Below are 72,089 nucleotides of genomic sequence, written 5' to 3'. Positions count from 1 at the left end.
AGGGGAAGGCCTGAAGTGTCAATTACCCAAACAACGAGGCCCTGTATCTCTATAAACTACCCTTTTCTTTTCCTTTCTAGTAGGGTGTTCTGAACTTTATCTACACAACCTTGTTGCCACAGTATTATTTCTTAAACTAAGTAATGATACAGTTTTAAGACTTTAAGCGTACACTTAAAATAAGGCCTTGGTAGACAGACAAACTTTGTTTATTAATACATATTATTGGTATATATCTCGATGGCGTTTGTGTTTACATTGGCACATACCCATTAATTCACAATTTATCATTCCTACATAATCATGAATGAAAGGACATAAATTATCATGTCTCTACCTGTCGACAAGGTACTACATGGATCTAAATGCCTGTTATTTGTCAGGTAGATAATTAAATTAAAAATGACTGTAAACTTATACTTATTCATTCCTAGCAAAATGTACATTTTTATATAAATGCTATTTTTAGTTGTATATTATTTGTTATAAAAATGTGTTCAAATTACATATTACAATGAAAGGCTGAGAGAATATTTGTTTATTGTATTTTTTATGTAGGCACGTAGTTGCTTATAAATACATGTTATGCCTCTTTTATTGCCATGAAGAAGTTGCTTTGTAAATTTATTCAGTTTTAGTTTTTTTTTGCTTTGTCTGTGTATAAATAACTTAATGGTGTATGAATTTTATTTTTAATAAGAGTAAGAGTCTTACGTACTATTTATTATATGTAATATTCTTCAAATATTAAAAAAAAATACAACCCCTTTCCTTTCTAACTAGATATGTTAAATGGTCCAAAAAAAGATAAAAAATTGAATATTGTAAAAGTTTTGTCTAATATTAATTGAATAATTTACAATGCAGATAAACTTTGGCCTAAATTCTTCCAAAAATCAGTATTTTAGACAGTTCAAAGCCGTTCTCATTGTTCAAGAATTTTTGAGGAGAGAAGATCTGAGAATAATTGTTAGCTCTAGTTGTACCCAGAGTATAATTGAAAATGCACATCAGAGTCGTTACTCCAATGATAAGATAAGATTCCACCTAATTTTATTTGTGATTTTATCGATCCTTAATTTGGACTTAAAGTTTGTTCTGCCCCACGTTTCTTCCCTATTGTTTGTCCTTGAAAAAGTCTAACTGAAACTATTCGATATAACTCATATTTAAGGCTATAAACTCCAAAGATTTTCGATATATAAAAAAATAGAAACTTAGGATTAACATGTAACCCTGACAATTTGTAAAATGTATTGGAGAAGGACAGCTCAGCTGTCTCGACGAACTATTAGATTAGCTACAATCAGCTATAAGAGGAAGGATATAAACATAAGCCCCCTATTTACCATATATGAACAATAAAATCCCAAGCGGAAAAAAGTATTCTCGTAGCTAATCTAATTTGGAAAAAAAATATCACGTGTTCATCATTTCGCCCTTTGGTATATAGTTTCTCTATATAATTGTTTACTGATTAACAAGATTTGAACTCGATTTCAACCAATCACTGTCTAAAACAGTATTTTACTATTGTTATCCCTATACAATCAGCAATTGCTGCTATTTTTAATCCGCGTACTACAAGTGATAAAGTATTAAACAAATATTGAACAGAGGAAAAAGTGAGAAAAATATAAATCCTGACTGGTGCAAGAATTTCTCTATTATCGATGCTCAATTTTTCTTTGAGTCCAGCAAGGACTTGCACTTAAATCCAGGGATGTGAGTCCTAAGTATTTTTTAGCGTGCAAGTTTTGTTGTTGTTGGCAACCTGAAGAGTGATTTTTTATTTCCCGTATCTGATATCCTTATTCTTTTATTCCTGAAGAGATAACATCTACATTTAAAAAGGGAACTGTGTAAAGTAAAAACTAAGTATAGCTCTTAAAAAAGAATTGATCTGTGTGGTCTTATTCTTTTTTTTTTCTTCATTATTTAATTATTCGTGTGTGTGACAACATCCCCCTCTAAAAAAAATATCGCATCTCTTTCAAGTCAATAGATTTACAAATGCACAATAAGTTAAAGAAATATGAATTAAAATATAAATATAATATTTTCCCTTCAATTAATATTATCTTAATTGTAGAATGATCTTCTCTTTATAGCAGTGATTCATTTTCTCTCTCCAAAATTATAAAACAGACGATTGATATTAACAAAAGTCTTAATTCATGGGTACCATATGTCTCGCTCCCACCATCTGCCCGCCCTCTTACAAAAAAATATATCTATTTATACGTAAAATGTAACTACAAGTTTATGCTCATGAATGACACAGAATTGTCTTGAGGATTTGTTGGAACTTATAAATGTAAGTCTTTTTTTAACCTAGAGCAGAATTGAGGATCAAAATGAGTATTTATCATATATTTTCTTACTAGATACGGAGTGGGTTTGGTGTTTTTTTTTTCTCAGAGCTGTTTTCATGTAATCTTATAAAACTTCGTAACACCTAGGGTGCTCTCCTTCTAAACTTTCTTCAAATTCTTAGTGTTACCTTGCCATGTGTTATTTTTTTTTTTACAAACCAACTGCTCTTATAATTTACCACTCTAATTATTCTCTAATTTTTAAAAGTAAAATATTTTAACAAAGTAAATTAATAGTCTACGTCACAAGTGTAGAACCTGTAGTTTTCAAAAGCTTCTTATGTAATAATTTGTCTTGAAAAAAAAAAAAACAATAGTGTTTTCTTTCTGCGTAATCTTGATAACATTGTAAGAATATGTGGCTTTCCATATTCACAGTGCCATGTTTAGATACCGTTTGGAAAAAAGGTTCCACATCAAGGTCTACATACGATTTCTCTAATAGTATATTAGTAAAGCCTGGAATCATGACTTAACTCTGCAATACGAATAAATTGCAGTCTACCTTCGTGAAAAAGCAATCATAAATCACAATTTCTCAATTTTTCGAAATCATTTCAACCCTAAGTGGAATTGTTGAAGAATAAGGCAAATTGAGTAACCGGAAGAAATAAAGAAAAAGTTTAACCTTAGTTAAGTTTTTGGACAGGAATTTAATGATACTTTTATAGTACATATATAAAGTAATGATTTAGATCATGAAAAATACCTTATATTGTTTTGGAAGCTGTCAACGTTTCTAATTCTTTTTCCCTTGTGAATGTTGATTCGTTCAATTTGAATAAACTCTTATTAAGCTAATAACAATTCCAAACAATAGTTTAATTATATTGTCATATGTGGAAAGAATTGGCTAACTATCAATAAACTCAGACTTTTTTTGTGTTTTTTTTTTGTATTTTTTGCAAGAAATGTTGAGTCTTATAATAAAAGTAAATATTAATTATATTTTTCGTATTTTATAACAAGATATAAATAAATTGTGTTCACTTCTGTTACAATTGTAGAAATAATATATTTTGGACAAAATTACTATAAAAATAGTTATAAAATTATTTGACATAACGTTTGGAATCATCTAGTAGATGATAATGACTTGACATTATTGTTGTTTTCAAAACTCAATTCAAATTTATTCTGTAAGCAAATATATAGGTATACGCATCAACAAGACGAAACATTAATATCGGCCTTGACGATTCCGTATGAGTTGAGCTCTAAAATCATACGTACATTGATATAATCATGACTCATTTAATATCTTAACCATGGATTTCATGTTTGACTTGTTTTGATGAGTAAGAGATTAGAAACCATTGAATTAATTGTTGAAAAAAAAAAAAAAAAATGAAACACAGAAAAAAGATAACTTTAGTAGTTGAAAATAATTAATGACTTCAATTATCCTATTGCTTTTAAAAGAGAAATTTTTAGATACTTGGGTAATTGTTAAAAAACTTAATGTAGATGCTATTAAATATGTAGTTTATACAAATCGGATAAATTGAATCAGCTATGTTGATCAAAGCTAAATATAAAGTGGCAAAAGGCGCTTGTTAACTTGAGTAGATTCCTTTTTCTATTTAAAACCAGCAGTAGTATCCCATATTGACTGGAGTAATTATGCCTGGGGTAAAATACAAAAATTGCTTTAATAATATAAAAGATAAATCACAAAAAGTCATAAGTGTTATTTCTTGTTTTTCATGAGCACACTCACACGTAACTACTCGATACCTATATCAATTCATATGTGTTCTCTCCTCATGAAAGAATAACAACAAGAGTTTGAAAAAAAAAATTACATTTTAAAATAATCAAAACGATATTCATTTTAAAGGACTCTAAGGAAAGTGCAGACAGACAAAAAATCTAAAAATATAAGGGGAAAAAATAAGGTCTTTATATACAGCTATTACAACAACTGAAATATGGTTGTTATTTTCTCATGATTCAATTCTTAAAATCGTTGTTAATCTTTTGTTTTATTATCTTTATTATAGAATTCAATTCCAAATTTAGTTTTAAAAATAAATATAGTATTAAAAAAGAATAGAGTTTACTTTTTAAATATTAATTACTCAAGTGAATTTTACACTATAAACTAAAATAATACATTTAATAATTAATTGTGTCCAATAATCAAGATATGTGTTGCACAAATTCAAGTATAATTGCACTTTTACCGTCCAAAAAACTGTTCATCATTCCTTCTTTCTCTGTCTGTTTCTTTCGAGAAAGTTTTGCGTGCACCTGGCTATATTTTTGAATAATTTTTGTTTTAATATTATGACCATCCGGTATAGATATATTTAGGGTTTCTTTTTCAATTAGATCTGGCAGGATTTTGGTTATATTTACTAAATCATTACATTTTTGAGTTTTAATATGGTTGCAAAAATCGCTTCCCTACTATAGTAATATATTTTCAAAGACTTTCTTGATACTGCGGGTATAAAGATTGGCTGGTATTATCTTTTAGATCAAAGAGTTTTGAATATGGGCCATTATCATAGTACCTAAATTACAAAACTAAGACAGACTGAACAGACAGACTAATAGTTTTTAATTTGGTTAATAATAATGCCAGCAATGTAATATAAAAGATCAGTTTGTTTTTCAGGCAAAACAGTAATTTCTTGTAGACGAGGAGTTAGTTCTTGATGAAGAGATGCAATTGATTGAGTTCTTCCTTATTATAAATCTTCTAAAAAATTGAATAGATATTCGCCATCATCATATTGATAATTTGTCAAGAATTGAATGACTTATAGCCATCATCGGTGATGGAGAGGTCATGAGTTCAAACCAGGAACGAATCAGATTAATAAATTCTGCCATTAATTAGATTGACTCGTCAGAATCCTGGATTGTCGACTATCTCAGAAGTTTTCAATATGGATATCTTTTGGAATATTAAAAATTTTCATGGTAAATAAGCATGGCGACTTTTTATTCGAAGTTGATCTATTATTAAAATACACTCCACTATACGTTACCATTATGAAAAATAGGATGCAGTTAATAATTATTGGCTAATTAATATGTATACATAATTGAAATAAGCCTACTAAGTAGTACATCAATTACCTTCGAGACCATTAAAATAGACCTTATGGCAGCTGACAATTTTAAACCAATGAGGAAAGAGAAGGGAAACCCCTGTTCTTCTTCTATTGAGTGCCCACTCAAGGTTTCTTGAGTCATTTAATTCATTTTAACATACCATTGTTTATATTTAACTTAGATTTAACATACACTGAAAATGCACCTGAATTATGTTATATACAAGAGACCAATAACTAAAACAAACAGCAACAGTGATCTTTTTATACATGCTTAGGTCTGGAAAAATTTCATTAATACGACTAAATTATTATTTCCTAAATCAAAGTTTGTTCATTATAGATTACTATATACAGTGTACCCAGTGAATTGTTTACACATACATTCATAGAAACAGATAAAAAACTTTGTTTTATTACTATAGATTTTCTCAACGCAAGATGTTCCTTGTTATCAACCCAAAGATGACGTCTCTGTATCATTTCAATACCCAAATAGTAATCAGGATCTGCTTCTGTAGCATAAATGTGTAGTCGTGTAGTTAACGTATGTAGTATTCGTATGTTCTTTTCAGATGTTTGTCTACGGTAAACAACAATAAATTTTAATTAACTGTGAACAGTATTTATGGAATCATTTAGACAGTGCTTTGGTAAATACTCTACCTTACATTTTTCAACAATTATCATCCATCAAAACACATTAGGAAAGAATAAATATTTTCCATTTTATTGACGCATCGTAAAAACAAATCGTCTTCAATTAAACATACATTAATCCGAGTGTAATTACATTAAGTTTGAAGGACAACATAGTTTATAATTTTTACTCTAGGTACAAAACGTTGTGCATATATTATATTCTAAGATTGTAAATATCGACTCAACCAACCCTATTACTTCTTGATAGAGTATTCTTTATAGGAAACTAAATAATCAAGAAAACTTAATTACAAAAGATGATTTGTGAAATACATTTTGATAAGATTTTGTGATATCTACATGAAAAATGGTCTAGTCAAAATAAATGAATTAGAGGTTACGTAAAAAAATTAAATAATGATGCCTTTGCCGTGAAAATGTTAAAAAATTGGAGAGGTTTAGTAAAATACCGTTTTTAATGTCTTTTTACCCTGGTACTACTAAAGTATCGGTATACGAAATATCACAATATAGAAAATATTTTAAGGAAGGCATAACAAAAATAATTAATTTTTCATGAAGTCGAAAAAAGAATAATATATTCATATTTTCCATTGTAGAAAATTTTGATCTCCTACAGAGTAACATATATTATATACATTTTGAAGATAAAAGGAATTTTATATAGCTAATACCTTATAGTTAATATGAATATAAAGGATTTTTCCAAAGTAATAATTTATTGTAGAGAACAGAATATATGTATTGTTCGAGTTGTATCTGTAGGTCTGAAACTTATATTCTCAAAACAGTACCGCAATGACAAAATTGTACATTTGTATATTAGGGTGTTCTTTTTGGCATAAATTAGCACTGAAAGTATATTTAATAATAATATATTGGACACTTGGTATTAAAAAAACTAGATTTGAGTAGTAAAAATTAGTAAAACATACAAATAAATGCGCGTAATACGTGGTACCGAAGAGAATATTTAGGTATTTGTTGGCAGTATGTTTGGAACAAAATATTTATACGAGAAGGAAAGTTAAAGAAAGTTTGTTTAAATATTTTAACAAAGTTTTGTGTTTCATCTATAATACATAATCTGATAAAAATCCTGTATCTTGATTGAAATCGATAATTTAAAAAAAAACATGTCAATTTTAATTTTTTTCTACATTTTACATATTTTCAAATCAAAAACGAGTTTTTGATGTACCATTTTTTTCGGACATATGACAGTTATTTATTGATTAGAGTAGGGTTGTTGCGTTGGTAAATAAAATGCCCTACTTTCACTCCAACTCTAGAATTTTGAATGTCTCCGACTTCAACACAAATATTTTAATTTTATAATTTACAGCCGATATAAGTTATATTGAGTAATTTGAGTTTAGAGAATATAAATATAGATCTAATTTATATCTATAGGTAGTTGTTAGTTATATGTAGTAAATGATTGTGCTATGTATAAAGAAAATATTTGGAAAATAAGATAATTAAGAAGATGACCAAGAACTGAAATGGATCAAAATCTATCTGTGGGTAATACATTCATAAGTTTATGAACATAATTTATGTACTCAACAATACAAACAACTTCTCATTGCAACGTTACACTTCACTCAAATCACATTGACTATTCACAAGACTCAGTGTGACTATATATACTATAGAGCACGTTAGAAGTTTGTGAAGTAAACTTATAAATCAGTTAACTTTCAATTTTCACACATATATAGTACTTAATACCTATAATTTATAACCACTTAGGACAAACTAATTTGATTTTGAGTTTGACTTGTAGTTTCTTTAGGACACTAAACATGACATAGTTTTTTTTTTTTTTTTGCTCTAAACAAAATGAAGTTTATGGAGCGTCAATAGATTCAGTTTTTGTTCCACTTAATATATTTACATATATGCTACTATCAATTGTATTTTATTTATTTTCAATCAACAATAATTTATTTCGACACTTCCAAAATGATATAATTTTGAACATAACGTAAAAAGATGGTTTAAATAAAAACGAATTACCATCGTTTTTATAACAAATAAAAACATTACTTTTTATAGGAAAACTTGATTTGTTGTATAAACTACATATAAACAATTTAAAACCTCCAACACTAAGTAGGAGTGAGGACTATGCAGCAGGTTGATCATTGATGGATTTATTTATATTTTTTATACAGGGATTATAAAAAATAAATTAGCTTTAATCAATAAGTCAGTTTTCCGAGTTTTTTTTTTTTTGTACAATTGTAGCGTTTTCCAATGATTTTCTTACATCGCCAAGGTGATACAGTTGTATCGTAGTTCCAAATAGCTATGGGCTTCTTATGGATCTGGAAATATGGTTTTAGGCACCAGACGGTGTAAATAAAAGAGGGTAGGGGTGGGGTAGATTTTGGATCCAGGTCCGCTACAAAGCTTTTCCGGGCACTAAAATGTGATAACTATAATATTTCTTAAGCGAGATTTTGCCATACTTTATTATGCCAAACCCCGTACACGTTTTTAGCTGGTGCCTCTTTATTTGAAACATATTTAGAGAGAAAGTAATCCACAATTATCCATCTTCCTGTGCCCCTCCCCCTCAGCCTCTCTCACGGCCCCACTTTGAAAAACATTGTCTTAAGCAACTTTAGTTTTCAGGACCCCTGCTGGAACTTGGTACACAACGCACTCTGCGTAATAGGTAGCTGCTGCCCTGTTTGTTTCGAATATAATTTCCTGGGTCCTAATTTTGTAGGTCACCCTTTGTTTTAAGTCCCTCTTACCAAACTGAGCTTGTATAAAAAAGAATCAACACCAATGAAGCTGAACTGTGACCATTGAAACGAAAGAAGCAGGACCAATAGAACCGCTAAATTGGAACCGGGCACAACTTTGCTAATTGGTCTTGCTTTAAACGTTAGAAGCATGTCAAATAGTAATATTATAATTATATATTACGTATGCAAATAAATTTATTACCTCTTTTAATTAAAAGAATTAAATATATTTTTTCATGCAATTTCTGCATGTTATTGCATTTATGAAATAAATATCAAGCTTCTTTTTGCAATAGTGAGTAAAAATAATTAATTGGTTGTGCAATAAAAATGAAAGTTGGCAATAATGCATTAACCATTTTTTCAATAGGGTTGATTCTTTGTCTTTTAATTAGAGTTCAAGCTTCTCAAAATAAAAAAGGATACCCCGGGAATCTTGTGACACAGATTATTGTGTAATAAATTTAATAATTTTTTTAAAAATATTGGATAAAAACTGTTTTTTTAAGGGGCAAAACCAATTTTTTGGAGAAGTAATATTGGTGTAAGGATGTATTATGCTTTTCATTATTTTTCTTGTAACGGAAATCATTGAAGTAAATTAATAATTTTGATATATTTTGATCAAAATTTGAAGTTCACTATGTAAGGAGAAAATTGCAATGTTTTAACGCTCTTTTTGTCTGCATTGTTTATTCATTATTGTACTAGACGTAGTACACGGTATTTCTAAAAGTAATTTGGCGTCGGCTAAAAGAAATTTTTTGTAATAATAATTTAGAAGATAACTCTCCAAGAAATCTGAATTATTATTCTCCCCTTTTCCAGAGCACACTCACAAAAAAACGATTCAATATGTTTACCTATTCATATCTATTCTCACCTCAAGATTGAAAGAATAATAATACGTGTTTGAGAAAAACAAACATGTTTGGATGATTGATGAGTATTTTTTATCTTTATAGCGCTTACTAATAACCAAACAAAATTCATTTTAACATACCAGAGTTTTTAATTAATTTAATATGTTTTACTATTTTGTATGAAAAATTGTGTATTAAAAGATATTTTCAAGGTAGTTGCCGCGTTTGCTCACAGTTGATCGAAAATTGCAACGTGTTGAGGACTCGGAGCGTTGTTGGGAGCTTTTTTGCCAACATAAATGACGATATATATGTCACAATGTACCAAACATTTTATTAAAAGAATATATATAAATGTTGATGAATAAAGTTGAATTTTGCTAAATATTCAGTTTGGCTAGTTTACCTCCGGACTAATCGAGCGATATTTTACATAAGAGACCAATAGAAAAACAACAGTCCCTTTTTATACAGAGAGACAAAAAGACAAACTTTGCTTTATTAAAGTAGATATAATTTCACTTCAAACAAAGCATGCTTTTTAGGAAGGGCAGGGCCCTGAATAAGCTTTTGAAGTCAATTGCTCTGATCTATAGTATACAAAGTGCCGCGACTTTGGGACAGTCTCTTGGGCAAACATAGGAAGCTTTTTTTTTTTTTTTTTTTTTTGTAAGATAGTTTGTTAAAACTTGCACTAATTGGAAAAGGCACGGATTAATTTGGAATCTGGACCTGGAGTGGTAATATAATCGATGGATTTATTTTTAAGTGGAGCATGATTGAACGACAAACCAAATCAAACCCCCCTGCAATAACAAAGACAAACCTATCAGTCGGATCAAGAAGGAATTTCAGGACCAAATGATGAAGACCTGCTTGAGTTTCGGCCTCCTCGTATACAAACCGTAACTGAGGCTGGAGGTAATTTTATTGAATAAAATAAACAGAATACATCAAACTTTAGAAATCAATTTTTATTTCTTTTAATGTGATAACAGGTTGAATAGAAAATTGCAGTTAAGAACTCATTTTTGCGGGATAGATGGCTTGTTCAACATGTATATGTCTTATCTTAATCTACATAATCTGAATTGTAATTTAATTATTGAACATTATTGAAAAGCTTAGTGATTAAATCTTTTTTTCCCCCTTTCTTACTCAAATTATATATTTTTCAGCTGTTACTACCCTCACCTTCTATGAAGACAGCTGCAACATTAGAAAAGTTGCATTCAAATCGAATTTGTGGAGAAATTATTAAGTTGTATAACCTTTAAATATTTTGAAATAAAGCATGCATTTAATTATATATTCAAACAAGTATTGAGAAAATGAGTTAAAAACATAAGTGTTACAACTGCCTTAGGTCTCGTCAACGTACACATATTTCTGCTGTGTACAATTTGTGATGCTTGTAAAAGTTGTAACTTGTATAATCGAATTGTATTAGTTTGATTTCCACGTTTCATTACGCACTATCAAATAACTAGATCAGTTATTGTTTTTCATTTTGATCTAGTAATAAAATAGTAATATATTATTAAGAATTGTTTATAAAGCTATGTTCTCATAAAAATGTAAGCCCGCCAATGACGTAACATTCACAACTTCTCAGCTGCTCCGAACTAAATTGTCCTTTATAACACAAATAATAACTTTAATAGCCTTTTTATTATAAAATAACGGCATCAAATCTCTAAGACATCCCCCACACAACACTTAATAAAAAATTTGCAGACGTCATTGTAAGTGCTATATAATTTCCCTAAAAGAAATTTTCATGGTATTCTTTTTAAGTCGGGGAGAAGAAATAAACAATGGAGTTAGAAATATTATCTTATCAACCTCTAATTGATTTTTTTTACCAACAAACTTAAATTAAAATAGATATTGCCGTGGAAACATAGATTTTAAAACCAAATACACTGTTGTTAATATAATCCTATTTATTTATGGTTGAAATAAAGTCCTTTAGTGGAAAAACAATTATAAAATAGAGGCATTGTTTTTTGTTTTTTTTCGAACAATATCCATAATATATTGGGTTTTTTAACCTTTAAATTAATTTTTCTCAGGATTAAATCATCAATCACCAATAAAGTATAAGCACATATTTGAAATAAACATTAAATTTTGCAAACTATGGACTAATTTGATGTGAATCATTTTTTTTTTCATTTTTAAATGTTGACAAAAACTTTTACAAAATATAAAAACACTTACAAAATAAAATCAAAAGTTCTCAAAAACCACATTTGAAACGAAAAAACTAATTGCGGATTCGTGATGTATGAATTTATATGAATAATCAACTATGATTGAATATTGATAGATTTTTGAACAAATCAAATTTTTTGACTTTTCCATGGAATTTTAGAGACTTAAAATAATCATCCAATTTTTATTCCCATATAAGGGAAATATTAAAGAAGTGATTGGTTCAAAATTGGAAAAAAAGTAAACGTTATTTTTGACGCAATTATTGCATCTGTGATTATTCCAAGCGAATATAATTCCACGAATTGTGTTATTCATATCATTTACGAGACATAACTTGTACAAAAAAAAGCCAATTTGTCTAAAATGCAACATTTTTTAAATGGTACGCCTTTGTCGTATTTGTAAGATTTAGATGTTTAACTTGAATAATTTATTGTACACAATTTTCCAAATAAACTGGTAACAAAAAATATGAACAGTCAACCCATAAATAAGAATATCATAACCAAAATCATGGAGCAACTCAGAGCTACAATTCTGGAGTATCTGCAGCTGGAAAATCACAATCAGAGAGCTCTTAAGTGCTGGGCTGTAACTGCGCTATTTTGTTCCATATGAGCATGAGAAACACACTTGAGGCTTTCACATGTTCCAAATCAAAGCGGAAGAGGTCAAAAAAATTGGTTGATACAGTTAAAGGCACCATTGAATGTAGAAGATGCGCTCATTGGCATTGTTTGTGAATATACTGTAGGCACACCATTGTGCGCTACATGGTGAACCCTACATAAGGCTTAATGCCTACATAAGAACTACTCCTTAGAGTTTGAAGTCGTTTGATGGAGTTAAAAGTGGAACCTGGTGCAAGATCCTACTCAACAAGCTTGACTACCCCCCCCCCCCGTGGATTTTTGAATTTTCAGGCACCTCAAGGGGAAGCTTTAAAAAAAATCATTTTGGACGGAGAAGCCTGTATAATGTATATCTATATATGCAGGGACGTCCGCAGATGATGGGCCCAAATATTGCAGTGGAAGCATTTAAAAAAATTCAATACCAGCCTCCCCCAAAAAAAAAAAAATAATATATATTTAATCTTGTGGACGCCCCCTTGTAATATGTATACTAATATTTTCATATTACGAAAACAAATTAACTACAGTAAGACATAATGAGTTTAATATATTATGATCTAGTGTCTCGTATAAACAAAGAATCTTAGTAGACAATACCATCAAGGAAACTCTACATATAGATATAATTAATTATGTATACATTAACGGATAATATACATAAATAATGAAGAAAACTAAAAGACCCTACTCATTCACAAACACAAAGATATATAGAAGCAACATCCAACATTGGAATTGAATCCCGTAGAACAGGGAGCTTCTTCGCGTATCCGCCAAGGACAAAAAAAAAAAAAAAAGTATCAGAAAACTTATACAAAAGTGCGTCAGTTTAATTCCTTTGCGTAGGGACTCTATATCTGACTAAGCTATTCATTTTTTATTCTTGGAAAAAAACATAAACAGACTGGATTGTTGTGTTTAAAAAAAAAGAAGACTTTTTTATTCATGTTGCTATTATTGCGAGTATGAAAAACCAGATAGTCAGTGAGGAACTACATGTAATTGTTGGTTTAAGACGGTTGATAAAGAAGTAGTTTTTGGGCACGCTGATTGTATTATTATTTTTTTTTAAAGAGAGGGAAAAACAAAACATAATTATGGACTATGTGATCTAATGTTATCATTGTACAAAGTGCTTGTAACCAACGAATCAATTAAAAAAAAGTGTTTGTGAATCTTGACTAATACTTAAGGTAAGATACTCAAAATTTTATTAATACTCGTAACTACTAAATATATACAATATCAAATGACATAGCTAAACATGATGGGCATGTACTTTTACAATATTATTCCTTTATAATTATATAGCTTGTATGTCATATTTAAAGCTGTTTCTACCAGAGTTTTTTAAACACTAATAAGACAAAATTACGCATAGATTTATAGAACTTATAAGGTCAGTAAAAGTATACAAGAGAGTCATTTAGTTGTCCCAGTTGTTTATTTTATTTTCAAAAAACTATGGATAGTAGTTAAAATGTAACAAATATAAATACAACCAGAAATTTGGTTGAAAGTAGAGCTTGTCTGATATCTTTAAAAATTTAATAATAAATACATATATTCTTCATAGTTGTAATACCAGAGTGCCTTTAACTGTAATGATAACAACTGTATCTGATGATTTACCTGATTCTAAATTGCCTACTCTGAGAATGGTATTAAGGGACACACAATAATAATTCCGTTTCGATCAAGTCTCATTACCAATGTACAAAAATAATCTGTGAACAAATGAAAGATATATTTGTTGGAGGTGGGATTTCCCTATTTGATGATGGAGGAACACCTGAGAAAAAATTTGTTACGAAAATTGAAAAAATGTTTTAATATTTGATAATAGATAAAAGCTACAATTACTGTCATGAAATGCAATTTTATTGAGAAGTGTACTTTTAAGAATGAATTGCCGATTTTTGATTCTAGATAATAGTATTTAAAGTTGTCTAGTAATAATCATCATAATCGTGTAGTAGTTATTAGGGGTTATTATTTCCCATTAAATCAACGCTCGGTTTATCTCGGAAACTAATTTTTCGATTTTGAGATCATGGGAAAATCCAATGTAAGATATGAAATAAAACTACTGTGACATTTGAACAACTTGTTTTAAAGAAAAAAAAATATTTTAGGCTATGGATAAATTTTGTGAAAGATCCTAAATTAATTTACGTTTTAGAAGGTGAAGTAATAATTAAATAGTATTTATTTCTTGGTTTATTTTAATTAGTTTATTGGACAACACCTTTTGCCAAGCCACATCATTTGCATTGTAGATTAAATCATTAAAAACTATATCTCATGGGAATCTTCAATATTTATTCAACTTTTCATTAAACTAATTGACAAATGAGTTAGAATTGAGTTTAATTTTGAGATTTACTTAAGATTTCTCATAGAAGTACAATCCATAGGGACAACGTCACCTGAAAGTGAAACCCTAACATCTAGGGATGTTATGATCCCTAAATTTGTTGTATCCCACCCTAAGTCTTAAGGACGTATTCTAGTTAAATATAAAAGTCCTGGAACAATCTTTGATAAATGCCGTCTTTCAGGATATCAGTTACTGACGTTATTATCTAAATCTTTACCAATTTTTATAAGAGTAATAAATACTTTATGTTGGCCTCAAATGTACTTAAGCAATTACAAAACTAATTCCATTCGTAAAATATGAAGTACTTTAGTGTTATAGAAATGAAAATGATTCCTTGCAGAGGGATCTTCAAAAACTAGAACGTTTTTCAAGGAACCAAAACGTGGCTTAACAGGCCAAGACAAATTTTAAGCAATATTGAGGACCAACACCACCCTATTTGTATCTATGTAGTTTGGAATTCATAGGCTGTCAAGGTATCACAAATATTTTTTGACTTGAAGGTGTGTTGTTTAATGAGCTAATCCTTTTAAAAAAAAAAAAAAAAAAAAAAAAGATTAAACATCTCTTACCTAACATGAACATTCGTTTGGAAGATATTTAATGGACAAACAATTCTGTTTTGTAATTGTTTAGTTATATAAGTTAAGTTTCTACAATTTCTTATATGAATTTTTTTTAACAATATATATAAGAAAATGAAGGAGTAAGGTTCAATTCTAATAGAATCTTTTATGAATTTAATAAGTACCTTTTAAAATTATACAGTTTAAAATCATAATGAAATTCATTTTTCAGTCGTGATGAATACATCCGAAAAAAAAAAAAGAAAAAAAGGGGGGTTATATTCAGTTCCATTCAATAAAGTTTCAAGGTTAAGCCCTATGGGTTTCTTTTAATTCTTACAGTTGATTTTTTTTTCTTTTTTTTTATTGTATGACAACAGGTCTCAGATTTTATATTATTTTGAGTACCCTCCCTTATAGGATATGTAAGTATATCTGTTCCGAACAGTTCCTCATAGTTGTAGTTTCTCATGTCAATGACCTCACCTTTGAGCATAGATGTTTAGGTTTTGTCTGAAAATACTATACCAGTCTTAAAAAATTTCGGGACTAAACTAATTTGAACCTTTAAAAAAGTCCGGTTTGTACCGGTCTCGAAGAAAAATTGATTTACCTCGGCCCAAAAAAGAAATTGGTGTTACAAAAAAATTGTTCGAGATAATGTGTGTTTTAAAATTGTGATCCGCGGAGTAATAACGTCATAAATGTGTAATTTATGGCATAAATCATATTTCTTTAACCCACAAATCAGGATAGGAATAAATTTGGTCCATATATTCGGACCAAATAAATCAGTACACTATTTAACTTATTATTTTTTTATATATTACATACTATTTGCTTATACATGTTGTAACTTGTACACACCATTTATGTGTCTCTTAAGAAACTTTTTTTTAAATATTAGTGCTTCGAAGGTCTCAAAATATTGTTTTTGGTAAAAGAGATATGTAGTACAGAACTACAGCATGATTAATAATAAACCATCCTGCTGGAAAAAGGCTCTTGATGTGCCAGACAACATTTTCCTCTTGAAAGGAGGTCCAGTTTTTTCAGTACAAGACAAAGCTGACATCAGAGACTTGCTGAGGATCTCCGTTACATAGTACTTGGCTGTCACAGTTTGGTTTCGTGGAATCAGGGGAATATCTTACACTGCCTGGTGGCTAATAACCTGAATTTTCTGAGAAAATTTCACAGTTGGAGTTAGTTCCACATCTCCCTTATCTCTTGCCCAACCCCGATCTGTTTAGAGGAGTTGGACATGAAATAGCTCAAATGGACTATCATCGCTGAAGAGGATACATTTCCAGTCATCTGCAGTCCAGTGTTTCCTCTCAGACATAATTGAAGCCGGGCCTTCGTTTGGTTTTCTGAAAGTTTGGGGTGTGGTCGAGGTTTGTATGACAAAACATTCAAAAAGTGTTTCAGGTAGATGTTGACATATGACTTGGATATTGAATAGCCCTTTGAAGTCAATCTTGCTGCAAGTTTCCTCGCGAATTGCCTCTTTTTGCTCAAAGATTTTGAATCAACAATTAGGGAACTTTGCTAATTTTTTGTTCCTTCCTTGATCCTTCTGATTTGCAAGGGTTTGTTCATCTTTCCTTTTCTTACACCAATTCTCAACGGTACTGAGAGGAATCTGTAACCTTTGAGCAACGTATCTCTGGCTTGATCCACCCTCTATCATGCCAACACCCCTGGCCCTGGTCTCCAAACAGTGCTCTCTCACCCTTTCGGATATTGAATTTCAACTAACATCCATTGGTGTTTTCTGAGCCCTTTTATACTGACGTATGATGCACTCATCGAAAAATCAGAAAAATTCCATATTGCCTTATGATTGTATCAGCCAAATTTCATTTTATTCCGACCCAAAATAAATTTTTTTTTACCATAAAACGGATATTTCTAATACCACCATCAATTTTTCGACAGACTTTATTGACTAATTTTTGGATAAAGCTAGCATATTCCCTTAAAATCTCAAAATACGTAACGATACAGAACTACAATGAAATACGTATGTATTTGAGACCTGCAATTTTGCCTGAAACTATTTGACCTCATGATATTTTGCCTTAAACCATTTCGCCTTTAGACATTATGCCGTAAAGCTATTTTGCCTCAATAATATTTCTTCTTTATATATAAATATATAAGGTTAATATATCGTTGAAATTGATGTTCCTATTGAATTTTCTAAATCATAATATATATTATTTATTTCTATAAAATGCAGTAAATGTTTGTTTTCTCTTGGACTAATGGTGGAATTAGCTCATACTTCATTTTAAGTTTGTTGGTTAATCCATGCGTCTTCTCTATTAAGAATAATCCATTATGTATAATGATAATTATTAATGGAGATGTGATTAGCAATTCTTTTATTTGAATCGTTGCCGTGTTTATTCAATTATGTCTTTCTTCTGATACTAATTGTATTACCAACTTTGTTTCTTGTTGGAATTCATTACATAGTGAGATTTTGTTGATATATGCATTGAGATTTATTGGCTTGACCAATAATTTTCAAACAGAAAACATGCATTTAATCCGTTTTATAGTAACACAGATTACATATTTTGATACAAAAAATCCGAAGGAATATCATTTTAAACCAAAAATGGCATATAAATCTCATTTATTTAAAATATCATGCAAAATATTTGTAAGGACTTTTTTTTGCGTACTGCCTGTAGCACACACCTTTTTTGAGATCGTCTATTAATGAAGAGAATAAAAAATCACTTTAATATGCGTTTTTATTAAATAATACTTATATTTGGGAGTTTACATTCATATTTAGGGATGTTTAAAATACTCTTTATTCTTTGTTGAAATGGTTTTGACATTTGAACTTCTTTATAAAATTAAATATTGGCAAATGTGTCTTGAACTTTTGAAAGTAATAATGGCTCAGTAAATAAAAAAAAAAATACAATGCTATTATATGGAAATGATTAATCATGCTCCGACGATGTTTCTTACTCGACCTTTTAAATTTGACACAATGTGTGCAACCGTAATTTCATCATAAATATATATTATATTTAAATTTCGTCACCCCAAAAAAATATGTATTCGTGATTCCTTAAATTTGAACTCATGGGAATTACTAATCCAATTAACTTGAATTAAAAAATTACAACTTCAGATTATTTCAAATGTTCCGAGTTACAGAACTAAAATACAGTGTGTTCTTTAATATGCCCTTATTTTAAGAGTAACATTTATACGAAATTTGATCTGGACTAAGACGGAGTTATCTTTATTAGATATTTCTTATTTAAAGTTTAAGTTACATAATACAGATTTTCACTGTAATCATATTCATATTCTCAAGAATTGGCCCACGAATTATTTTTATATATGAAGAGAAGGTATTCAACAGCTAAGAAAGTTTTTTTATAACAAAACTCATGTATAGAATAATGGTCCAGTATTCCTCAGCCCTCGTAATCATATTTCCCCTGTTCTTGGGCTGAGTCTGTCACATCATACAAGCTAGCTCATAATAGAAAGAGGAAACATGCAAGTTAATATCCAGTGAGCATGCTGGCTACATGTTCTTCGATAATTGATTTTCAACTTCTTCCCAGAGTCTATCTTTGTAAAAATATTGCCTGCCTGACTTATATATGCTTCTGGATTACATTGATTGATTTCACATATACTCTGGTTGTCTTCACAGTTCATTCCGCTATCAACCCGGAATACAAAAGTCCAACAAAACGGTACCTTGTTGTCACCAGGAATGAGGGCATATGAACAATATTAAACTGAAACAATTTGTGATGTTTGAAGGCTTCAAAAAATGTCAAAAAGAAATTATTGTCAAATCAATCCTAAAAAAGGCAAAAAATCTTGGTTGTCTTGGGATAAACGATGCATTGTAATCTAAAGTGTAAACTGAATAGTTCCATTCAATATAAGTCCGAATTTGATAATCTGACAAAAAAAAATTTAGTTCAATTCATACACGAATTCATCGATATAGTTCAGATTTTCTGCGAGGATTCGCATTTAAAAAAAAAACACACATCCGACAATATTCTTTTAATTATATTTTTATAATGTTTAATACTTATACGACATTTTTCGACTACAATGGATATCATGGCTTTAAGTTTCATATCTTTGTTATATATAATTTGTAATTATTTCTCTCCTGAAATAATTATGGCTCTAATTAACTCTCACAATTAAGTATAATTGATTAATGTTCTTTCATCTCTGGTATTTTGTACAAAAATAATATGGCATGAAATCATGACTAATGTAGCATTGAAATCCACATATTTAATTCATAAAATATTTTTATGCAATTAATTAAAATGTGCTCTATGGCCCTTTAAATAAAATAACCGTGAAACATGCTATGACTTGCCTTTACATTAAATAATGAACAACCAACCAGCAATTTTTGTTTATTTACGACGATTATGACAGGAAATTCAGTCTGTGTACATTGAAACAATATTTCTTGCATAATTCGACTGTGAATTGGAACATGGATTGTAAAAATCCTTGAGATGAAATGAATACCTATTTTTTTTTTTTACATTATATATTATTTCTTTACTCAATGAAGCAAACATAATTTAATGTACCTAATGCAGTAATTTTATATCAATTTATAGCCGTAATTATGATATATACAAATTATATAAATGTAATGGTCAAAGTTGTCTCAAATTTGATGGGAAAATATAAACAATTTCTTTTCATTTTCATCTTGTTTAACCTTGAACAGCTAAGTTCATTGAGTGGAAAATACAAATAAATTTCTAAAGATTCCCAAAGATAAATATTATTCAAATCAATATTTGTAGCCCGTTTACACAAAAACGAGCTGGAATTATCTGTATCAAATTTATTCTTTGACGAATTATCGCCAATTTCAAACAATTAATTATTCTAATTAATCCTTTGGAGGAGTCGTAAATGGCACTAAAAGTAACATAAATTCATCGTCACAAAGAAGTAATTAGAAGGGGATATATTTCAAGATCAAATACAGTTTCTAAAGTACAGTTAACATTTATTCGTATCCCAAATTATTCCATTAATGTGAATACAATGTCTATAATTTACCAAAATATGTCAATGAAATATTGATTTATATGTTCAGCGTCTGACCGTTGTCTTGCAAAACCTGTTTTCATGCAATTTGTTTGTTGTTTTGGTGACTATCCAGAAGTGTTTGGCGTCAGTTAAAAAATTCCATCGATCAACGAAATATTTATTCCACAATCGGAAAAAGGCAGTTTCCTTGTTGGGATGTGTTGCCTAACGAAACAATGTTGATATTGCAAACTTTTTAAACATGGTCAGTTCCTTTGTTTGAAGAGTTGAGAAGGAGCTTGAAGAGTGTGGAAGTGATCAGGAATGCGTGCTGATCAACAGATGAGGTCCAACTGCCAGAGGGATTTCATTGCAAATTAGCAAAAAATGATAGATAATACATCATCCAAATAGATGAGCAATGTTACCAAGGATAGATCATAACGTGGGTGGCGGATGATTAACGATAAATCTGCGACACTGCTCCATGCTACAATCCAAAGAAAAAATTGACCTGGTTGTCAGATTTTTTTTTGCATTGTTAGCTACATTGTTTGGCCTCCAAGCTCAACAGACCTCTACCCCATTGTTTTCTTTATGTGGGGCGCAGTTGAGCGACACACCAACTAATTCTCCTGTAACACACCATCTGATGTCCAGGATCCGGGAGAAATTCCGGAATAAACCAAAGGAAACTATCATCAAGACCTCATTCATTTCTGAGGTCGAGTAGATACCATTATTGACGCAAAAAGCAATTATATTGAATAGTAATAAGTTTGTAATATTCCGTTATGCTTAGGAATTGATTTTATTAAAGTTGGGTGTTAAGTTCAGGAGAAAATCCATACAACAAAAAAACCGTTTTAGGTGTTAAATATTGGTTGCAACCTGTATATATGATGTAAAAAATCAAACTGGACTTAAGTATTTTTTGCATTTTGGTTCTAGATTGGTTTTGTGCTAAGAATCTCCACATACTTATTCAATAAATGAACTTTAATAGTTTTTGAAAGTATAATTTATAATCAAATTATCATAATTAATAAGAATTATTTTTATCTGAGGCAAATTTATTAAGATCATACATTATTAATAAAGGAAAATTAAATTTACATAATCATTTAAAATATTTTGATCAAATTAATATTCATTTTCTCGATAAAATATGCTAAATTTATGCATATGTTGTTGATTTTGCGGATATTTAAAGTACCATATGTTGGCTCTTCAGCTGTTTTTGTCAGTGGAATTATTCTACTTTAAAGCAGCTGATTCTACGTAAATTACATTTTAAATGATAATAAATTATTATTAAATCTTCACTAGACCAAAGGTCTCTTAGTATTTGAAAATTTAACATAGCTACCATAAATTCTGTCAAATGTCACTATTTGTTTTTGAAAGTTGAAGTTGCGAGTAAACGAAAAATCTTGTTGTTATTTATTGCCAAATTTTCATTCCTGAGGATTTAAAAAATGTCTACATCTTTATATGTGATTTAATTTCAATACTGATAATGATTGAGAGCTGAGGACTTGTACTCGGAGAGTCAAATGGAAATATTTCTCTCTCAAGATTCGAATCAGATTTAACAAAAAATAACTCAAAAAAAAAATGTAAAGTAATGACTTTAATGTATTAAATTTTCTTTAAAAAATTTAAATTGAATATTATAACTATTAGTATTTACACTCCTTGGCCTAAAGTAATAAATTATTACTCCAGATGAAACCTAAATATCCTTCACAATAGTGATATCCATTTAAAATAATGAATGGTAAATTATATAAAAAATAATTTACAGCTGCCATGTCTAAGGACAGAGGAGGGTTGCAAAAGACAATAAATAAGTCAGAATTTTGTGTCTCCCATGGCATCCATACAATTTATTATTCGCCTACACCTTCTGGCTTGGTTCAAAATGACTATTTCTTGTGCCCTAAGGTAAAAAATATAATCTCGGAGCATCCTGTTTAATTTTTAATGAATTATACGAAACTTAAGACGAACTATGTATAATGACGTATAATATCTTAGTGTAATAGACTTTTTGGTCACACCAATTACGTTAACAATTCACTAATGATTCTGATTTTGCATTTTTGTTTAAATACATTGTCATGTTTTTTCCTCAATTGGAACCTTTTATAATTTTTAACAATATTGGCAAATTATGTAACTATGGGCGAACGTTTCCTACGTAGAATATGAGAACTAACTAGTGCTCCCCCTATTTTGTATATCAAAGAGTCTTAAATTTATATTCTTCCTCCTCAAATCACTGTTTGTTTATTTGGAGTCAGAGAACAAAAGCATTGTATGTACAGATGACACTATCAACATTTGTAATCAAAAATAGATCACTGGAGAGCCTTACATCATTGAAAGGTTAATACATTAGATAAGTGTAAGGGAAAGTGATAATAATGCTCTAATCGAACGACGGAACGAAACATAGACTACATTAATATTTAATATTAATTGAGTTTTGTAGTTAATTTATTATATAAGAAAATATATCACTATTTATATTTTGAATCTACACAATTCCCTTGATAGTGTTGTAGATTTATTCTTGTTTTTTGTTTTTCCTTTCTTTTAATTATGTAGAAAACCCTAAATGAGGGATTTAATTATAATTAACATTTCATATAGTATGTAAATAGTAATTAAGGGCAGAACCTCTGACTGCCAACGTGCTATCCATCATCCTATTATTAACTTATGAACACAATATATAATTAGATAGATAAACAATTTGACAAGCTCTTGTAGACATTTTGATTAATTAATTATAGGTTGGTGTTGATCAATATCTTAATGATGAGAATATTGAAAGCGAACAAAACATAATATCCCTCATATAAACAATGCTACAATTTCTTTTTGTTTCTGTTTTAAATCCTTTTAACCTGTTTGAAATATTAACATCTTTAGTGGCTCTCCTATAGTCCTAAAGAACTAATTAGGGCTCTGTTTGTGAACGGGGATATTATACAACCCAAGATTCAATCAAATGTTTTGTATTTCTTTTACATTTTATCATCAATACCAATGTGCTCCTTAAACATTTAATCTGATTATATGCAATTGTTTTTTGGTCTAAAAAATTACTTGTTTTGGACTTAATCGTAGACGTATCTACAAGAGTATTAGTAAATTGAAATAAAAGTTTTGCTTAAAATTTGTTCCTTTACCTTTCCTTTAGATTTATTGGATTCCTCCTTTTTCCAATGTGAGGACTAATGTAAAAAATTCTCTCTAATGTACACTATTCAAATTATGTAATTACTTTGTAAAGCCCATTAAAACTCTTTTCTTTCATAATAAACGTGTATATTTATTTTAAAGTACAATGGTAGGACCTTAAAAGTTTTTAAAAAATCATCATATTATCAAGGCCAACTCGAGCCTCTGTAAAAATTTTCTTGATATAATTATTATGAGAATTTTCTGCTTTTTTCGTTATGACAAGTAGGATAATTGTCTCTAAGAGAAGAGACACTTGGAAAAATATTAATGAAATACTTTTGTACAGACGTGCCCTCATTTATTACACATCATTTTTCACAAAACATTTCTTTATAAACAATGTGTTCATAGAAGGGTATAGCAAATAAAAAACAAGCAGAGCTTCCATTTTAATTGTAAGCCCAGGGACAATTAAAAACATTATCGTTTCAACTTAATTACAAGGAACTGTACTGACTTTGACGCGTCAGTTATCACATGAAATAGAAACATATATAATTATGGTGAACAATCTATCTGTGATTACTTTCAAACGCAAATTTCCTCTTAAACCACTTATCAAATACAAAGAAATTAAACCTGATTCTAAAAGCTTGCATAGTTTTAATTAATTTCTTTCGATCAAATCACCTCCATCCTCAATTACAGTCTCTATACGAGGCCGAAAGCGGGAGAAGGCTTTTGCCACTTGGTCTCTTGGCATATTCTGAAATTGCTACTTGATCCAATTGATAAGTTCGTCTTTGGTTTTGTAGGGACCTTCTGTTGGTTTGTCGTTAAATCGCTCCCAACACACACAAAAAAAAATCATTTGGATTCAGATCCACCGTGTTTGGAGGCCAAAAGTCTGACAAGATGAAGTGGTCAAAATTGTCTTGGAGCCATTTCAGCACAAATGTTTCTAAATTTGTTAATTTTTTTGATCGATTAGGGACGAGAAATGTATAATTATTATCGGAGAAAATATCTATAAATGTAATGTAAACTTTGAAAATTATGGTTGCATAACACACATATTGTCAAAATTCAATTCCCCATTCAAGGGATCCGTCTGCAAGCTTGATGGTTTTATGATAAATATTTAAAAAAAACCTATATTGGCATTTTGTATACAAATAAGCTTACATCTTAAATATTTTATAATACTATTTGTGGTTTTTTTTTATTGTATTGTAAGATACTGTAACATGTTTTGAGTATTTCATAATAATTGAAATAAATTCTGGTTATTAAAACAAAAATGTAAACTTTGAGGTTGTATTTTTTTAATCGATGTATCAATAAAAATATAAAGTTTTGTATATTTTTGAGTGCAGAATGATGAAATATTTTATATAAGATATATCCTAATAAGCTCTTGTACAATATTAGTAAATATAGGACGCTCTACAATTCCTCGGCTGCAGGTTAGTTATGATCTTTAAGCAGAAATATTTCGGTGTCCAGACACAAAATTAGACGGATATTTGACTAGAATTTTACACAAAGTTCGGACCTAAATAAAATCCCATCAGGTTTAATTTTATATTTTGTACTGATTGTTATAAAAACATTGGGCACGTCGTTACCTTTATTTTGCTTCGCAACATCTCATTCAAAAAGAAACAAAAAGGTCGAAAATTAGAAAATGAATTACTAATTCTTCCAACTATGAAATTATAATTTAATATTTTTTGAAAAATTTTCATAGCTGAATAATAAATATCCTACCAATCAATGTTAAAAACACTTATTAGAGAAAAAGAAACTTTTACAGCTGACAACCAAATAATTATTTTTGTTTGTGGATGAAATAATCCCCTTTGTAATAAGTAGGCGATACAACTGTTTATGTAGATTGTGCTCCAATCACTAATCATGATAAGTCGAATTAAGTATTAAGCAATGATATACGCTTTTTAAGATCCGAGAAATCCCTCAGATCTTTTTTATGATCTGTAAAAGTTTGGGTACACTAGGCGAGTTGGGACTCGGATCTTTTTGGATAATAAAAGTTTACTTATACTGTATCCGAACACTTTGGAGCCGTATTGAAGATCTGTAGAAACTTTAAATATTAGAACCTATAACTTCTATTAAAACATCGAAAAATATGTTTCTTTATTTATTCTTTATAAAGATTGTGTCTGAAAAAAATTCAAGTTAATTTGTTTATTATATACAGTCTTATTTTAAAACTACATCCTTTTAAATAAGTATTTACTCTATTTTGACAAGTAAATGTAATTTTTAAGCCGAGTAAAAAATAAGTGCTTCAAAATCCATCTTGATAAAGTTGTTTTTCAATAAGTGTCAGTAAATTTTTTTTCATCTTCTGACACTTGATGAAAAACAACATTTTCTGAAATGTATTTATTGTTCCATCATTACATTTTTCACGTGTCAATCTGTAAAATGTTTATATTTTTACAGACTGCGTATACAAAAATGTAAATTTTATTGTTTTCATATTTAGTAATCAAAATACTAAATTACATTGTAATTTTTTTATTTATTCTATAATTAAAAATAATGAAGCCTTTTTTTTCGAAAATTTAACTAAACTCTGACGGAAAATTAGTAAAAAACAAAGAAAAATATCTCTTTGACAAGTATTTGAGTTAAAAATACATTTGCCAATATTGTTTGAGTATATGTCAGAAACTCGGTTGGTACAAGAGGAAGCAAAATGCTAACTTTATCAGTATCTTGGATGCAAAGATCCATTTTGATTCCATTACAGCCTGTTAAGACTTGGCACTAAACTTAATTTGACCGAGATAACTATCAAAGAAGCTGGTAATGATTTGCATATTTTAATTCAATCCTATCATATAACCTTTGTGTAATCGAAACTTTCAAAGGGCTATCAAGGCAATGCTACGCTTTTCTTCACCTCCAACAATATCCTCTAAAGCTTTAAACCAATTTTCTTTCCTTATAACAAAAAAAAATATTAATCTCATTTATTCTTATGACAGAAAATAAAACCCTTAAAATTAATTTAGTCTTTGCTGTGAATATGCTTCTGACTTATGAACTTTTACTTGTGACATATTTAATGTATGTACACTTTAAAATGAACAATAATACAGATTACTAATTCCGCATCTCAACAAAATATGTAATAATTCGAGAAGCGTTAACAATAAATCGATCAAATATTCTGAGGATGTTATAAATTAAAATTGTTTCAGGTTTAAACTCATACTCAAGACTGTGGTCAAGGCTTATAAACATATTTGGTGCGTCAACATTAAAACAATCTCGAAAAAAAAATCAAGGAGAAATCCTATTTCCCCATCTATATACCAATATTTCATAAATAAGTTTGAGCCAATTATAGGATTTGTATATAAATTTATGAGTTTAAATGCCAAATAGTTTTAGCTATAGTGTAGGACTTTTACATTATTTAGGAGCCTTAGATTGGCCTCCATATGGTTCCTTTGAAATATAATGTATTAATTTATCATTCTATTATTGTGACAATCAATTTTTGCTAGTTTAAGTGGAATTCGCTGCATACCCATACGGTAAATACAAATAATTGGTTGATAAAAGTTGAATATAATTTGTTGACAATAACAAGTGAATTTACACTCAATTTTGAGAAAAATCATTCTAATTTGCTTTTGTGTTAACGGGCCACATATATCCAACTAATTGTGTGATCCATCATTGAAATTAAAATTTATAAAGCTGTATATTTTTGACTATTAGACATAACATTTTTCCGTATGCTTATATCCATCGTATCCTTTTTTCTTATAATTAATTATATAAAATTCCTTAGTAGGTATTTTTGTGGAAGGGTCATTCCTTACTAATTGTTTTTAAGCCTTTACTTTTGGACCCAACATGAAAGGATTTTATTATCCTTGGTTTGTCTTTGATGATCAATTATAAAATAAATCAAAAATAACCTTAGCATTTTGAAGGCAACACTGGCATTCAAATGATTTAACAAAAGATAATAAGATCCTATATAAGTAACGTGATTAATTATACGTAATTAGTTTGTGCAATAACCACGTGAAGGGAGACGTGTTTTACTTTACTAAATAAATGTTAAATTGTCACTTGGACTCCAAAATCTTATATATACAAAAATAAACTTTTGAATGTTCCTCCTCCTCCATTTTTTCTGCATAACAACATTTATGTTCTACACTCTACTATTAAAAATTAGAAGGGAAGATTGCATTAACCAGTTGATTTGTTTGGGATTGCTGGAATTCTAATGAACCCTTATGATAATTCAATCTGTTCAATAACTTTTATGGTAGTAATATGAATGGGAGATTGCATTAACCAGTAAATTCGTCTGGGATTGTTTGCAATTCAAATGAACACTTAGGACAATTTAATCTGTTCAATAAAGCCAAATACTTTGTATAACATTATATAACTGATTTGACCTATAACTTTGGTAGTATGTCTTTTTCATTACTTAAGACAATATCATCTTTCTATATTGGATAGGTGTACAAACATTGATACATTTCGAAACAAATTTCACATCACATCACACTTTCATTATCATCCCCATGCGTCCATGGAACGGGCAGGCTCATACTAGTAGATAAACATAAGAAAATTCAACAATGCATCAAAACACTTGCAATTGGCTAGCTTGTGAGTCATGCAACTCATAGAAAATTGCGTTGTTTTTATAGTTATTATCTTATATTTTCACAAACTTAATTTTTGTTTTGGGTGGGGAATTTTCTAAGTGATTTACTTTACAAATATAAAATGAACAATATGTTCTGATATTTTCGACTCTTATGCTCAAGTCGAACTGTTTTTTATTTGTGTACTTTAGGTGAGATAAAGTGGGAAGAAAAAACACTTATAAATAAATTTGAATAAGCACAGTTTTTTACCAATAGGGACAAGGGCTTCAATGAGAAAGGCATTATGGAGTTGGATTCTTGTTAGCAACAAGTTATTAAACAGAATGGGAGATACTTGGCTTAAACTGCACGATTGTAACACTTCTAATTAATCATTGAAATAAGACAAAAAATATGAAATTACTTTTTCTCCTAACTATTATATGGGTTTATGATAACTTGAATAAGAATCAAATATCAAAAATATAATTGAATCAGTAATCAAAAATATCATTGAATCAGTAGTCAAAAATAATCAAATGTTGGCATGTCTATTAACATCAAGAAAAAGTGTCGCCATTTATCCCAAAGTCTTGCTAAATTTACACGTGTTTAGGCAAAAATATAATTATCTAGCTGATTTCTTTCGTGATTTAGCTGTGTACATTTTGTTCTTTTTTTAATAATGTGAGCCTTAATCATTGATTATTGTCAATCATGTTATTTCTCATAGTCATAAATTCTTTAATACTTTATTGCGTTATAACTAGCATACATTTTAGTTGTTCAAACCTTTTATTAGCAAAAACCAGATTTGAGCCGTTTTCAAAACTATTTATAACCGGGTTTTTTTCTAAAGTCATCTGCTTATATTTATGTTCTGTACTAGTGGTAGTACTTGGCATTGCTCAAAGTAATTAGGGGTCCGTTAAAAGACAAATTTTGCTTTAATAATATAGAATATAACTCACCAAAATATCATCATTCTTACTCTACCGTTTTTCATGAGCACACTCACACATAATTACTTAATACGTATATAAATCCATACAACTTTTTATCTCCTTATGAATAAAATAATAAGAATTTGAAAAAAAAATAGGGTGACTGCTGAATATTTTAGTCTTGAGAACTTGCACAAATAAAAAAAATTAAATTAACGAACCAGCCTTTATATTAAATTCAAATATTAACATATACTGACAATGAAGATAAATTATTTATAACTACATTCTCATTTTTTATATGACAAATATTTAAATGATTTACATCATGGAGCACTCCTAACAATGTTTCCCGTTTTCGATGTTATATGAAGACGCCTGCAGTACTTCATTTATACGACTACATTGGTTTTTTAAAATCAAAATATGTGCATGATATACATGATGGAGAATAAAAATATATCAAAATATAGGATATTTTATTAAGTTACAATCTAATCGAAAGTTAGGGACTCAACGTAAAAGCAACTTTTAATGAATTTTTTCTTAGTTATATCTTTAACGAATAAATTTCTTTGACTTAGGAATTCCGACAAAATACCAACAAAACTCGTAATTATGTACTATACAGTTAAAGAATTAAATGCCTCAATAATAATTAAATAAGGAAGTTCTTATTTCATTCAATTACAAAGTTTTAAATGATTAATACAATAGCCGTAATTAGCAATTGAATAATATTTTATTATTTAAGTGTTAGTCATGAACAATTTTGTTCATATCACTAAAGTTTTAAACATAATTTTGCTCATCATTACATTAGATATAAAGCTATTTATCCCATAAAAATTAAATGTTACTATTTTCCAGATAATAAAAACCATGCCATTATGGAAATTACGTATCATATTAATTATACAATTCCTCATTCTACTGACTGATGGAGCCCCACCTTTTATACCCGAATCCAGAGGGGGTCGCCGACGACTGAGAACCTCTGGTCGACTCTTAGCAAAGCCTAACCCAGTCAAATGCTCTCGACGACCACGTCAACTTTTAGATGAATCCACGGGTCATTATTATTTCTTCTCTGAGGACTCTTATTTTAAGGTAAGGGCTCATACCTTTTAAACACATTGACGTAAGGTGATCAACCTGTGTCATGCATGTGCGTATAATTTATTTCTTTGGACCTTTGTATATTATAATCTTAAAACTTGAAAAAAAAAAAAAAAAAAAAAAAAAGATAATGTTACGTAAGTCATTTTTGTGCACCTAACATTTAATTTATCTTGTTTTCACATAACTACTAATCTTTGGAAAGGATGATCGTTGAGGTTTGAAGATTATAATATGCAAGTTTATTAGAAATAAAATATTATATTTGAACTACTATATATAGTAATGCAAATCGTGTATATTTTGGGAATAAAAAAAAGAAAACAAAGGTATTACAATTTGTGAAAAAATAATTTTGTTCAGAAATAGTTATCACGAGACGACATTGCTATAGATGTCGGCCATCTCAGAGAAGGCACAAAAATAAATTTTATAAGAATACAAATTGAATTGAACTTAGCTTTTCAACATTTTGTTAAATATTTAAAAAATTCTTGGATTGTCATTAAACTGGTAAGGTGACTTTAATTTTTTTCTTTTTGTTGGATTAATATTGTTTGCAATATCAATTTTGTTCGAGCCAGAAGTAAAATTCAATGATTTCAGCACTGGGGTATTTCATGTAAAGTGTACATACTCTCACGAAATCATCATCACCGTTTTTGATATTTTTTTTTGTCAGGGTGTTTATCCCAACAAAATAATACTATCTCTGAAATTTTATACTTATACAAAGATGAGGCCTCAAAGTTTGATCCTTTTAGAAGGATACTCGAACTTCAGTGGGGCATAATTCCCCTTAGGCTCTACTAATTTCAACTATGTTTGCATGAAAATACTCAAAAAGTAAGTACTCTAATTGATTTCTTAATTAAAAATAATATTATTGGGAAAAACTTGCAAATATTATTGCAAAAATGTTCAAAAAGTTATTTCTCTCTATTCTTTATATTGGCCACCATGTAAACCAGGGTCCTGGAGTACTCAAATTTGTTCATAATCATCGCTACCACAATTTTAGCATCCTGGAGAGTTAAAGGTGCTGCCTTTTGGGGTTTGGCTCACTCATGATGACGTGATAATGAAATTATAAAAAAAGAGCTTGTTACGAAATTTCATAGCCGCATCTATTGGTTGTGATGCGTCAACAAAGAATAACAATGCATAAAAAAATGAACACATTGCAGATCTTATCTGTGCCCATCACTCTGTAAAGTAAGTCACACACTGTAAATTGCTCTGTGACACTTGTCTGTAAGATCAGGAGACTCTTTAATAGCAACGAGAACCTGCTCAGGAAGACAGTAAGTGAAGGGCATTACAAGATTATAACTGAAGACTTTTGGACAGGTTTGTCCTTTGAAATTGAAGCTAGTGCCATGCATGCCATTGAGTACTAAGAGGAGAAGAAAGAGGCTGTGAATCCTTGGTTGGATGCCAAAAAGACTCAGTTGTTAACCCTAAGCCCCTAACAACTCAACCTACCCATCGATTTATGTCCTCTAAACTTGTGGCCCCTCTTAGCACTGGACTTTTCACCATTGGACTATAAAATATGTTGCTTTCGTAAAGAACAAGGCCTGTTATGTCTTCCACCTCAATGTTGATTCATTGACCTACATTGATAAAGAATTGTCTGATATCTCCTATTGCGACGTCATTAAAATGTGCAAGGTCTTCATCCCAAGCTGAAGGCCATGGTGGGCGCTAAATGAGGACATTTAGAGAAGTAATTGTTGATATTATAGGATGTAATTATAAAAAAACAACTCCTGATACTATATAACTGTTGTTCTAGATAAAGCTGAATTTAATGTTGAAGTCGGAAGGGAGAAGATCTATAGAGTCAAGCACTAAAATTTTATTAATTATAAGTATGAATATATTTTAAAAATCAATTTATATAGTTTTTTTATCCAAATAACTAAAAGCCAGAGTCCTTAAAAAATGACTAACTTCCGACTCGAGTTCTACACCTATAAAAAAATATATTTCAATTGGGCATAAACATAAGTTAAAATACAAGAAATAGGGGTCGCGCCATAGGGCCCTTGGCCCTGCCACTTTTTTGAAATTTACAATAGCAGTAAAAAAAATTACAGTTATTAACCCATCAGCCCTCCCATCTTCAAAATCGAGGCGCAGAGTCTGAAAGAAGTAAACATAATTTTAAGCTAATTAAATAGAAGATGCGAAGATGTATGATACACACTTTTTTGATGCAAGTCATTCCTGATTGCTGATATAGAGACTGCTAAAAAAATCATGCCAAGACTGATATTGACGTTTATAAATATATTTGCCAATCCCTAATATGTACATATACTTAAGATCAGGGAATGACTCTCAAATAAAATAAAACATGTTTAATGAACTAAGCATTACACTTGACAAAAATATGTCTAAATAAATCAATCTTAGATATATCAAATAATTTATAACTTTTATTACACTAATTAATTATGAAAATATGTTTGGGTAATATTGATTTTTGCTAGAAACTTTTTAATTTTGCTTATATGGATGTAAAATATTATTATCCCCCGAAAATAGACGTCCTTAGGCCGAAAAAAAGGCTTTGCTATTTTTTTTTTCAACATTCTTTATTTGGTTTGTATATTATATAGAACATACATTTATAAATAAACCGAAGCAATTGTGTAAAAATTACAAAAATAAAATAAGCATTATAGTTTATACTTAATGTTCCAGAGTAGAATGTCAACTAATATTCTTAAAATCAATCTTTAAATAAACAAGAGTAAGCATGCAAATCAACAATTATAATAAATATTTGTTAAAATTTCTTAACACCCTTTTTAAAATACTTCAATGAATCCGCGAAGTTAATGGAAGGTACCGGATTTTTTCCCCTACAAAATTCCATGACTCACATCCTGATTTAGAAATTTTCATTGTGAGAGAGACATAGCGGGCTGAAGCTGCCAAGGAGATACCTCTGAACTCATCCTCCCGAATAGGGTGATAGTTAGCCGGCTGGCCATGAGGGCTTTGCAATTAGGAATTGCAAAGTCCAGAGCCCTTGTTACCTCAGAAGTTCCACCCTTCTTCTTTGAAATTCCAAAAAGAACTAGACCTTTAACATATATGTCTTCCCCATTCGTCAGCCTTTTTAGTTTTATGGACACAAAATATTTTAGGATATAGATGACAGGGCAGACCACAAACGTATAAAGTGTGAAATTATATACAGTCCTGGCAGGGTTTAGTATATTTAATACAATCTGTGGAAATTTGTAACTGCACAGTAAACTTTTTATCATCATTTATTCCCCTCAGAAAAGACACTATCTTTCTTTTCTAACCCATAGGGAGGCCCAAACGCTTACTATACAGCTTCTGGACTCCATTCACAGCTCCATCAAAGTTCAGGAGACCATCTTAACGTCCCACAGCACTGAATAATATGTTTAATAATTAACAAGTTGAAATCTTATTCTATCATCGTTGAGAAATTCTTCCGAATTTAAATTATGAACTGTTAAAATATCTTTTGAAATTGCGTGTTCCTCTAAAATTGAGGAGCCTTTTAAATTTCTAAAAAATAACTTTTTATTTATATTTTGCCAAATTATATCAATGGTTGAGTCATTTCTATATGCAGGGGTAAGCATCCAAATGATTTTCTGAGCCAAGCCCCAAACTGGAGAGATCAAAGATGTAATTTTTTTGTTCAAATTAGTCCCCATCATAAGCCAAATGTACAGCTCTCGTTTCGCTATACTTCTTTTCCATTCTACTGCTGGATTTCTAGATATATCTACAAAAATTTTGTAGTAAACTTTCAGGACAATACGTGATAGTTAGGCTACTCCAACAATTATATGGGAATTAGGTATTTTCATGGCTTTGATAAAACAAACAATAAAGCCATTTGTCTTCTTCTAAAATAGCTTTTTCAGCTACTTGCACACTTGTTGTAGCCTTATATAAAATTAGAGGTTGTACAAAATTGTTATAAAAGTCAAATCTTTTTTGAAGGTTGAATCTTTTTCTAAGAGAAATTATTTTGTTGACAGAGGTCCGAATTTCGTGCCAGTCATCTTCATGAATACCACTGCTATTCCATTTTATACCCAAAATTTCCACCATTTTTCTAACTTTACAACTTCCGACTTTAAGATCCTCTTCAAGCTTCCAGGAGACCAAAGGTAAAATAGAGGTCTTATCTTTATTCCTAGACAATCCTGTTTTTTCTTGAAATTTCTGAAAATAATTCAGTAAGACTTTTATTCTGGCATTTAGCTGAGACTCAGAATTCGCCTCTACGGTTAAAGTTACATCATCTGCAAACAGATCAATAATATTCTGAGATCCCTAAAAGCTAATACCAAAGCCTCTGTACCTCTTTGTAACGCCTAAAACGAGTTCTTCGATTGCAGCTATGAAAAGAAGTGGATCCAAGAGGCATCCCTGACGACAGCTCTTTTCTGAGATGATTGGATGGATTTCTAGTCAATCCAATGATATTGTTGAAGTGCTGTTATATAGCAAGGCACGTACGGGGTTAAAAAACGTTGTGTCAATTGCAAAATAAACCTTTCCCCTATATTATTTTTAATTTTCATTATAAAAATACAAATATTCAAACAAACAATACATTTTAAGCATTACGACAACAAGAAAAAAAAACTATTACCTGGAGGATATGAAACATTGATTCAAGTGTACAGAGAATATCGTGTTCATATGATGACGGTAAGTATGAATGGGTTAATAAAATGCAGTTTCATTTCACAGCCATTTGTTTAACCTTTGGTAAATTAACTGCTTAGAATAAAAGATTGTCGCTTAATAATATTTTACAAGTGACACGCCAAAAGACATCTAACCTTATTATCCTTCAAAAACATTATAATAATGCAAAATGGCTTATATCGTCAGTATACAATGTGAATATGTGAACTAACATAACATATACGTAATTGAAAATCAAATAAGAATTGAATTCGAAATGAGAAAATAACGGTTTCTTTTTTATCTGAGTAGAATATGTTTTTTGCTGGACAATTTTATTGTCTATAATAATTAGCAAACATTTTTGCAAACTAAGAATCCTTTAATATAAAACCATTATCATATGATACCAACAGTTTAATATTAAAATGTATTGGACATATTGATGTGTACTTGAAATAGATTTTTCTAAACAATCAAATTTCCAGTCATTGTTGGATATATAATGTACATTATACAAATAGCAAATATCTTTGTAAATGTAGATATATAGAAAAGTCCGTTATAACTTTAATTAATTTGTAAAATGAGAAAAACAATTCATGATAATATACATATTAATTTATAAAATCTAACAATAGAAAATTAAACCCAGATAGGTGAATATTTAGAAAAAAAATGAGAGGTTCAAGGATCTTGCATATTGGATTTTAAGAATAGAATGAATGTCCTGCAATTTTTTATGTACAGGGTGCGCCAAATCAGCAGTAGAACTTTTATATTACTCTAATTGTCTGTATTTTGGACACATTTCAATTTTAAAAAGTTATAGTAATATAGCCGGATTCTTGTTCGTCTGAATCACTTGGATCTAGATTTTTTGTCATCCCAGATATACCAGTTGATCCATTAATTGATGATCGGATCCACGACGAAGACTTTTTATTCTTATAAGAGATAATCTAAAGCCGCTGGCTAAACCTCATTGACAAACAGTCACAACATTAGTATTTGTGACCTCTCAAGTATATTTTTGATCATCATCGCCACCCTGTCTTTTCACAGGCTCTTCAAATCAAAATTTCCCTTATTGCTTTTGTTATAAAAAAGGGATGTGTACAATTTATGTTCCCAAAGGGAGGTGAAATACTTTTGAAATTGCAAACATGGGGGGGGACATGAGCCCCCACTGAGATCCAGATTAGAAGCATGGCAATTCCAGAGGAGGCCACAAAGCCCAGAATCATCATGTTTGTTAGTAGTGATAATGTCAGCCCCATCTTCCTTTTTTCCAAACAAAATAAAGCTGTCACTCTAGTGATTAATGACTGGAACCACAGTTTTAGCTTTTTTATCGATGAAGAGGCTGACTACAGGAGGCCCTGCAATGATAGAATATTCCTATTTCATTTGAAGGGGGAGAAATGGCTTCTCATGCATCAGGAGGCCCTTCCTGCTCAACCTTCTTGATGTCCCTGGAAACTGCCAAGTTTCATGGACTTCTTTGAATCACCCTAAATCGCTCTGTTGATGTCCTTGGAGTCGACCTTGGGTTCGCCTCCAGTTTTTCTCACTTGAATCAACACGCTTTTTCACCCTGTAGACAGTCGACCTTGCGATCCCAAGCTGCTGATAGTGTCGATCCCTCCTCGCTTAAAGCGATTACTTTTACAAAATTGTCTTTCTTGCTGTTTATTTTAATGTAACAAGCTATTCATTTTTTTTGCTTATAAACAATTTTTAAGCTGTAAGCCTTCAGATTATGTCTCACTTTTTATTTTACAATCACGAAATATACCTAACAAAAGTGTTGTAATTATTTCGTTATACATGGTTTGTAATATAGTATATATTAACTATTGGACCTATATAAGTCCATGGTCATTAATGTTCACCAACTAAATAAATTAATAACTTATTGAAATACAGTTTATTCATGTGAAGGAGACAAAGTAACCATTGAATTGGAAATGGAATATTCATTGCATAGCTTAAACTAAAATAGTGCAAAGGGTTTACATATATACGAGAAAAAGTACATCCCCACTGTACTCAATCATAATTACTAATACCCCTTAAGTATCTAGCTATATTATTTATCTAAATATTTCTTTTATGAATGATTTTTTTTACTTCATAATTAATTTTTAGCAAATATTCAGGAGTGTCCGCGCTTAACGCACTCTAAAAGATGGACGTCGGTCCCAATTTTTTTTTTTTTTAGGTTATGATTTTTAACAGATCTAAACTAAATAATCCTTCATTACTCGAAAGTTTCTGTTGATTATACCTCTCAATTAAGAGTTCCAAAAATACTGTAATTAATTAAACTTTGTTCTTGTTCAGGGCAATAAAGCAAATTGGTTAGATGCTCGGAATCTTTGCCGAGAGTTATGTATGGATTTGATATCCATAGAATCTCCCATTGAAAACGAACTGATTCAACAAATCATCGCAGAGAAAGGCCTTCGTGATGTTTGGACATCTGGTCGGTTATGTAATTTCAAGGGATGTGATAAGCCTCATTTACAACCACGGAATGTAAATGGTAAGTGGTATTTCAGGGATATATATGCATTATGATTAATTTGTCTGTAATTTTAGGATGGTTTTGGTCAGGGTCTGGCGAAAGGATCTATGCCACTAACAGTACACCTCCAGGATGGCCTGAGAAACCTTGGTCACGCACTGGCTACATTGGGCAATTCTTAGAGAGTAAGTAACGAAAAACAACCCTATTTTGTTCCTGACTTTTTTTTCTTCAAATTTACAGATCGGGATGTTCCTCAGCCAGACAATGCAGAATATTTGCTTAAACCAGATTTAGTAAACGTCGAGGCATGCTTATCTATTAATAATAATTGGTACGATGATGGAATTGCATGGCATGACTCGGCCTGCTATAGAAAAAAGTCATTTATATGCGAAGATTCGGAGCCTCTTATGCGCAAAGCAAGATCCTATAACCCAAACATAAAATTCTGAGAATATATATTTAATAATGATATAGACTTTTTTCTAATATTTCTTTACTCAACTGGATGTTGTCATTAGACAATTAGAAATAATGAAGGTGCTAAACTGGTGTTCATTTATTTTATTAACAAATTTATTGTAATATAAACGGGTAATGTGATATTAAAAATCAATTAAACTAATTCTTTCATGAGAATAATAAATTTGATACATATTCTGATAAAATAAGTATTCCCATTCCTGCTAGAATGTTTATGTATTTCGAAAGGAAAATTAATAAATGATTAAAACTACAGAAAGAGGTTGCGATATTTTCAAATATATAAACTTGCGTTTTATTTAATATTACAGTGGATTACAGTAATATTATTAGTGGTGATTATTGGAGTTGCAAAATTCGGGTAATTTTTCAAAATATTAGAACATAAAACAAACAGACTAATTGACAGAATATAAAAAAATGTGATAAAAATGTTGCATAGTTTAATATGTTGTAAACATTATCCGGTTGATACTATTGAAAGTTTAATCGATCGAGATTGAAAATCAATCATGTAAATTTCTAAATCAAGCATTCAAGTATATTTTTTTACAGAAATACATCTAACATGTATAAAAAGTAGTCCCCTAAGTCGTGGGCCTGGAATAAATTTAAACAATAAATTGCACTGTAGAAAGTGAAGACTTTTCCTCACTTCTTACAAGACCCTAATGTATTTGATGAAATGCAACACACAAAATCTAAGATTTGGTGGGCTGAAGTTATAATTAAAGTAACTGTAGTAAGAAAATTGTAATAGGGAAAAGGTGTGTCATGTAGGTAAGGAGTCTTCTTTGTATGATTACAGTATCAACTCAAAAGAGCTAAAGTATTGTCCTTTAAATTTATATGGAACACTCCAAAGTCAAAATCTATATACTCATTTGAAAATTTCCCAAATTCCTGGGGCATAATTTCGATAAATATTTCAGAAACTTTTTTCGCAGTTGCAACTCTAAACATAATTGATTAGGAGCCATGAACTATGTACTTACGCAGGTAAAAGAGGAGGGGTTTCAAAATTGCGTACCTTCTAAGAAAAGGGGAATAAAGGAATTGTGTACAAATTGACAAAAATTTGTAAATGACCAAATAAATCTATATGTTAGGTGAATTACTTATAACAGCAATTATTATACAAAAATAGATAATTATATATTTTAATAATTTGTTGACATTTAAAAAAAATATTCTTTTTTAAATACATAGATGATTTTTGATTTGACAGGATTGCTTTTATGGTAATTTCAAAAGCAGTTATACAGTATGTCCAAAAATTGACGGTGGCTTTTAAAAAAAATATCATAAAATAACCTAAACAAGTGATTTCTTTTCGCGAAAAACTTTATTTACTTCCCAATATGACGACTTTTAAGCTTAATACATTTTTTTATGCGTTTTGGCATCCCTTCATACAGATTATTCAAAGTATCTGGAGAAATATTTTCCCAAACTTCTGTCAGTTTTTTTTTAATTCGTCCTCTGAAGTGACTGGCGCATTTTCATTGAGTTCCCTCAGGACCAAGGCTCACCAATTTTCAATGGGAGACAAATCAGGACTGTTGGCAGGCCATGTGTCTTTGCCCAGAAAGAATCTAAGTTGTCTGAATACCACTTTTGTACCTTTTTGGAGCGGTGAGCAGGGGCACCACCAGGGTGAAAATGGCTCTTGATGTGTCAGACAACATTTTTCTCTTCAATGGAGGTCCAGTTTCTTCACTAAGAGACAAAGCTGACGTCAGAGACTTGCTGACGTTCTCCGTTACGCAGTACTTGGCCGTCACAGTTTGGTTTTGTAGAATCAGGTGAAGATCTGACACTGCCTGGTGGCTGATAACGGGACTAACCTGAATTTTTAGAAAAAATTTCACAGTTGGAGTGAGTTCCAAGCCCCAAACCCGATAGGTTTGGGGATTTGGGGCATGAAATTGCTCAAATGGACTTTCATCACTGAAGAGGATACATTTCCAGTCATCTGCAGTCCAGTGTTTCCGCTCAGACAGAATTGAAGCCGGGCCTTCGTTTCGTTTTCTGAAAGTTTGGGGTGTGGTCGTGGTTTGTATGGAAAAACATTCAAAAAGTGTCTTAGGTAGATTTTGACAAATGACTTGGATATTGGATAGCCCTTTGAAGTCAATTTTGATGCAAGTTTCCTTGGGGATTGCCTCTTTTTGGTCAAAGATTTTGATTTCACCAGTTTGGGAACTTTGCTAATTTTTTTCTTCGTTCCTCGACTCTTCTGCTTTATATGGGTTTGTCCATTCTTCCTTTTCTGACACCAATTCTCTATAGTCCTGAGAGGAATTTGTGAGCTTTGAGCAACGCCTCTCTTGGCTTGCTCCACCCTTTATCATGCCAACAGCCATGGCCCTAGTCTCCAAAGAATACTCTCTCACCATTTCGGATATTGAATTTCAACTAACATCCTGTGGTGTTTTCTGAGCCCTTTTATACTGATATATGATTCAATCATAGAAAATTACTGCATAAGAAAAATATTGCCTAATGATTATATCACCCAAATTTACCTTTATTCCGACCAAAAATAATTTTTTTTTACTTTTAAACGGATTTTATTAATACCACCATCAATTTTTGGACAACCTGTATATCAGAAATCATGATTTTGCCATATTTAAAATTTTATTTTGCAAAAGCTTTTTGGATTTCAATTTTTATTTTTCAATATAGTCTCTTTGTAACTCTAGACACTTTTCACAGTTTTGCTCCCATCTCTGTAACCACCCGTCCAAATAGTACTAAGTGCTTTTCTCTGCAAAACAATTGTTTACGGGACCCTTTTAGTTACTCCGAGTTGGATTGCCGAATTGAGAATTGTATATATATACATAGATCAATCTGATCCACAACTATTTCAAGGTAGAACTCTATTCCTCAAGGATATCTCTTTTATACAGAAGTCTCAATTATTGTGTGACCCCGTTACAGTTTAATCTCTCAGAGGTCATGGTGGATTCAGGAAGATTGGAAGGAATACTCAAAGAGAAAGAGTTCTTTTCAATTCAAAAAAGATAATCAAGATGAAAAAAAACCTCCACATTCCATATTCAAGAAAGAGAAGACCAGAATACAAGTACAGGACTCACCATGTTCTTTAATGCTGTGAAAAGGGAACTTATTGGATCATAAAAGAATAAAACCATTTCTAACCCGAACAAAGATGAGAAAGAAACCTTGACACAATTGATTATGATTTTTATGTAGGAAATTGAGAGTTTTTTTTTACCCAGTATAAATGATTGACTGTTCTTTTGGTTGTAAATAAAAAAATTATCCATACATCCCCCTAAATGTGACTTGAAATTTAAAAAACCTCAAGTGATTTTTGTACTTTTTCAATGAAAAGGTACGTTTGTAACACTGAAAGGTCATAGGAAAGTAATTTGGATTTCTTTCTGTTAAGTAATCTATTGATTTGTAATTTTTCCATGAAACTTTGTGAGTCAAAAAGTGTTGAAACTATTCAAATTTAGGATTTCAAAACTTCATTAATTAATTAGTATGATACGAATGTAATTATTTGGTTACAATTATTATTAGAATAGTCATTAAGTTCTTAGATTTCTTTCGTATTCATTTCAAGTCCATAATTAAGCATATTTTTAGTTGATTTAAGGTCAAGTCCTGGACAAATTGTTTAGATATAATAAATAAAAAGGAATGGTCATAAACAAGCCACAATCGTTAAGTAGCATATTATTTATTTCTAAAATTTTTGGTAACTTATTTTAACTTAAATTATTTTTTTACTAAAAAATACTTTGAAGATACTTTATATACAATAAAATTTGTTGAAAAAGGACTAAAGTCCATTATATTATCGAGTCTGAACTTTTGAGTACAAGTTTAGTCTTAAAAAATTTAAAAAAAAAAATTGATTCCAAGACCTGATCTCTGAAAAATAACTTATTAATGTCAAAAAGTACAAAAGAAAATTGTAAAAGAGTTTCCAACAACATGTAAAATATTTATTTTGATTTATTCTAAAGTCAAGGTACAAGTATCACATTCAGTACAATAACAGCAATCAATTGCGTTTATCCTTTAAAAATGGATTGTGTTGGATAGAGTGAAGTATTTGCTTACTAAAAACAAATGTTTTAATCGTTCGAAATAGCATTAAAAATATTAATAAAACTGATAAGTACTGAACCCAACCCCATTTTAAAACCTGCCAGAATCCGGGTCTATATAGTATGACCTGCTCTGGAAAATGAACTAAAACATCAATTTGAAACGTATCTATTTTTCCTTTATGTATTGGGGAAGAATAAATATTTTCAAACCTCATTGTCAAGTTTCTCGTTTGATACGTCCTTAGAATCCTATGGAAATCATAATTATCCGGAGAAAAGGATATTGGATCGACAAGATAAGGTTTATTATAACGGGAATCTCTTCCCCTATGACGTAATGGCTCCTTTTGTATCAAGTTAAAGTCTCCAACGTAAAAAATTCCCTTAGTTTTTGAATCAATCAAATTTGACGTCAAGTGAATGAGTCCTTCAAACTGCACTGAAGGGAGTTTCTAAAAAATATGTATAAAGTTCATTAGATTTCTTTTAAAGTTTGAGCTTGTTTCTTACATGAAGCTTGACATCAAAAAATAAGAAGGCTTCGAAGTTCAAAATTTCTTCTTTAGGTAGAAGAGGAAAAGTGATTTGTAGATCAATGTTGTCCAGTTTTCCATCTCTGTTCCAATCATTTTCTTTTGTCTAAAAATACAAATATGCTTTTAATTAATCATAAAGTTAATAACCAACAAATTTATAAATCAACATTCTCAATAGCTCCTAAAATACAATAATCATTTGGAATTTTAAAAAATTCAACTATTTTGTTTCATGTAAACATACAGTGAGTTTAGGGATATTATATGAATGAAATTGTAACTATACTAACATTTATCGAAAAAATAATTTAACTGCAAATAAAAAATGCATTAACAAATACAATGCATTATAATTTCTTTTGTTTACTTAACTCATTAAAATGCATTATAGTCAAATTGAATTTATTTCGTTATTAAAAAAATGAAACTATTTTTGTTTAATATGGTAAATTAATGAGTAATTAAAATGTATAATATCTATTATACATTATTGTCTTTATTGATAGACAGTACTTTGCATTATTCTTACCAAACCTTTTAGGGAATTTAATACGTTTAATTGTTTTACTATCATTTTTGAACTTAATGAAAGGACTTCTCTGAAGTCTTGAGGCACCCTTAATATTGAAATAAATATTTCTTGTAATATAAAACTTTATTTACCATTAATATAGTTACTCCATTGGATAAATTAGGAAAGGGTTACCTGGCGTTGTTTGGGCCAAGGAGGGAGCAGGAAAACAAATTGGCAATGGCCTATGTTATTTCTTTTTAATGTTTAGACCCCTTCAGTGCGGGCGTGCATTATAATAATACTACGCCTGTATATTATATAAAATGTATTATCATGAATAATAATAAAATATAGATATACTTCTAATAAAATACTGACATATATGCATTACAAAATTTGTTTAGATGAGAAGTCCGTCTTTTATTTATGTCAAAATATTATCAAATCAAAATTTGCAAAGTAAATTGCAAACAACTGTTTTTCAGTAACTTTGTAAAAAAAAAGTAGTTAATAGCATTTATTGGCATTGCAACGCAGAATATATATATACTTATCAAGATTTATTTCGTAAAATGCAAAACCAAAAAAGTTATTAGAAATAATGTCGTCGAAAAAATTCAACCCTAATCACTGGTTCTGTTTTGTAAATATTGCAAAAATTAAGAAATAAAATGTTTCAGAAATTGAAAATACAACTTTTGTTGTAATATTATGGCTTATTAATTTTATGTCCAAACTGCATTGTTTTGTGGCATTTCTTCTTAGAAATTGACGTTTGATGAAGAAAAGAAAAAAAAATGATAAATTATTCGAAAAATGATAGATATTTCTATTGACATAAGTTTCGATCTGTCGAATTTATACACAAACAAATCGCCAGACAAATTTAAATTTTTTATTTAATCTATGAATCAAATATTACATAGAGAGAAAAAAACCCTGCAATTTTCATTGGTTTTTTTCCCCCATAATTGTTTTGATTTTGAATCAATTTAGAAAACTTCCATATTCGTTATAGTTCTTTTTCTCCAACCAACCTTTTAGTCTCTTTAAACTCCGAAAATTTTTTTTGTGTTTTGTGTATAAGTCCCGTTTATATGACCCACCGTCGAAAATCTAAAATAAGATGGTAATAATCAGGCAATTTTTCCCAGCTATGAAATTATAACATAATAATTCCTGAGACTTAACAGGAGTCAATTAAACCCAACGAATTAACCTTCTCAACACTATCAAGGTGAAAAAAGTAAGTAAATCGAGAGTTGACAACAAAATATTATGTAAATAACTATGTGCTAAATATATATTGATGTTTTTTACTTTGGGTTAGTATTTCCTCGGGATTTTTTTGCGTTTTACACATACCCAAAATTCAGAGATTATGTTTAATTCGTTTTCATAATATAAATTTCATTTAATTATGTAATTCATTTAATGAAACGTTACATACATATGAAAGAATTACTTGGTTTATAGTTTTATGATCTACAAATGATGACCAACGAAGTATCAAAGTATTTTGAATGATATAACTTTAACTCGAAAAAGCAGGACCCATGTGATCTAAAAAAAGGACAAGTTCTATGTTTTCCTCTGCTTCATCATAAAATTGAGCTATTATACAAATCGGTCATCCCGATATTTCTTGATATTACAAATTTTATTTTTGTCCCGTTATACCGTTCAAATATATTTTCCAGGTGAACGAGAAACCCAAACATATACATAATTAGATACATGAAACAATGTACCTTTATTAAAGGTATTCTGATCCCTGATTCTAAGAATCTATTGAAGAGTTTAAATGTACTCCATCCTAGATTAGTTCTATTTGAGGTCTGCAGCAAAAACATACAATCTTGTTTGAAAAGAATCTCTGGTTGCTCCTGGTAGGAATCAATTCTTTGCCAAAAACCTAGAAGAAAAATGACCCTTCCTATAAGATAATTATTTTATGTATAAAGATAAAATCCATTTTGTTACCCTGACTTCTATAGGCTATAAAAAGAGGTGGCAGAAATGTGAGAACTCCGGTCACGAATGAAAAAACGAAAGCTTTGGAGCAAATGGATGCTTTATAGGAGATATCCAAAGTATGGGAATAAAGTGTTGGCATTTTAAGTAGACTATCAATTGATCATCATTTTTTGTTTGTATTGTAAGGCAGGTAGACTTAAGGTAAGAAGAGTGTTCTCTCCCTATTCCTTTCTACTCTTTTCCCCCTTCCTTTGGCTATCGGAGCGAAAGCATTATGATACATAATAAGAGATTCATACCTGGAGAGGGGAGGAGGGGATAAAGTATCTATTTCGATCATATAAATGCAGTTAATTCATGATTTGAAAAGACTTTGAAAACTAAAACATCATCTTCCAAATTTTTCCAATACACATACTTCTACACATCTGATTTTTTCAAATGCAATTTTCTCTCCAATCAGTAATCAAATTAAAAAAATCAAGCAGATTCTGAAAGTTTGATAAATGCTAATTTATTTTGTTAAATAAAATCACGTCTATCCTCCAACAAAGTCTATATATATGGCCAAAAACGTGAGCAGGCCTTCGCTACTTGGTCTCTTGGCAAATCCTGGAATTTCTTCAGATCCGTGTTAGATATTGCTGGGGGTTCCATTGGTTTGTTATTCGATCGCGCCTCAAAAAAAAAATACATCGAAGATTGTATAGATAAGGTAAGTTTGGAGGCCAAAAGTACAGCGAGATCCTAATTACCTTGGAGCTACCCCAGACTTTTTTTTAGAGGTGTGGCAGGGAGCCAAGTCCTTTAAAGTCCTTCTATTCCGTCCTAAACCTAAACTTTCGAATTAACGTCTCACTGATTCCCAGAGTTCGACCAATTATTATGTTGCTGCTACAAGTCCCAATTCCAAGTAGGCTCCGAGCTTTTTCAATATACTTTGGGAAAACGAATTCTTCATTTGATTCCAAGTAAATCCAACTTAGAGCAAGTTTAAACAACCCATCTAATATACAAGGAATCTGCTTCCTTAGGTATCCTTGTTTCCCCTAAGGCAGCGCGCCAAAAAAGTTGTATAGATAGCTTACACACCCGTACATACAACAACATAAAAGGTGTCGGAGGGGAGAGGAGGTTAATTAATGAAAAGGTCATATTAGTCAGACTGGAGATACCTCAGCAGAGTACTTAAACTATTGGAAGAAAGATCAGGCTTGAAAATTCGAGGAGTCATGTCTTGTAAAAGCAGCAACACTACTAGGAAATATCATCACTATGGAAAATGAAACTAAAAAAATGCTAAAAAGAAATAAAAAAATAGACAATAGAATAGTAGTAATGATTTTATGAATTATAAAATATCAACTCGAAATATTTGACAGAATTCAAACATTGGAATACAACCATAGTTCCAAGCATAACCCATAATTTGAGATGTATACCATATAAACGAAGATCATGAGCATATATCGGAAGATAATGGGAGCAAGTGGACCACTTCAAAGAAATACAGAGGTAAAAATAAACTTATCTAGGGAAGTACAAAAAATTTGGGCTTAAATATTATAAATGATGTGATAAAATGCAATGGAACTAGGCACTCTGCAATAGTGATGCTGAAGTGGTCCCTTTAGCTCTCATTTAGCCCAACCAGAAGACCAAAACCCATGAGCGTGGTTATGAATCGTCCAAATGGATCCATGAAAAGAAGACTGCGTTTGCAAGATCCAAGTCCGGATGAACTTCACATTTTTATGAAGGCTGCAATGGGAAAGGAAAAGACAAAATATTATGTAAAAGCAATATGGGGCCCTATGCTAAAATTGAAACATATGTATACGCAGAACAAAATAGCATTGGCCTCTAATTCACAAAGATATTATTTCACGATGAGGGGAGCCTCTGCTCTTATTGTAATGAGGAGCAGACATCAGAACAAGAATTCAGGGAGTCTAAAAGAATAGAGGAAGCGGTGGGAGTCCTGAGGTAATTTCTAAAATATTTGGAGAGTACCATCGCAGCACAAACTACTATTCGGCTTCTTGCCGGACAGCCAACATGTGGCTTTGAAGATAGCGTCCAACGTACTTGCAAAGTTTCAGACAATGGTGTCGAAAAAGGCTGTATGCCATATCTCAAGAAAAGTGGCCTAGGTCACGGTGGGTAAATTTAATTTTAACGAAGTCCGTAGCCAGGAAAAGTAATGAGTGTGTTTATCTAGTCACATTGTTTATTTATATTTTCTAGTAAAAGTAGACTTTATTTAAAAGTAGTTTGACTTTTACGGTAATAATTGGGGTTGGCACTATGAATAATTATTATTTGTAAAATGTATGTCTCTTCTTTGTGGTTGAAAAAATAAGGCTCTCTGAGTTGCTCGATACCCATTTCAAGGTAGGAGATATTGTCGGGATCGTTAGCTGCTCAGAGAGGCTCATATTTCAGGTGAAAAAGCTGACAAATAATGGATTGAGCCTTGCACAGAGTCCTAGCACCGGTGGTCTCAACAAAATTCGGTCTCCAGCCTTTTTGGACTTGGTAAAGGAGAATATATACAGGAAGCCGATGAAGAGCATGAGAAGGATGGCCAAGAACCTCAAGGTCTCCGAAAAGACGCTCCGGAGGACGGCAAAGGACAGAGGAGCTTTCTCCTACGTTAGAAGGCTACTTCAGTTGTTGACAGAGGTGACAAATGCGAGGAGGATCGAGGAAGGAACAAAGCTATCAGTTGGTTAATGAAGGATCGATCAACTATCCGTGTCTTCTCTGACAAGAATTCTACTGACTACAAAGAACTGTACCTACTTTGACGCGCCTAAATCTCACATGATATAGCAAACTATACATATACATGGTGCACAAGCTATCTGTCCCGCGAAAATGATTTTTTCAATCGCAATTTTCTCTTAAACCACTTATTGAATTAAAAAATAAAATCTGATTATAAAAGCTTGATGGATTCTTATTTATTTTATTCAATAAATCATAACCAACCTCCATTACAGCCTCTATACAAGGACGAAAGCTTGTGCAGGCCTTTGCAACTTGTTCCCTTGGCAAATCCTGGTATTCCTTCTTGATCTGAGTGATAAGTTCTTCTTTGGTATTGCAGGAGGTTCGATTGGGTTATGGTTCGATCACGTTATACATAAAAAGTCTATTGGATTAAGATCCGAGAACTTTAGAGACCGAAAGTGATGCGAGATAAATTCGTCATAATTGTCTTGGAGCCATTTGATAATTTTTTAGGAGGTGAGATAGGGAATCAAGTCCTTGTACAACATGTAAGGCCTCCCATTGGTAACCATACTTGACGCACGATAATGTAGAACTGAACATGCAAGTGCAATACCGTTACAACAGCGTGTGTTGTATACATTCAAACCTATATAACGCTATATCTTATGATCCGATATTATCAATAATAAATATGATATTCTTAGTTTTTTTTAAAAGGTTTGGCAAATGAAAAGTAACTTTTCCCCAAACCTTAGCTGAATTTTCATCTTTTAATGATTGATTATTATAATTTCTCCTTTTTTTCTTAACTTACACAGGGATGCACAACTTTTATTTTACTCTAGACATCACAAATTTAACTTTCGAAATATATTACATAAAATAAAAAGTCATAAGTTAAGATAAAGAAAAAAGTGTACTTTCTTGAATTTTTTTTTTCATTCAGAAACCTTTCTTGACAAAGAATGAAAGGTTCGTGTGAGGGTTCAGGTCAAAGCAATTTTATTTCATGGATTTTAATTTATAAGTGGCAACTTAATTATAACAATTAATTCAGATCGTTTGATCGCTCCACTTGAAATTAACATAAGAAAGTCATTTTTTTAAATTTATTCAAAAAAATAAAAACTGAGTAGCAAATACAAGCATTGATTATATTTTTACCCAATATAGCAACAGTTTGCCTAAATTCGAGCCTTGAACCGTGCAGATTCTGGAAAGATATACCGATCTGAGTTCTTGTATTTTATGATGACAGAGTCGATAATGGACTACTTGGTGGTGGGAGGCTTTCTGCTGAACGGGAGCTCTATACAAAATAACCCATCATATTCAGTTCAGGGGAGGGAGCTATGATGAACAATACCCTTGTACACCCAGTCGTAGCAGTGCTCTTCTTAAACCAATCCAAATTTTTTTCTGGGGTGAGGCAGGTGATAGATATCTGTTGCCCTTCTCATATCGATCCTTATCTTCTTTGAGACCTCAGCATTGCTAATATTCAGATCGTTGTTTACCAAAAAACATCATTACAACGCACCCTTGTTCTTCCTCTGAAAATATAATAGGCTTGAAATTTTCTGTTGTTTAATCAAAAGAGCTGCTTTCGCTACCAACTGAAAAATTTATATCCATATTTCACTACAAAAAAATCATTGTGCCATTTCGTCATCATATATGCGGGAAAAATCTAAAAATCTGAAACGCCAGATTTCGTTGTTACACCTTGTACATGATTGATTCATCATGTACCACTTCATCTTGCTGCAGATATTTGTAAAATGGTGGTAGAAGAATTCCTGCGTGTTATTGCATGTTTTCAAGGTGCACCGTCTTCCCTCATACTATTAATGTAATTAAGTGGTATGTACAGATACAATTTTTATTTTTTGAAGAATGCAAAAAGTAGTAAAATGCTTTCACAGTTATTTACTCTATTTGCAAGCCGATTTGCATTTGTATCGGGACAATGTTTCCCAACTCAGTACTGCTGAACAGCTACTCACTACAATCTAGAAAAAAACGGTGTGTTAATGGCAAATAATACAAATGATGCAATTTATAGCAACTTTCAAGATCAAGTAATTTATATATTACTTTCCACCCCATGCTTCATATTTAAGTTTACACCGAAGATTGTTTTTCAAACTTTATTATAAACTAGTTTCTGAAGACATGAGAACAAAATTAAGTTTATTCCCGATAAGTTACAACTGAAATTGACATTTTTTATTCAATATGGCCTCCCTCTGCCTCAATGATGGCACGCACCTTTTTCCTGAAGGTTGTTCAAACCTTAAAGATGCTATCTTCTTGGAAGTAAGTCCATGCAGTCTTGATGGCGTACTCCAAAGTTATCACAGACCAATGAAGCTTGTTGTTGGCAAATCCCTTGACCTTTACCTAGATGGAAAATCTAAATGATTAAGATTGGGGTAGGCAATAGATATCATGTTCTTGGACAGATCCAAAAGAAGCTTGGCCTTAGACAACCTCTTTTCATTGGTGGGCGTTGTAATGAGTTGTGTCTTCGATCGACCTTGATCTTGATTTTTCTCCGTAGTCATATTTGATGATCCTTTAGAGCGTAACCTTGTTCACATTCATCTTCTTGGCAATAATTCAAATCATTTTCACTGGAATTATAGCTAGGCGGTTTTTGACAAGCATAATCATAGCTTTAGCTCTTAATGTTCCTTTCTGACCTAAACCAGAATTTAGTTATCTTTTTAATGCCATACACGGCCGTCCGAATGATTCTGAGGTTATTTGCAGTCTCGGTTGGAGTCATCTGGTGCTCGAGCATTTCCCGCACAATAATTTGTTCGGTCTCAATTTTGTTTTCTATGAAGATACAGTCAATATTTATAAAAAGTGGATTTTTAGAGTATATGTACTGCAACCTCATCTTTCTAAAAATTCACTCTAAAAAGAAAGCAATGAACAAATTGCTAAGTTTAAGCTTAAATAGGACACAGGGGTAGAATTATAAATATTCATTAACTACAATAACGCTTTCATTATAAGATTAATTGTTTCCAATATTCAGAAGTAAAATACATTAAAGAACTTTTCAGAATAGCTTCAACAATGCTACTTTTACGTCCTGTATGAATGATACAAAAACTCGTGAAAATTTTATTTTTGGAAAAACTGAAGAAAGTATTTTGTCACAATTTCTCTCTTCACAGCAGAACTGTATTATAAAACATTTATCCGACTGGAAAAATCAAACTGAGACAATCGAAATGTCAAAAATTTTAACAAATGTTTTAAAAAAGTTAGCTTGTGACGCACACAATAATATTATTAATAAATGTCGTGACGGATTAATGATAAAATGTTTCTCCTTGAAAAGAGCTGTGGATTTAAAAAAAGATGTGTATAAGAATTTTTTTTAAATATAAGAGTCTGGCAAAAATTTAATCTAAACTTCACATTAGAAGGACAATGTTTTTCCGTTGATATTCAAGCAAATTTTTTGAAGGGTAATTAATATTTAAGTATAAGTCAAAACAAGTATAATATTCCCGATTAAAACAGTTTCCACTAACTTCTAAAAAATATATAATCACATTATTTTATTTATTCTTACAAAAAGGACAATAACATATATTTCAAACTCCAATAATATTTGGAAGTCAATTACAGCTATTCTTATCAAAACACAATGTATAATCCCCAATCAAAAATTGAATTATTTGTATCTCCTGGGTTGCTAGCTATCTAAGATTTGGGTCGCTCTCTTAGGCAAACCAAATCACATAAGCACCAGATTATTTTAAAAGATGACATTTCAAACCTGTATTAGTTGGGGAAAAAATTGAATTAATTGACAAATTCGTTGTTCTAAAGATTTGGACGAGACACGAGCTGAGGGCGAAAACATTACAATTGGCCGATCCCTGCAACTCAGTGAAGTGTTCGTTTGTAACATGAAGAGGGAATTTGATGCCTCTAAAGATGATTTGAAGCAACACTGATACCCACGTCACCATGTCACGTCATGTGCAACCATTTTTTGTGTGAGTCCATGAACGGGTTCCTCATAATTAGTCATGTGTCCATCTGTGCCAGCTTCATATTGAGTATATACACGTATTAAACGAGCTTCTTGGTTTACATGGATTCCTGAAGGTAGAAATTAATGGACAATGTTCAGAGATAAATGAAGGCAGAACATAGAATTCTTCCAAAAGATTAGACAGACAAAGAATAGCAATAATGTAGTCTAGTCGGCCATATATCTCTCTACCTAACTTCTTTTAAATGCCATTTTAGGTAGTGTTTTTCTGTTTGATATTAGACCTAAATCACAAAGTTTTCTTTCCTGATGACCTCTTCCATTTGCATGCATTGATTTTATTATTTGATCCTCTATCTCCCCTTGCATCTCTCTCTGGTCTGCGTATAATATTCAGATCTCCAGCAGCAAGACATTCACAAACGTGAGTCGATGTGTATTTTTCTTTTTTTTAAATATTCGTGAACCAGCCCCTATAATCATAATTAATTCCGTAAATAGTATACAAAATTGTTCTTATCGCGAGAAAAGTCAAAATTCAAAACAGCATAGTTTCCCTCTGGTTCAGAACCGAACTCCTGTGGGTTCAAAGAAACTTTTATTAACACTATGGCTTCACTGGCTGGATTGCACTCTTGAAGCTTCGGCATAGAAGCATGCATGTGATTGGTGAAGGATGTGTGATATGCTATGAAGATAATCAATTTTTGTATCTGTTAAAATAATTACGTATGGAAGTAAAATGACTTTTAAATAACTGGAAACCTTTTTTGCTCTTTCAGTTGTTGAAATTGAGTTTACGTTGTAGGTCAAAATACCATCTATAATCAATATAAAAAACGATGCTTGTTTTTTTACGCTTGTTGGATTTTTCTATCCGTACCCTTCTAAATGTCTCTTCTCGATGGTGTTGAGTTTTTTCTAACTTTATCGTAGATTGCTTTAGAGGGTTCATTAAGACAATTGGCATGGAGCGAGGTTGATCTGCATCCCTTAAACAACCTTGGGCTCCCTTCCTTAATGGAGGGGGGTACTGGTCAGCTTGGAGATGGAGAATGTATCTTTGGTCCACCCTTGAGTTAGGGGTGAGGAGTATATTTTGTTCTGGAGTAGAATGAGTTTGATGTTAGGCTGGGTTATCGAAATCCTTCTGGGAAGAAAGGTCCAGAAGAGGGATTATTCCTAAAGTTACTTCTTCAACGTTATCTACGGAGAGTCCATAGGCCCCTTGTTCTTTAAAGGGAGTTTGGGTCTTCACATGGGGATCTTAAGAAGATTAGGTTAGAACAAAGGCCCGAAGACGAGCTTTTCCTACAGAGACTTCTTCAGCATTCTGCACGGATAATCTGGAGGTTTTTTGTTCATTATTTTCGTTAGATAATATTTTGGAATTATAGTCAGGTGACCTGGATCTCTTCAAAGATTTACCACTGTTTAGTTCTACTAGTGACTCTTGATTGAGTATTTCCTTCAGAAAAGGGGCAACCGTAAAATTTAAAAAAAAAAGAAAGGAAGCTATTTATAATGAATGATAAATATCAATCTTTTAGAATATAAATATAAAAGTATGCCTAGATAAAAACAAATCAACCTTAGAAATTAAGGAATAATAAATAAAAGGTCGTATTTTTAAGAGTTTAACAGTTTTCATAGTCGAAAATGATAAATTTGTCAAATAGGTTATCTTATTTAGCATAATTGAACAACAAAAGTATATGTGATAATAAAATTTAAACACTTTTTATCAAAAAATGTGATTTGAGTAATAAAAATGAAGAGAACCTTCAAAATACATGCGCGTTATATGCAGTACCAAAAGATGTAGCAAAAAATTTATTTATGGGTAGCATGTTTGGAATTAAAATACTCATATCATGAGCCAAGTTGGAGAATGAATCAGTTTAAATATTTTTTTGATTTTTTTTTATGATACTTAAAAAAATCCTGTAACTTGATTCAGATCGATAATTTTAAAGAAACAACACCAAATTTTTCTTTTTTTCCCGATTTTACAGTTTTTCAAATCAAAACGCGTCCATTAAGGACCATTTTTTTTTTGGACGTTTGTTGGTTATTTTCTTGTTTAGAGGAATAAAGTGCAAATTAAGAAATATCCAGCGATACCTAATTCACGACTTTTGTCATTACGGTACACCCTAATAAATAAATAACAGAGTTTGTATGTTTCTTTTGTTTTTGACGATACCCTTTAATGTACATATTAATTGATTCAATGTTGTGTAATTAAATTAAATTATTCCAAGGTATGAATAAATATATTTAATGCATACTATTTATGGCATCATTGTTATGAAAAGAAGGAAAGGTTGATGCAAATAGCAAAACAGGCAAAGCAGTTTCTTTGACCTTCTATTGTCAAACCTTCTCAACAAGGCAATATTCCGTTCAATAAAGTCTGGATAGCTATAGAATGGCTTCCACCTTTACATCTAACTACGTAAACTCGCCATTCTTTTTCACCTATCAAAGTCACTTTATTTAGAAACTTCATCTAAACTATTAAATCAACAATTCAAATTGATTGGTTTATCATAACCAAGGAGCAGTAAAATGTAATGGAAAAATGAGTTGGAGGCTCTACTCATACAAGTACAATGAATAATTAGTTGTTTTTAACCCGTTGTGATTTCACCTACAGCCATAAATATTTGGTCATAGAATGAGTGATTCGTTCGTGAATGGAGCCAGCTTCTGATTTAAGTCGCCCAGAAGTCTTGACTAAATTACAATTGCTTCAACTACCACATATTCAACGACTTCCACTTCACCTTCTCATGGATTTCCACCATACCCTAGTAATGAATAGAAGAGTTGTGTCTGATTTTAGATATGTAAGGATTTGTATCACCCCAAATTAATTTTTTATCCTTTCACGAGTTTGTCTCAAGTGTGCCAAGTATCTCAATAATGGATACACCTAGGAACGATGCAAACATTCTTAGCTTTTATTTTATGGAGTCTATTTTGAATTTAGTGCGCAAAAAGAATTTAAATAAGTTTATAAATAATGTGATGAGGATCTACTCATTCTGTTGAAACGAGGAAGTAATGTCATCAATGATGGAGATCCCGAACAATTTTGCTTATTTTACGACTTCAGGAAATTTTCTTTAATATAATCACTCAACAACATAACAACTTTTGGTGTTTCTTTATTTATGTCAAGACCATAGTTACTTGTGAAGTTATCCCCATCTTCTTATAGGGAGTCAATTGAGTCCTTCTGTTGGAGTGACTTTGGGAAAAAAGTTGTCTGCATGTAGCTGAGCATTAATTTTTCTCACATCAGAGCTCCTTCTTTTTATTATGTCAGAAGAAAATATGTTTACGTTAAGACCATAAATTGCAATAAGGATTCAAAGGACTTCCTTGGAGACATCCAAGCTCAATTTTGTAATGCTCCTTTTTATTGCCTGACAATATGACCATGACGTTTTTTTCTACAGCCACGTGAGGGTATGATATTTTGTGTCCGGATGTTTTGTCATTTATGCACTGCCAGCTTTTTTGTTCACTTTAGCTGAGTTGGTGTTTCTGGCCATTGTTCTTCGTTGATCGAAAATTATTTTATTTGAGTGTTGCAGTTATGTTGGTAGATTGACCGACCTAAGAGAGTGCCTTGCTTTTTTATTGCATCCTGTACCTCAGTTTGTGATTCCACAACGGTCGAACAAACATTTCATTCGATAGCTGCAAAGATGGGTATTCTGCAATATAATCCATTTTCAAGTCGTCTTCTTCACTATCAGATTAAACAACATCATTATCAGTTTCTGGTTTGGGTCTTAATCTGTGTCTTCTCCTTGGGGGGTTCCCTCTACCGTGACCAGTTTTTGATAATCTCCAACTGTTAACGGATGTGGACCTTTCTGTTAATAAGTATTTTTCCTTTTATCTTCGAGGTCTGTTTCAGGGACAGGATTAAGGCCTAGGGATTATAATTTTATCGCAGTCTAGGGTGGATGTATAAGAACTTCACATCCGAGTTTCCGGAGCATCTGATGTATGATCAAATATGTGGGCGGACTGGTGTTATCTTGATGATGTGTTGGTGTGTAGAGGTGTTCATAGTAGAGGACAGAATTGAAAAGAAAAAAATTAATCGTACCACTGTTGTACAATACAAATCAAAAGAGTATTTGCCCTTTATAAAAAGTAATTTTCTTGGTCGTTTACGATGCATTTTCTCTTTTAGGTAGTAAAATATAAATATAGCTTATTTCTTCATTTGAAAATTTCTTACTCGACAAAAAAAATCACTACTAAACCAGCCAATCGCAATAATACCCCAATTGTGTTTGTAGTATACACTCACACATTTTCAAAATTTATTGTATGATCCGATGGGATCAACACTGAACAAGATTTACTTAGGGTTATATAAAAAATTTAATTTTTCCCCAACCTATATCCCCAAATATAATAAAATTGTAAGGTGGTTAAGTGAAAAATTGGCCTCTTATGGGGTTTGGTACAGAATTATCTATATCATACATATTTATCCTTGAAAATAAGTTATTAAAATATCATTAACCATAGTTTTGTTCACAAGGATTGTAATTTCACTCAATCATAAACCTTGTACTTAAACATTAAAATGATATTCATACCTAACTTTGTCTAAGAATATTCGATCATTCCGGGGTTTTTTCTTTTATAATATATATATATATATTTATAAGGTAACAGAAACTAGTTATAAACAAGAAAATGAACCAATCATCTTTTTAATTTGTTTTTGACAAAGATTTTAGCACGCCAAAGCAAAAATAACAAAAAAACTGTCTATAACTTTCTTAATGCCCTCTTCCCCCATGCATTGCCTTATCCTATCAATATAATTAAGCGTTATGTACAGGTATAAGTTTCAGTGATTCAGAATCCTACAAAGGGGTAATATGTTTATACAGTTATTTATTCTATTTGCAAGTCTATTTAGCATTGTTTTAGGACAATGTTCCCCAACCCAAATCCAGGACTGCGTTAACGCTGCTAATTACAAACTAGGAAAATCAGTTTCTGGATTACCAAATTCCAAAAGGGATGCTATTTGTGTCAACATACAAGAACAAGTAAGTTATTTATTGAAATCGACAATTTCAAATATACATTCTCTACCATAATACTTTCATTATAAGGTTAATTGTATCCAAAATTCAAACGTTGATTGCGCCATACCAAATAAAAAAGTTGCGCAATACTTAACTGATTTTAAAGAGCGGATACCAACTCAATTCGATAAAACTATGTATAATTTGTGTATGACCGATACAGAATTCCCAGAAAAGTATATGCATGGAATGACTGGATCAAACAAATGTAACTTCCTGGACTATCACATTCGATTTTATCCCCAACAGGATGATTGCACTAAAATACATTTATCCAGCTGGAAAAAATATATTGAGAGCATCAAAAAGTCAGAAATAACAAACCACTCTTTAACGAAATTAGTTTGTGATGGATACAATAGTATCCTTCGTACTTGTCGTGATGGATTAATTGAAGAATGTTTCTCCCTCAAAAATGGTGAACTTCTCAGAAAGAAGAACGACAAGATATTTTATGAAATTTTGGTGTCCTTTATCAGACAAAAACTTAAATCAAATTTCAAATTGGAGAGACAATGTATCTAACTTAACATCTAAAGGAAATTATCTATGAATCCAACGATTTAAAAATAATTTTCCCATACCAATTAATATTTACAAACAAAACAGTTTCCATGAAATACTAAAAAAAATAAAACCACAATATTTTATTTCATTTTTTCCTTTAAAAAATGATAAATTGTACAATATCTAAATAACTAATAACACTTTTATGCTAACAAGAGCCATTCGTATAGAAAATCAATGCATAATGCTTAACGCACATTTGATTTTCGAATTCATTTAAACATAATGTGATAGACAGTGAATGTACATCAGTCAAGATAAATTTAAATATAAAATTTAAAAAAAGATAAGCAAAGTACCAGGGTTTTATTCTGAACCATCTTACGTGAGTCCAACTTAAATTATACAAAATTGTTTTGGAACTTTTTTTTTTCCATTTCGAAAATTTGCAAGTAATAAGAAAAAATTCCTTAATTTTAGGAGTAAGACCTACAAAACCTCCAGCACAACCCCCTGCAGACGCTCCTGTTATTCAAATAGCTTTTTATACCTGTACAAAGGGGTATTTGGTCTTCACATTTTGCCAGTATGCCTCTGGTCCTTTTGGTTAAGTGATCACTACCGGAGGAGAAGAAATCTAAAATTACAAGTATATAACAAAAAAAAAGTGTATTTACTAAATAGAAAAACTTTTTGAGGCCTCATTTTTGCAATGGTCCTTTACAACCTCAAAGACAGCAGTTGTAGTAAGGAATTGCAGTAAAATTAATATACGTTTAGTCAATTGCCATAAGCCATTAAATTATAATATTTATATTTTTTTCTGAATTTTAAGATCCAGAGTAATTATCTTGGGATACAACTGAAATTAAGAGTTGATAAAGAATTTTCTCTTTGAATTACATTTTATTAGCAAAATGAATATATAGAATCGTTTCCAAAGAGACTTTTGCTAAGCCACGTCTGTATATGTTTTATTTTACTTTTTATTCATATTGTCTCTTTAAGATCTACCGGAATTCTGAATATTTATTAACGAGTGCAAAATGAATGGAGTTGGTAGAAAACTAAAATGGAGTAAGTTAAAAAACCAATTGGCTGTGTTTGTAACACTATTAAATACGTTTTGGGGTTTGTTTTTGCTTTCATTTTATAGCAAGGTTTTTGAATAAGAAATATTATTTTTATCGTTCATAAAGGATTTTGAGAGCAATTTAAACTTATTAAATAAGTTTTTTTTCGTTAATTGATTGTTTTTTATATTTTCTGACCGAGGTTTAGTGAAAATACAATACAAAAGTTTATTTTATAATACTTCTTGAATGGTGAACTTAAATCAAAAAAAGAAAAAAAAATGGAAATAAGAACCTTTCACTGACAATCGGCATCCTAAATTGTATCACAATTGAAGGAAACACCATCATGTGGACTCATAGTTTTTTTTTTTTGTACCTAGGTATAACTGCATTCTTCTTCAACATATTTCTATAATAAAACATAAGACTTTCTTCATACACACTATTATTAACTTAAAAATAGTAAATTTAATTCAAATCAAAAATCTTATCTACAAAATTTAAAATATAACTTGAGAAGGGAGTCTTCGTAATTCTAAATTTATTAAGCATGTACGCTATTTTTATAATGATGAAATTTATATTGTTTTGAGGGGGGCCAATATAGATGAAACAAAAATGGTTTTCTTTTAATGTAAGTCTATATCTCTCATACAATATCTTTAATACTCGACTGCGTATCCCATCAGTTTTCTTACATTATAGGAAAAATTTTCAGAGGTATCTTTTTTAATTTTACGAAAAAAACTTTATCTTTACTCCGGGGGAATGTATGGGAAGCAGGGTTATGGAGTCAGTGCCATTTTTGGTGGAGTCCGAAGATTTGTACCAACTGAATCAGCAAGAATTGTAAGATGCCAACTTTGAAGAGTATGAATCAGATGGAGATGATATCAAGGAATACTTTATTCATTCTCATATGAAAAATACATTTTTTCCCCTGAAAGTAATATTTTCTTGTCAAAAAATGGTTTTATTGAATTTTCCTCATTGTCAATAAATATAACAAGGGTAGGAATTATCCTCAATACAGTTATTTCTAGGCCAACAAGATTGCCATCGCTCATTCGAAGTACATCCTTTCAAAAAATTTCCCTTTCATCACTCCAAGTATGGAACGAATCATATTGAAAGGACTAATTTGGAAGATTTTACAAGATATGCGAAAATTGAACAACCCTTGAAAATACTTACCTACAAGATTACATTGGGATATGTTTAATTATCTTTTGTTGAGACTAATCCTAGTCTTTAGACAAGGAGAGATATAAGACAATTTTTAGTACTCAAATGCCATTGAAAGACTTCCAGACACACTCAATGATTTAAATTTTTGCATTGGCAAAAATGACTTAAAAACAATTTTTATGTACAAAATATATACAAATCCATCAGTAAGTTAAAAACTAATAATGACATTATTCTCAAATATTTTTAAGCACTTTATAGTTTGATTGTATATTTTCAATTTAATTTTTTCTTCAAATTGTTAGTAAATAAATTAATGAACTAAAGAAAATACTTTATGTGACTTAGAATTATATCTTGCTTATTTTAAATAATTGTACATACATAATTATTTAATATTAGTTGTTGTATTGTTAATTCATCTTATGAAATAGAATTAATTTTCAACTTAAAACAAATACGGTATTTTAAAGTAAATATTTAAAAGTGAGTCATTTTGACTCTTAAGGCAAGGGGTTGGTATATATAGTAAAGATCACCACGCAAGGGTTTAGTCTACAATTTTACCTCACACATCTCATATAATATATCTGCTTGTGATATTAGTTCTAAAAGTCATACTTTTTTTTTGGCCATCTTGAAAAATTTAATGAGAAGGACTATCAAACTTGATTTCTATTAACACTCCAAAAAATTGAGAAACACAATGGAAGACTTCTTACGTGATTTGATTTGCAAACGTACTCAAGAAGTTCATGTCGACGTGTTATGGACTGAAGGCACTTACAATTTAGAACTGCATGATAAGTTGTAGTGTAAATGTATATATAGTCAACTGGTTTGAAATTAAATTTGATAGTAAATTTCATAACCAGCAACTTTACATTTTCAACTCTATGGAGACGGAAAAAGCTCAGTCAAAAGGAATCAAAAAAGTTGTTTTTACTAGTTTTGTGTAATTTTTTATTTATTTGGTTCCGTTCAGTCTAGTCTTAGAACTGGTCTTAAAAGTTTTTTGAACTGGTTTTTAAGAATGTCAGTCCTTAGGACGCGTTCTCGTCTCAAGAAGGAAATAATAATAATAAGTGTTTGAGAATAAAAAATAAAACGTTGGGATGACTGATGAGTACTTTTGTCTAAATCAAGTTTTTTTAAATATACATTGTTATACCACAAAGCTTTTCCAACTCATTTTTGACTTCGACCATGCTTTTAAATGGTGACGTCATAGCAAATAAATGTTACTAAGTGTAGCTATAAATTGCTCTCCTTGATTATTACTGTTAGGGTACTGTTGTTATTCTCTAAGACGTCAAAATTTTTGTCTTTTGCCTAGCAGTTGGTAGAATATATCCAGTTGAAAATTCTAGCAAGCCCGATTGCATGATAGTCTAACCTTGTATTTCTATAAACCTTAGTATAAAAGAGCGTTCAAAAAAACCATTGTGATATACTAGTCAATATATTTTTTTGCAATTTTAACATTTGTGATGTGCAAGGAGCTTAATTTTGTTGCTCAAGTATTTTGAGCTAATACAAATTCACTCGAGGTATTATTTCTTAGATCAAAATATGTTTATACGATTTAAATAAGAGAGTACTTTATACAGTGCTCTTTTTCCTATATTTACACATTCATACAGACAAACTTTACTTTATTGATATAGATATTTACTTTTAACTACTTACTCATTTTGTAGCGGGAACAAAATTTAAAATCTACTAATCATTATGAACTATCGGATATTGGTATCCGGAAAATTTTACCGTTTTACTCCACATATAGTATAGCCTTTTTTGTGAATGGTCGATAATAAGTTTTTCTTCTTTATAATTTTGTTGTTAGACGTATGTTCTTCAAATTTGATTAAATATTTGTATTTGTCTACAGATTTTTCCATTCTTAAATATTTAAAATAGTATACCATATGCATATTAATGTCTTGTGAGTGATAAATATAATTCAAAATAAAGCTTATACAATATATATAAATAATTAATCCCAAAAAAAAATTGAAGCTTTTAAATTACCTCTTTAATATCTACAAATTATTTATCAAGAATACCTCATTTGGCAGCAATTCAAGCCTCCAATCTAGACATAATTTTTGGAGGTACTCTTCCGACACTTTGTTCAATTCCACTTGCAATAGAGGGCTTGAGGCTGTCGACATTTTGATCATATGTGTGACAGGCTCTAGACTTCACATGCTGCCCTCTAATGACTTTAAAATGATTTAGGATTGGGCTCGATAGTTTGTAATAAACTCTTTTGTCCAAATTATACTTGACTTTATTTTTTTCAACATGTAAGCTTTAATTCTGTTGCTCATATCTTCCAGGAGCACCATTCTATATCCAAACAAATTTACATACACATCAAGAAGCCTGAATGAGTGGAATTGGTTTTTGGATGAGTACCTTTTTGTATGTGAATGTATTTACTGTGTTTTACATAAATATTGGAGAGAAATTTTTTCCATCAGAGACAACATAATTTAACATCATCACTGTGGCAGGTTGTTCGGACTTTCCCACATACTTTATTATAGTGAATCAGCCTTGGTTGAAGTGTATAAGTCTGTACGAGAACTGAAGACCTTACCAATGAAAAACATATTTTCATCAGTAAATACAATCAAATGATATTTGATGTTTCCTGATTTTTGAGAAAGCTTAAAATCTACGGGCGTCTTTAAAACTCGCATTTGTTACTGTAAGGTCGTCAAAAGTTGAATTTGGCAGTTCAATAGGCTTTTTAAACCCAAATCTTTCTTAACCAATGGTTTAGTTTTGTACAGGGCTGTCCAGATAAATTGGTTATAATATCAATTAAAAAAATTGCAATTTAGCAATTTTTATAACTGTAATATAAATAAAAATATTAAATAGCTTTAATTTTTAACAAGTTAACAATACTTTTCAAATTCATTTTTATAATTTGAAAGTTTTTTGAAATTGTGTACACAAATGACTCCACTAATAATATTTCAAGAAAAATGATTTAATCACAGTTTGTGTCATGCAAGACTTTTAAATTGGTTCAGTTTGTCCTAATTGGGTAATTGGAACTAGATTTTACGAAAAAACTAATAATTTTAAGACCGTTGCAGAATGGCCGAGTTCTAATCATAGAATCAACTTATCATCCACAGTTATAAAGTAGAATATGATATTTTGGTGTTTCTACATGTTCGACATTCATGATGTTACAAAAAAACAACCCACACGTTCTGAATAATTTCAGAAATTTAGCCTTAGAGGTGTCTTGGAATTTAAAGAACTTTTTTTATGGCCTATATCATTTTTTTTCTTCTATAGATTCGATGAGAACATATTTGAACATAATTTATAGAAAATAAAATGGTCTGGCGTCTTTACAAGAATAAAAATTTAAAGTTTTTGAGGAGTAAAATAGCTCTGAAAATAATGAATCAACTTATCCATTGAGAGTACATTCAAGGGAGTAAGTGTGAATATTAAGTATGAATGCTAGGGTTGTGGACCTTAACCCCTGGCCCTTGGATCTATCTGTACCGGTGCGCACAATAATTACTAAAATATTTATGTTTAATTAATAATCTAAATCCAGGACCATAAATAAGGGGACTATTATTTCATCTACCTTTGATAGGAGAAGAAGAAATATTAAGTATAAACGCAAATTATAATTAATGGTGCAAAATGGTTGTTTAATATTTTTGGGTTAATGATTCTTAAATGAATCATCGGATAGCACAAGAACAAACTAAAATGCTTACTACATGTTCTCCACACTCTTTTGTTCATTGCATTCATACTTTATATTTTATTTTTCTCCTACGAACTGTAGACAGTAAGTTCCCGGAGTCTATTATAGTCACAGTCTAAGTGGAGTAGTATTTTATTTTCAAATGTCTTTTTCCGTGAATTGACGGTGTTAATCCTCACTCGTACTCCCATTACTTTATCATTGACCGTCTTCTTTGAGGTAGGTGCTACTTCTTTGACATCATCATACGCTTCAGAATAGGAAGTTGGTTTTTCGGCAATGAGTTGGCACAAAGATCGACCATCTTCTGCATTTTAGCTAGCTTTGCTGCGTTTAGGTCGACTTCATACTCAGCCCCAGGCATACGCCGCAACGTATCATTGATATTCCTATGTACCACTATAGGATCTTGAGCAATAGGACGAAGTCTTCACCCTGGCCCTAACAGTAGCCTACTCGTGCTGAAGGCATCACAGGGAGGGGTTCTCACTCTTATGGAGTTGAATGCAGGGCGAGGAAAATTGATCTCAATTGTCCCCAGAGTGAACTCTCTGCCCATCATGGTACAGTACATCTCTTTCTGCAGCCGATGTACCTCACGCCAAATGGTATACCCATGGAACCAGAAGGTGTCAACAACCGGAGGCAGGACGTCATCATCTTTGAAATAACCCATATTATACATTAGCTTCGTATCTTGAGGGCGTTGCTGCACTGAGTTGATCGAATACTACGCCAACTTGTGTGGCTCTCGTGCCAAAGCAGTCGCGTAATTCTCAGGATAGCTACTAGTTAGCATCCGAGTCAACCAGAATCCTGGCAGTCCCTCCTGCAGACTCAGCCCACGACAATAGCCACTAACCTAGTCCCAATCTCGGTAGGATAAAGCCTTGTCATCTGCAGACCTCTGAAGCAGTTTAGAACCTGTAATACCTTCAGTTCTAGATAGTTTGGCCTACCTTTGAAGAACTTCTTGAATCCCTTGTAATCGCAAGGGTTCATTCCATGTCCAATCTTATGCGCCATAATGCTTTTATACAAGTCTGAGATACCCACTAGGATCACCTCTGCCATGATAAACGTTGAGGTCTTGTGTAGTATTGTACGTAACTTAGAAATATGTGTTTGCTCATCAACTCATTTCTGGCTTCAATCAGTCTAGTCAGAAGGTCCACTGTATGTCAGGGCTCTGGAATCTTCATTTCGATTCTGTTCTCTAACAGAGCATTACCTACAGTAACCATATTAAATACATCTGACAGCTGGGCCATAGTGCCCGTCTTCTTACCATATCCCATTAATTACTGCAGTATAAGCTGGGGACTCACAACCCACTGAGGGGTAACGTTTACGTGGAGTTCTGGTACATAAGCACCCCTCACCAACAGGAAAATTTCTCTTCTGGACTCGACACCTGTAAGTCTATATGGTATAATCTTTAGGCTATAATAGATTGAGTGTTACAAACAGTTTTGATGTTATAATAACATTATATCGTTGGAGTTATGTATCAATTAAGTTATTTTTTTTTCCAAATAAATAGATTAGAAGGCTATAATTCAAATTATTTCATTGATATATTTCTTCTAATATATAATGTTACGTTATCAGGACTAATGTAATATTCATCTCGTTCCTAATTCCTATACTTATCTTGTATAATTAATGGTGTTAAGAAATCTATAAATTAATATCTAATTCAAATCGAAATATAAACATGTATTTATATTTGTTACAGACCATTGGTAGTACCAATTGCACGGAGTTGTTAGGCATAGACGAACATACACACTTTGCTTTAATAAAGTAGAAGATCCCACTCCCAGAAATCCCTTCATTTCATTCACTTTTTTTAATGACTATTTCACGACAAATATCAATATTTTTTTTTACTAAAGAAAATATGTTTTACTCAATTCAGTCAAATTGCATCAACTCACTGATAACTCAAATTGTATCTTGTCTTTATATAACCAAATGCCCTAATTTTCTCATTGGAACATCTTTTTTAGATTGAAGAAAGCAAGGGTTTATGTTATGTTATAAATACCCAGGGTTGCAACCTCTTTTTTTTTAATATTAGAAATGACATTCAATTTAACGTCATAGGTTATATTATAAAATCAGAAAACAAATAGCTCATATTAAAAATAAGAATGAATCTTTTTTTTTTTGCACATTGTTTACTTTTGGGAAAAACTTTGTTTGTTGAAATTGAACCACCGGTTCAGAAAACATGAGTACTCAAAATTTGATGCACAACACATTTTTTTTTCTAAAATTGTAAAAAAAAAGGTTTAATATTTCTGGGAAAAATAATAAACTGAGAATTTACAAGGATAAAAACACATATATTTATTAAAATATTAAATGGTTGGTGAAAAATTGCCCTTTTTGGTAGATTTGGTATGCAATTACACATATTTATTATCGATATACAAATGATAATAATATTATTACGAACACATACCTTTGTCCAAAATAATTATAATTTCACACAATAATTAACCTTGTACTTAAACATAAAAACGATGTTCTTACGTAATATTGCGTAAGAATATCCGATTATTAAGAGCTTCTTTATTTCATAAAATATAAATAAAAAAAACACAACCTATATTATTTGAGGCAGGAACAAGTTGAAAACAAGAAAATGAACCTATCCTCTTTTTTAATTTGTTTTTGACAAAATGTTAACAGAAGAATAAAAAAACTACGTCTAACTTTCTCAATGCCCTCTTCCCCCAAGCATTCCCTCATCCTATAAATATAATTCAGTGTTATGCACAGGTATAAGTCTCATTGTTTGAAGAGCCTACAAAGGGGTAATATGCTTACACAGTTGTTTATTCTTTTTGCAAATCTATTTGCCATTGTTTTGGGACAATGTTCTCCAAACCAAATCCAAAACTGCTTAATGGCTGCTAATTACAAACTAGGAAAATCCGTTCCCGGACTTCCCGGTCCCATAAGTGATGCAATTTGTGTCAACATACAAGAACAAGTAAGTCATTTTATTGCTACCTACCATTTCAAATATATGTTCTCAACAACAATACTTTCATTACAAGGTTAATTGTATCCAAAATTCAAACGTTGATTGTGCCATACCCAATAAGAAAGTCGCTCAATACTTTAATGATATTAAGGAAAAGTTAGAGACTCAAAAAGATAACACTACGTATAAGTCCTGTAAGAATGAAAAAAACTTTCCTGAAAAGTTTATGTTGGGAATGACTGGATCAAACAAATGTAACTTCCTGGATTATCACATTCGATTTTTTCCGCAACAGCATGATTGCATTACAACACATATATCCAGCTGGAAAAATAAAATTAAGAGCATCAAAAATTCAAAGTTATCAAACCACTTTTTGACGAAATTAGCTTGCGATGGACACAATAGTATCCTTCGTACTTGCCGTGATGGATTAGTGAAAAAATGTTTTTCATTCAAAAAAGGAGAGGAGCTCAAAAAGAACGAGGACAAAATATTTTATGGAATTTATGAGTCCATTATCAGACAAGAACTAAAGCCAAATTTCAAATTGGAGAGACAATGTGTTTAGCTTGCATCTAAAGAAAAGTTATTACCTATGAATCCAACGATTTTAAGATACGAATTGATTTTTCCAATGAAAAAAGTTTCCATCAAATACTATACAATAAAATCACAATAAATTTATTTTATTTTTCCTTCAAAAAAGACAAATTGGACAATATAAAAAATTCCTATAACGCTTTTATTCTTTCAGAAGCTATTGCTATTCTAAGCTACTCAATGCATAATGCTTTATCAAGAGTGGAATTTAAATGTTAAATTTTAAAAAGATATGGAAAGGGTCATTATTCTATATTGAAAGCACAATAATTGTTTTTTGGAGCTCCAAGAGACTCGATCGGGAGTTAAATTAACAATGAAACAGTAACTGGCGTCTTAAAAACCGATATACGTATAAATAAGTTTTCTAATTTTTTTTTTTAAATCAAAAGAGTTATGGGGGAAAAAAAGAAATCAGTAAAAATTGCATTTTTGTAGAAAAACTAAAGGTTGTATAAATCTGTCTATAAATTCGTTTAAAAATAATTTTAAAACATACAAAATTGTTGTTTAACTCGCATATCTGTTATTTTCTGTATAAATATATATTTTCTTTTTTTCATCAATTACCAACTTTCAATTTTTAAGAAGAAATGCCATGTAAACAATGCATTTTAAACTTATTTTAATGGACCTTATTATAGGTATTTTCAATTTCCAGAACATTCTATTCCATAATTTTTGCAACATTTTCAAAAATAAACCAGTTATCGAAGGTTCTTTTGTCGGCCACATTATTCTCCATCAATTATTTATTTTTGCATGTACAATAAACCCCTATATTATAATTGTTTGTAAGAGTTCGAGAATAGAGTGGGAGCAAGACATATGGTAGACATGAATTAGGACCCTTGCTAGCATCAGCTGCTTGTTATATAATTTTTGAAGGTGAAAATGAATTACTGCTATAATGAGGAACCCTTCTACATTAACAATATAATTATTGTAGGGAAAATATTGTAGGCCGTAGGTATCAATTTTATTATGCATTTTTAAATCAATTTACAGGAAAAATAGACGAGTTTCTTTCCAAGAAGATGTAGCACATAATGACTGATTAAATAAGTAACAAAAGAGCATACACTCAACTGTATTACTTTTAAAATCGCTAAACTTAGTTCTTTTCTTTTGAGACATCTCTTCTATAATTATAATGCTCCCTCATATCGAAGTGGTCTTAATTTCAATAGAAAATTACATTGACTAATTCAAATGTGATTTCCTGCTCCATCCTTGGGATGAATAATCCCGGATAACCCATAGCTAGCTTATTTATACATTCAATTTTGATTCCATCCCAAAAAAAAAAAAGAAAAACATTAAAGGATATTTACTTAATTTGTCACTGGTTACTCCGGACAATAAGTACTAGAAAAAATTTCGTAATTAAACAATTATTTCCATTGAGTAGACAAAATACATCGTAAGTATACGTGAAAATTACTAAAATCGAGATCAGCGTGGTTTTTTCACAAAATGTATACGAGAGCTATTATAAAAACTATGAATAGAATTAGCAAATCATATAATTGCATTTATGATTGGATATCCTATTGTTTTAGTCGTTACTCCCCCCACCACTTCTTAATGTTTGAAAAACTTTTACTGTTATTGGTGCTCAGTTCTCAATGCAGTGGACTCCGAAACAATATCCATTATTATATATTAAATATTCCTTCCTACCATCCTAAAAAATCCTTAAATCGGTACCCCCTCTCCCCCTTAACCGGACATCATAAATGTATGACCCCTTACACCTCTGAAAATTATCCGTAATTGGAAACAAGAAAATACAATTGTTAGCTTGCCAATTTTTTCCAATTATAGAACTGTTATTCTATAATTATATAGAATTCATCGCAGCTTAACAAAAACTTATTCTAATTCAACCAATCAACATTCATAACACTAATAGGAGGAAAAGAAGTAACTGAAAACAAAATACTCTGTCAATTTTGATGTTAATGTCAACACATATTCTTACAATCAAATAAAGAGCCTCTTATTACGTTATTTAAATAACTTATTTATACCTCTATGATGGGGCATTGGGTCTACATTTTTTACCGGTATGCTTTCTGTACTTTTGGTTATATGAACACTACAATATGAGCAACGAACCTATAAGTATTTGTATTACAAAAGAAGCGTACTAATTAAACTTTGATAACTTTTTAAGGCCTCACATTTACAATGATCCATTACAACATCCAATAAAGCAGAGGGAAAGAGTAATTGTAATCTAATATATATACGTTTAGTTAATTCCCACAAGTAATTTCCTCAATATTTTTAATTTACTTGCTAACATGGCCATTAAATGGTCATATTAATTGTATCAAATATTCCTTTGGGTGGGGGGCTATAGTCCTTCTCCTTGGGCTGGGCAGCAAAACGTGGACTCGAGAAGTTTCAAGACTTCATTATCTCTGTGAGAAGTTGGTGTGGGATCCTTGTGTTTTTGGACAATCCCAAGTTGCCCTTCACAGCCTTCAAAATGGTCCTTGCAGCTACAGGGAAGTCGTTGGCGAGGCGATTCTTCCATTTGGGGGTTCCTCCTAGATTTTCTTCTCTTATCTGGACAAGAACTCCGGATCCACTTTAGATGACGCCCTTCACTTCCTGCTTTGTTAAAGATGTCTTTTCCATTACCATCTTTCTTGGCCACCTGGAAAACCTAGCTCCTGGATTACTTCAAAATGTTTATAATCCTCGCTACCTCAAATTCAGTGTCTAGGATATCTTAGATGCGCTGTCTTTTGCCTTTTGCTTACTCATGATGAAGAGATGACGAAATGTTTATTATAGTTTGTATATACACGAAGAATGACTCAGCCAGATTAAAAAAAAAAAAATCCTATATTTATTAAAAATCAAAACTAATTAACAGTCCACGTTTTGCTACACATCCACATGTATTCGTAACGAAACGAAAACAAGGGGTTGTAATTCCCATATATTTAGCTTTTTAAGTATTTAATCACTTAAAAATCACATCAATCCTCAACCCTTATTCAGCTTGATAAAATTTAAAACAGCTTTGTTTTTTTTTATAAATGTATTAAGCATAATTAATATTTTATATGGTCTCCATTGGCCTCAATATTACAGTCCAGGTGAGACCAAAATGTCATAATATAATTATACTCTTATTATAATATACAATTGATTAATTAATCATTTTAGACAAAGCCTTTCTTTCATTTAATTATGGTCATAAATAACAAAGAAATTTGTACATCAATTTTCTGAATTACTCCTAAACTACTTAAATAATATGACATATTTAGTCAGTAAAGGGATTTTAATAATACTAAAGTTTCATCTGAATTTATTGATGTAGCTATTCTGTTAGTTTGAAGGTGTTGCAGGATTGCATTTGTGACTAACAGAATTGTTTATATGTATAATATGGATTTCTGTGCAGCTAGTTTTTTATTATAATTCCCATTGTTTACTTGAGGCCTTACAATGCATGATAGAAAAATTGAATAAGTATAAATAGGAAGTTCCCAAATATTGTGGTGTCAAATACTGTAGATTTAACATAACACTGTACTTGGAATTATTCGGACTCGCCTTATAGCCTCATATATCGTTTTTTTATGTTATGATTTTTTTTTATAAAAGAGTATATATTGAGTTATACAAGGTTTTTTGTAGTGGTTGATGTGTTCTTTTATACTAAGTAATTCATAACGTTATAGCTTATTTGAAAGTTATTCTTTGGTAGGAATACAATAATATAGAACCAAAAGAGATGATTAAGAAAATTGAAGAACTAATTTCTTCTTATGTCACTTAAACCAATAAGTTAAAATTTGGAAATTTATCTCCTTTACCATCAATAAAGATGGTGCGTAGACATAACGTCGATCGTCAAAACTTCGACCGACATAACGTCGACAAGACAAAACGTCAACCCTATAATATGAAATAAGGGTATCTTCCAAATAGTGTTGCCATATATCTCATTCAGACATTTCCCCCCTGAAACATACCCCCACCACCCATCCAACATAAACTACCAGTAAGTACCCCTCTCAACCCCATTATACAACCAGAATGTTGGGGCTGTTTTTGGGTACGGTCTGCAGTGAAATGCCATAGAAACTTTTTCATATATTGAAATTGAATATTTTCTGGTCAACGTTTTGTACCGACGACGTTTGGTCGTTTAACTTTCTTTCGGTTAGTCTGTCGACGTTTTGACCTACTACCATAAGGATACAGGAAGACTAATATAGACTATGGACCTTGTTTTTAAATGCTATCTGTGTAGTAAAATGATAAGATGATTTTCAAATTGATTGAATTAATAGCTAAGAAAACGTCTAATTTCATACTTAAAAGCTAAGAAAACGTCTAATTTCATACTTAAAAGCTAAGAAAACGTCTAATTTCATACTTAAAAGCTAATTTCATACTTAAAAGCTATGGTCCGTCTGTTAATGTGCAAGAAAATTAATAACACAGGAGAAAAAGGGATTTTGGAGTTTATGGAAGAGTAAATAAACTGTCGAATATTTCTTGAATTCATTGTATGTGTCTAACTCCTAAAATAAATTCATTTAATATTATAATTGTATCTATAATTTGTAGCAAGTAAATGTACAAAACATTTCTGTATTCAGGGTTAAATATTATTTTACTGCTTTAATTTTGTTTCTGCGAGTGTATTTAAAAAAAAAATATTCGCATTTTTTTATAATTTG

The 72,089-nt window shown here is 30.9% G+C and overlaps 2 protein-coding genes and 1 long non-coding RNA gene across 5 annotated transcripts; 2 read left to right on the top strand and 1 right to left on the bottom strand.

Annotated features, from left to right (window-relative positions):
- Positions 1-13,414: 13,414 nt before the first annotated feature.
- Positions 13,415-38,491, top strand: LOC121122781 (uncharacterized). Of its 3 annotated transcripts, XM_040717829.2 has the most exons (6): positions 13,442-13,581; positions 13,658-13,776; positions 30,270-30,509; positions 37,563-37,764; positions 37,821-37,931; positions 37,990-38,491. In XM_040717829.2, exons 3-6 carry the CDS (start codon positions 30,282-30,284, stop codon positions 38,199-38,201), a joined length of 753 nt encoding a protein of 250 aa, XP_040573763.1. In that variant the 5' UTR covers positions 13,442-13,581; positions 13,658-13,776; positions 30,270-30,281; the 3' UTR covers positions 38,202-38,491. The 3 variants fall into 3 exon arrangements, with proteins under 3 accessions (XP_040573762.1, XP_040573763.1, XP_071746491.1); XM_040717828.2 differs by having other exon boundaries at positions 13,415-13,776; XM_071890390.1 differs by lacking the exons at positions 13,442-13,581; positions 13,658-13,776 and having other exon boundaries at positions 30,250-30,509.
- Positions 38,492-42,220: 3,729 nt separating this feature from the next.
- Positions 42,221-45,541, bottom strand: LOC121123656 (transmembrane protein 231). Its single transcript, XM_040718791.2, has 4 exons — positions 45,363-45,541; positions 45,131-45,294; positions 42,840-42,968; positions 42,221-42,781 (listed from the first exon to the last, which is right to left on the bottom strand). Exons 1-4 carry the CDS (start codon positions 45,493-45,495, stop codon positions 42,281-42,283), a joined length of 927 nt encoding a protein of 308 aa, XP_040574725.1. The 5' UTR covers positions 45,496-45,541; the 3' UTR covers positions 42,221-42,280.
- A 20,863-nt stretch (positions 45,542-66,404) lies between these two features.
- Positions 66,405-68,088, top strand: LOC121122961 (uncharacterized). Its single transcript, XR_011781342.1, has 2 exons — positions 66,405-66,777; positions 66,845-68,088. It is a non-coding gene; the product is annotated as an uncharacterized lncRNA (long non-coding RNA).
- Positions 68,089-72,089: the final 4,001 nt, after the last annotated feature.

The sequence above is a fragment of the Lepeophtheirus salmonis genome, chromosome 8 (assembly GCF_016086655.4).
Source record: "Lepeophtheirus salmonis chromosome 8, UVic_Lsal_1.4, whole genome shotgun sequence".
NCBI classification, from domain to species: Eukaryota; Metazoa; Arthropoda; class Copepoda; order Siphonostomatoida; family Caligidae; genus Lepeophtheirus; species Lepeophtheirus salmonis.
This window is presented reverse-complemented; position numbering and strand designations above follow the sequence as displayed.

Bases quoted from the DNA above. Each gene is read 5' to 3' on its own strand.
- LOC121122781 (XM_040717828.2), top strand. From the start codon at position 30,282: ATGCCATTATGGAAATTACGTATCATATTAATTATACAATTCCTCATT. The intron at 30,510-37,562 runs GTAAGGGCTCAT...GTTCTTGTTCAG, and splicing joins CTGAGGACTCTTATTTTAAG to GGCAATAAAGCAAATTGGTT. The intron at 37,932-37,989 runs GTAAGTAACGAA...TCAAATTTACAG, and splicing joins CATTGGGCAATTCTTAGAGA to ATCGGGATGTTCCTCAGCCA.
- LOC121123656 (XM_040718791.2), bottom strand. From the start codon at position 45,495: ATGCCAACACTTTATTCCCATACTTTGGATATCTCCTATAAAGCATCC. The intron at 45,295-45,362 runs GTAACAAAATGG...TTTTTCTTCTAG, and splicing joins TATAGCCTATAGAAGTCAGG to GTTTTTGGCAAAGAATTGAT. The intron at 42,782-42,839 runs GTAAGAAACAAG...CATATTTTTTAG, and splicing joins TTTTTGATGTCAAGCTTCAT to AAACTCCCTTCAGTGCAGTT.